The sequence below is a fragment of the Bombina bombina genome, chromosome 6, assembly GCF_027579735.1.
Source record: "Bombina bombina isolate aBomBom1 chromosome 6, aBomBom1.pri, whole genome shotgun sequence".
NCBI classification, from domain to species: domain Eukaryota; kingdom Metazoa; phylum Chordata; class Amphibia; order Anura; family Bombinatoridae; genus Bombina; species Bombina bombina.
In genome coordinates this window covers 284,790,018-284,862,106 of record NC_069504.1, presented here as the reverse complement: position 1 = coordinate 284,862,106, position 72,089 = coordinate 284,790,018, and positions in this window count along the sequence as shown.

Below are 72,089 nucleotides of genomic sequence, written 5' to 3'. Positions count from 1 at the left end.
AGAAAAATATTACAACAATTTTAAACTAATTACACCTACTCTAAGCCCACTAATAAAATAACAAAGACCCCCAAAATAAAAAAATGCCCTACCCTATTCTAAAATTAAAATAGAAAAGCTCTTTTACCTTACCAGCCCTGAAAAGGGCCCTTTGCGGGGCATGCCCCAAAGAATTCAGCTCTTTTGCCTGTAAAAAAAAATACAATACCCCCCAACATTACAACCCACCACCCACATACCCCTAATCTAACCCAAACCCCCCTTAAATAAACCTAAAACTTAGCCCCTGAAGATCTCCCTACCTTGTCTTGATCCAAGCCCAAGCGGGGGGCTGAAGATATCCATGATCCGGCTGAAGTCTTCATCCAAGCGGGAGCTGAAGAGGTCCATGATCCGACTGAAGTCTTCTATCAAGCGGCATCTTCAATCTTCTTTCTTCCGGATCCATGTAGTTCATCCCGCCGACGCGGAACATCCATCTTCACCGACGACTTCCCGACGAATGACGGTTCCTTCTTCGGGAAGTCGTCGGTGAAGATGGATGGATCCGCGCTGGAGGATTTGAAGATCAGCCGGTCGTCATTGGATGGAAGAACATAGAAGATGCGGCTTGGATGAAGATGTTTGCCGGTCCGGATGTCCTCTTCTGCCCACTTGGATCAAGACTTCAGCCGGAGGATGGATGTCTTCAGCCCCCCGCTTGGGCTTGGATCAAGACATCAAGCCTGGACAGATCGCTGATACCCGGTGTGGTGAAGATAAGGTAGGAAGATCTTCAGGGGCTTAGTGTTAGGTTTATTTAAGGGGGGTTTGGGTTAGATTAGGGGTATGTGGGTTGGGGGGGGGTATTGTATGTTTTTTTCCAGGCAAAAGAGCTGAATTCTTTGGGGCATGCCCCGCAAATGGCCCTTTTAAGGGCTGGTAAGGTAAAAGAGCTTTTCTATTTTAATTTTAGAATAGGGTAGGGCATTTTTTTTTATTTTGGGGGTCTTTGTTATTTTATTAGGGGGCTTAGAGTAGGTGTAATTAGTTTAAAATTGTTGTAATATTTTTCTAATGTTTGTAAATATTTTTTTATTTTTTGTAACTTAGTTCTTTTTTATTTTTTGTACTTTAGTTAGTTTATTTAATTGTATTTAATTGTAGGTATTTTATTTAATTAATTTATTGATAGTGTAGTGTTAGGTTTAATTGTAGATAATTGTAGGTATTTTATTTAATTAATTTATTGCTAGTGTAGTGTTAGGTTTAATTGTAACTTAGGTTAGGATTTATTTTACAGGTAATTTTGTAATTATTTTAACTAGGTAGCTATTAAATAGTTATTGACTATTTAATAGCTATTGTACCTGGTTTAAATAAATACAAAATTACCTGTAAAATAAATATTAATCCTAAAATAGCTACAATATAATTATAATTTATATTGTAGCTATATTAGGGTTTATTTTACAGGTAAGTATTTAGCTTTAAATAGGATTAATTTACTTAATAAGAGTTAATTTATTTTGTTAGATTTAAATTATATTTAACTTAGGGGGGTGTTAGTGTTAGGGTTAGACTTAGCTTTAGGGGTTAATACATTTATTAGAGTAGCGGTGATATCCGGTCGGCAGATTAGGGGTTAATTATTGTAGGTAGGTGGAGGCGACGTTGGGGGCGGCAGATTCGGGGTTAATAAATATAATATAGGGGTCGGCGGTGTTAGGGGCAGCAGATTAGGGGTACATAAGGATAACGTAGGTTGCGGCGGTGTGCGGTCGGCAGATTAGGGGTTAATAATTGTAGGTAGGTGGCGGCGACGTTGGGGGTGGCAGATTAGGGGTTAATAAATATTATGTAGGTGTCGGCGGTGTTAGGGGCAGCAGATTAGGGGTACATAGGGATAACGTAGGTGGCGGCGGTGTGCGGTCGGCAGATTAGGGGTTAAAAAATGTTAATAGAGTGGCGGCGATGTGGGGGGACCTCGGTTTAGGGGTACATAGGTAGTTTATGGGTGTTAGTGTACTTTAGAGCACAGTAGTTAAGATATTTATAAAGCGGCGTTAGCCCAGAAAGCTCTTAACTACTGACTTTTTTCTGCGGCTGGAGTTTTGTCGTTAGATTTCTAACGCTCACTTCAGCCAAGACTCTAAATACCAGCGTTAGAAAGATCCCATTGAAAAGATAGGATACGCAAATGGCGTAGGGGGATCTGCGATATGGAAAAGTTGCGGCTGCAAAGTGAGCGTTAGACCCTTTCCTGACTGACTCTAAATACCAGCAGTATCCCAAAACCAGCGTTAGGAGCCTGTAACGCTGGTTTTGATGGCTACCGCCAAACTCTAAATCTAGCTGTAAAGATGGTGAGTAGATTATCTTATTGTATAACATAAACATATAATTGAGAAAAAAGGTAGGCATATGTATTAGAAACATTTAAACCAACCAAAATAAATAGAGCCTTAAAGGGAAACTGAACCCAATTTTTTTCTTTCATGATTCAGATAGAGCATGCAATTTTAAGCAACTTTCTAATTCACTTTATCAATACTGATCAAGTAGGTTTTCTGGAAGCTACACAAGTTATTAATATACAGTATATCAAGCCTGAATATGTAATTTGTCACCTTATCAATACTGATCAAGTAGGTTTAATCAGGAAGGAACTGACCATGTCCTGAAAATTATTATTTTCTATACACAATAAAGATTCACATGTTGGCTGTGTTGTTTGGATGCGAGAGAGGATCAACTGAAAATGTATTTTGGTATGCTTTGGTCTTGATGGTTTCATGCAATATTTGCTCATTCAAGATAATTTGTTAGTGTTAAGTGGAAACATAAAATATTTCTTTCATGATTTAGATAGAGCATGGGATTTTAAAGAACTTTTCACTTTACATCTATCATTTAATTTGCTTCCTTCTCTTGGTATAATTTGTTGAAAGCAAACCTAGGAAGGCTCAGGAATAGCAATGCACTACTGGGAGCTAGCTGCTGATTTGTATATATGCCTCTTGTGGTTGGCTTACCCATTGTGTTCAGCTAGCATCCAGTAGTGCATTCCTGCTCCTTAATAAGGAATACCAAGAAAATTAAGCAAATTTGAATCATGAAAGAAAATGTTTGGATTTTGTGTCTCTTTAAAGGGGTTAGTTATATATTTTCATGGATGTGCCCTTTGTAGAGCAAGAAAGAGAGTCCTAGGTATAAAAGCAATTTAATTTATTAAAGAGAGACAATTTTGAACCAGATTACGAGTGGCGCGGTAATTGTTATGCATAAGTGAAAAGTGGTTTATCGCAGGTGTTTGCGCACATCAGATGTAGTGCTCGTATTACAAGTTGAAAATAAACACGATCATTTGAGCACAATTGAAGCTAACAAGCATGGGGATAGCGCATCTTCAGAGCTCTGGTAACTGTTTCGCTAACCAAAAAATTGTCACAAAACACATAAAAAATACATTGAAAAGTACAGTTACACTCATAATAACACTATCTAGTTACACTCCTAATAACACTATCTAGTTACACTCCTAATAACACTATCTAGTTACACTCCTAATAACACTATCTAGTTACACTCCTAATAACACTATCTAGTTACACTCCTAATAACACTATCTAGTTACACTCCTAATAACACTATCTAGTTACACTCCTAATAACACTATCTATTTACACTCCTAATAACACTATCTAATAAAAATTATTACAAAATATTGCACAAAAAAAGTTATAAAGGCTCAAAGATATGAGGTCACAGGTGCTGGAGTCCTTTGAAGTTATATTCTCCCATATCTTTAGTATAAATTATAACTATTAGTATTGTTAAAATGTAGAAAATGTATATATTATTTAACTTTAACTGATAATTATTCATAATGATGTTATAGTCAACTATAATTGTTCCACAAGTTCTTTCCTCCTGACTTCTAATTTTCTATTAATATTTTCTGACACAAAAAATGCTGAGAGGCAGACCATGCACTTGCTGGTATTATGGCCTGAGATGACCTTCCTAGGAGCAATAGCAAGTGTCTTTGGAAATCCCTTGCTGATATAACACAGCCTGCAGATAAGTCATGATGATACAATGTTAGCTGAGGCCACAAAACATCATGCACTTTCAGTTCTACATATCCTTTGCTCTTACACAGTGTGACTAAACAGACTTTTATCTCCTATAAGTCATAGTTCAACTACATGATCTTAGCCTGACTTATGTGTATAAATGCTGTAAATAAGCATTCCTGAAATAGAAAAGGTGACATAGTTTTACTGCAGTAATTTACATGCTATATATATTTTATTAGGCAGGCAGGTAGCCACTGAGCATTGCAGTTTATTTCCTGTCAGCTAGATTATGAGTTTTGCGTTATGAATCAAATAGCATCGTTATGGCCCATACCGCTGCTTTTTCCCTAATGCTGCTATTTCAAGTCTTGTAGGTATAGGTGTACCGCACACCTTTCAGCCAGTCACGCAACCCACCTCAGTACCGCACTTTAAAAAAGTCCTTTTTCAATGGGACTCCCATAGCGCCGGTATTACGAGTTTGCCTGGAAGGCCAAAAAGTGAGTGGTACACCCTATAGTGACAAGATCCGTACCGCCATCTGAAAGTCAGTAGTTCTGAGTTTTACGTTACAAAGCTGTAGCATAAAACTCATAACCGAAGTGCTAAAAAGTACACTAACACCCATAAACTACCTATTGACCCCTAAACCGAGGCCCTCCCGCATCGCAAACACTATAATAAAGTTATTAACCCCTTATCTGCCGCTCCACACATCGCCACCAATATTAATATGCATTAACCCCTATTCTGCAGCTCCCCGACATCCTCGCCCCTATAATAAACCTAATAACCCCTAAACCGCCTCCCTCCTGCATCACAAACACTATTTAAATATAATTAACACCTAATCTGCCATCCGCCCACACCGCTGCTATAATAAACCTATTAACCCCTAAACCGCAAGCCCCCCACAACGAAATATACTTAAATAATCTATTAACCCCTAAACCGAAAGCCCCCCACAATGAAATATACTAAAATAAACTATTAACCCCTAAACATAACGTCCCCCTAACTTTATATTAAAATTACAATTTCCCTATCTTCAATTAAATTAAAACTTACCAGTCAAATTAAATAAATAATTTTAAACTAACAATTAAACTAAGATAATTATTAAACTACAATTAAACTTACTACAAAATAAATTAAATAAAACTACACATTTAAAAAATTCTAACACTACTCTAAAAATTACAAAAAGTACCTAATTACAAAAAATAAAATAAATAAATTACAAAAACATACAAACACTAAATTACAAAAAATAAGAAACAAATTATCAAAAATAAAAAAGATTTACACTTACTTTAATAGCCCTAGCCTACAATAAACTACCAATGGCCCTTAAAAGGGCCTTTTGTGGGGCATTACCCCAAAGAAATCATCTCTTTTACCTGTAAAAAAAAAATACAGTAAAATGCACCACCCAACCGCACAACCCCTCCATATAAAATCTAAAATAACCTAAGCTCCCCATTGCCCTGAAAAGGACATTTGTATGGTCACTGCCCTTAAAGGGCATTTAGCTCTTTTACATGCCCAGACCCTAATCTAAAAATTAAACCCACCCAAAAAACCCTTAAATAAACCTAACACTAACCCCCAATAATCCACTTACAGTTCTTGAAGTTCCGCTTGAAGGATCCATCCAACCGGCGAAGTCCTCATCCATGCGGCAAGAAAAAAAAACAACAAAAAAGAAACCTTAAACAAATCTCAAGCTGAAGTACAGAATATAAAAATAGAATTAATTTAGAATAAAATATAATAAATATTCCCAACAACATACATAGCTGAAGAATAGTTTTAACACACTTTGAAACTTCTGTAAAAGGGATAGTACATTTAAATGTTCTAAAATGCACATTCTCCGGTGGTAAACTACAAGATTATAGTTTTTAGGGTCATTGGATGCATTTTAGTATTTAATAAGATTGATTTGTATTATGTATACATAGAAACCCATTGTGCTATGCTTCCTCATGCCTCATTGTTGAATACACAAGACCTTCATAACACAAGAGGTGACTCATCACAACTATTGAATTTTATGAAAACTGGGAATTTTTATTATATAATATTGTCATATATTACATTTGGTGTATGACTATTCTCCCATATCTTTAGTATAAATTATAACTATTAGTATTGTTAAAATGTAGAAAATGTATATATTATTTAACTTTAACTGATAATTATTCATAATGATGTTGTAGTCAACTATAATTGTTCCACAAGTTCTTTCTTCCTGACTTCTAATCTTCTATTAATATTTTCTGACACAAAAAATGCTGAGAGGCAGACCATGCACTTGCTGGTATTATGGCCTGAGATGACCGTCCTAGGAGCAATAGCAAGTGTCTTAAAATGCTGTAAATAAACATTCCTGAAATAGAAAAGGTGACATAGTTTTACTGTAGTAATTTACATGCTATATATATTTTATTAGGCAGGCAGGTAGCCACTGAGCATTGCAGTTTATTTCCTTTCAACTAGATTACGAGTTTTGCGTTATGAGTCAAATAGCATCGTTATGGCCCATAACGCTGCTTTTTCCCTAACGCTGCTATTACAAGTCTTGTAGGTATAGGTGTACCGCACACCTTTCAGCCAGTCACGTAACGTCAGTACCGCACTTTTGAAAAAGTCCTTTTTCAATGGGACTCCCATAGCGCCGGTATTATGAGTTTGCTTGGGAGGCCAAAAAGTGAGGGGTACACCCTATACTGACAAGATCCGTACCGCCATCTGAAAGTCAGTAGTTATGAGTTTTACGTTACAAAGCTGTAGCATAAAACTCATAACTAAAGTGCTAAAAAATTCACTAACACACATAAACTACTTATTAACCCCTAAACCGAGACCCTCCTGCATTGCAAACACTATAATAAAGTTATTAACCCCTAATCTGCTGCTCCACACATCGCCGTCAATATAAAAATGCATTAACCCCTATTCCGCAGCTCCTCAACATCCTCGCCACTATAAAAAACCTATTAACCCCTAAACCGCCTCCCTCCCACATCGCAAACACTACTTAAATATAATTAACCCCTGATCTGCCTTCCGCCCACACCGCTGCTATAATAAACCTATTAACCCCTAATCCGCAAGCCCCCCCCACAACGAAATATACTTAAATAATCTATTAACCCCTAAACCAAAAGCCCCCAGAATGAAATATACTAAAATAAACTATTAACCCCTAAACATAACGCCCCCCTAACTTTATATTAAAATTACAATTCCCCTATCTTCAATTAAATTAAAACCTACCTGTCAAATTAAATAAATAATTTTAAACTAACAATTAAACTAAGATAATTATTAAACTACAATTAAACTAACTACAAATTAAATTAAACTAAACATTAAAAAAATCCTAACACTACTCTAAAAATTACAAAAAGTATCTAATTACAAAAATATAAATAAATTACAAAAACAAACAATCACTAAATTACAAAAAATAAGAAACAAATTATCAAAAATAAAAAAGAATTACACTTAATCTAATAGTCCTATCAAAATAAAAAAGCCCCCTAAAATAAAATAAAAAACCTAGCCTACAATAAACTACCAATGGCCCTTAAAAGGGCCTTTTGAGGGGCATTGCCTCAAACAAATCAGATCTTTTACCTGTAAAAAAAATACAGTAAAATGCACCACCCAACCAAACAACCCCCCCAAATAAAATCTAAAATAACCTAAGCTCCCCATTGCCCTGAAAAGGGCATTTGTATGGACACTGCCTTAAAGGGCATTTAGCTCTTTTACATGCCCAGACCCTAATCTAAAAATAAGACCCACCCAAAAAAACCTTAAATAAACCTAACACTAACCCCCGACAATCCACTTACAGTTCTTGAAGTCCCGCTTGAAGGATCCATCCAGCTGGCGAAGTCCTCATCCATGCGTCAAGAAGTCTTCATCCAGACAGCATCTTCTATCTTCATCCATCCTGAACGCATCTGGCGCGGAGCATCATCTTCATGGTCGCCGCCGTAAACTGGAACTTCAATACAAGTGACGTCATCCAAGATGGTGTCCTTTTCATTCCTATTGGCTGAAAGATTTCAATCAGCCAATAGGATTAGAGCTGCTAAAATCCTATTGGCTGTTCCAATCAGCCAATAGGATTTGATCAGCTCTCATCCTATTGGCTGATTGGAACAGCCAATAGGATTGAGCTCTCATCCTATTGGCTGATTGGAACAGCCAATAGAATGAGAGCTCAATCCTACTGGCTGACTGGAACAGCCAATAGGATGAGAGCTCAATCCTATTGGCTGATTGGAACAGCCAATAGGATTTTAACAGCTCTAATCCTATTGGCTGATTGAAATCTTTCAACCAATAAGAATGCAAGGGACGCCATCTTGGATGGCGTCCCTTGCATTGAAGTTCCAGTTTACGGCGGCGACCGTATGAAGAGGATGGTCCACGCCGGATGTCTTCAGGATGGACCCGCTCCACGCCGGATGGATGAAGATAGAAGATGCCGTCTGGATGAAGACTTCTTGCTGCCTGGATGAGGACTTCACCGGATGGATGAAGATAGAAGAGGCCGCCTGGATGAAGACTTCTTGCCGCATGGATGAGGACTTTGCTGGCTGGACGGATCCTTCAAGCGGGACTTCAAGAACTGTAAGTGGATCGTCGGGCTTAGTGTTAGGTTTTTTAAGGGTTTTTTGGGTGGGTTTTATTTTTAGTTTAGGGTCTGGGCATGTAAAAGAGCTAAATGCCCTTTTATAGGCAATGCCCATACAAATGCCCTTTTCAGGGCAATGGGGAGCTTAGGTTTTTTTCAATAGTTATTTTATTTGGGGGAGTTGGTTGTGGGGGTGGTGGGTTTTACTGTTGGGGGGGGTGTTTGTATTTTCTTTTACAGGTAAAAGAGATTATATCTTTGGGGCAATGCCCCACAAAAGGCCCTTTTAAGGGCCATATGTAGTTTTTTGTGGACTAGGTTTTTTTTTATTTTGGGGGGCCTTTTTATTTTGATAGGGCTATTAGATTAGGTGCAATTATTTTTTATTTTTGATGATTTGTTTCTTATTTTTTGTAATTTAGTGTTTGTTTTTTATGTAATTTAGTTATTTTTAGTATTTTTTTGTAATGTTAGGTTTTAGTGTAAGGCAAGTTAGGTTTTATTTCACAGGTAAGTTTGTATTTATTTTAACTAAGTAGTTAGTAAATAGTTAATAACTATTTACTAACTAGTCTAACTAGTTCAAATAAATACAAACTTGCCTGTGAAATAAAAATAAAACCTAAGCTAGCTACAATATAACTATTAGTTATATTGTAGCTAGCTTAGGTTTTATTTCACAGGTAAGTATGTATTTAGTTTTAAATAGGTATTATTTAGTTAATAATTGTAACTTTAGTTTAGCTCTATTTTAGTTATGTTAAAGTTAGGGGGTGTTAGGCTTAGGGTTACATTAGGGTTAGGTTTAGTTTTTTTTTAAATTTATTTAGTGGTAGTGATGTGGGAGGCCAGAGGTTTAGGGGTTAATAACTTTAGTATAGTGGCGGCGACATTGAGAGTGGCAGATTAGGGGTTAATAGTTTTATGTAGGTGGCGGCGATGTTGGGGGCGGTAGATTAGGGGTTAATAACTGTATGTAGGTGGTGGCAATATCGGGGGCGGCAGTTCAGGGGTTAATAACTGTATGTAGGTGGCGGCGATATCGGGGGTGGTGGATTAGGGGTGTTTAGACTCTGGGTTTATGTTAGGGTGTTAGGTTTAAACGTAACTTTTTATTTCCCCATAGACATCAATGGGGCTGCGTTACGGAGCTTTTGTTTCTGCGATCGCAGGTGTTAGGCTTTTTTTTTTTGCCGGCTCTCCCAATTGATGTCTATGGGGAAATCGTGCACGAGTACGTCAAATCAGCGCTTGATTTCGGTGCGGTACGGAGCTCAACGCCATCATATCGCCCGCACAAGCCTGCTTTTTTTAAACTTCTAATAGCAGCGCTATAGGGAGGTGAAATAACGCCGCCTTTGTGGTGGTCATTAAAATCCCTATAGAGCTCAAAACTCGTAATCTAGCTGTTTGTTAGTTATAGGTTTAGGTTCATGTCCAAATTTACTATTGACTGGTTATATGGTAGGGCTGCTATACTTTAGTGAGACATAGCACTGATGTCCCTTTGAGCACACGTGGAATCTCATTTAAAGTAAGAGAACAGTGTAAATTGTTTTATTAATTAGCAAAGAGAGTTTGCTACAGTAAGAAAACCATAGAACATTTTACTAACATCTGAAAAGGGCCCTGATTTTATTGAATATGCTTCAAAAATAACATACAAATAAGATATATTGACAGGAATTTGCATTTCCTGTCAGTAAAAAAGGTGTCTAGAGACTAAGGAAACAAACTCCTAAAATCAACATTACCATTAGAAAATAACATTTGAGAGTGAATAAATAACGACTCAATTCAAGAATTGGTGAATCAAAGTAATATTGTGGGCCCTTCCCCTCTTCTAGTAGGGTCATAGAAGAGTGGGTGTTCTTTAGAGCTTGGGCAGTATAATGAGGTAAGTGTATCATCAACTAGAGGCAGCTTTTTCTTGGTTAAAAGTATCACACTATGTAGTGCTTTATTTTCTTATAAGTACCTTTATTTGGCACACAACAATAGCGTGTTTTTGTTACTGATGTGGCTGCTTTAACTGAAGGGAACTCAGGGAACTTACCACACCCAGATTCACATAAACTTTTTTTTAATGGGACCTGTTTTGTTATTTTCACTGGGACATATATAGGATATACTTGTGTTTTGTTATTGGGAAATATCTGTTCCAGAACTTATTTATCTTATTGATACTGTTTATTGCTTATAAACACTGTGATGATCACTGCTACTGTTGTTTTTAAGATTGTTGGGAAATGAAATTATGTGTGTATATATATATATATATATATATATATATATATATATATATATATATATATATAGTGCTCGTATACTTTATAGTTAATGTATTTTGATTTGGATCTTGAGTTAAAGGTCTCTATATAGTTATAGTTTGTGTTAATACAGTTGAGCGCTGTACCTGTACAATTTTTATGTACGACTTTGTTCCCAATCTAGGGCAGCCCACTGTATCTTGGGTTCTGGGAAAGAATGCATGTTGGTGTTTTTAAAACATAATGGGGTTGATCACAATCCAGGGTTTTTGGCATGTTTTCGACCACTGATAACCAATTTTTAAAATCATAATCCCTTATTTTCCTTTTTTTTTTTTTTCTTTATCACAAACTCATTTTTTGCTTTCTGACTTAATTCCATATATATAACATCGGACTGTCCTGTTCAAGCTGAGCACAATCTATTTTTTATTATTATTATCATCATCATCATGGGATATTTGTAGAGCACCAACCCAATACTTTTCAACAGATTTTGGGGCCATGTTTCATTTATCAAATTCATCAGCTAAAGGGAATTTATAAAATGCCAAACTGGCCTTTTCAGCTTATTACATAATATTCCAAGAAGTTTTAAAACAGTTGTTTTTGGCATGGGCAAAACACATAGCTGACAATGCCATTTTGTAGGAATTATGGTCTAGATTCACTAAGCCTCTCTTCATTTCTCTTGTATAGTACTTCGCAAGAGGTATTCCTAAAATTTACAAAAATAATTGTATTTATTGGTCAAATACATAAAATCTTGCACAGCAAACAAGATCTGTTGAAAACAAATAAAAAGTCAGGACCGCAACATCTAGAAAATGTACTTAATTTAATATAAACATTTTTGTAATGTTAATTTATAGTACTTTACATTTTGAAAACATTATTTGTCTTTGCAATCAAGACCTTGGGGTATATTTATTAAAGTGTTGACGGACATGATACAATGTAGCGTATCATGTCCGCCGCACATGCATACGCATACGCTGTTGGCATTTATTATTGCACCAGCAGTTCTTGTCTATTGTTGTGACTTAGATGATGATCAGATCATATTTTATGATCAATTTGTGCAGAAATCCATATCATTCCAAAGGGTTCACACACACACACACACACACACATATATATATATATATATATATATATATATATATATATATATATATATATATATATATATATATATATATATATAGTAAAGTAAAGTTCAAAGTTGCTGTCCATACATTCGTATATATTTTTAAATGACAAAAGATTGTCGTAACAAAGTTCAATTTCCAAAAGTAAAATGTTCCATAAACAGAAAACACTGATATAACGTTGAATCAATGTAACAAATACTGCTGTTAGAAAATCCCCTCTCCCCGCCTCACATGAGGATCCGATTTAGATGCAGCTTACTTCAGAGCTCCAGCCAAACTTTGTATCAAATACAATTGAGCACCAAACTTATTGAGAATGAGACACAACGGAAGCCATGCTCCCATAAGGCATTAACGCCTTAAACTCACCACCCGGGGTACATCGATCTTCATCTCCTCTTAGGGCTCAGTGTAAGATTCAAAAGCTGTATTGCGCTATGATTACGGCCTGAGGCCGAAACATGTTAGCGGATCCATTGCTGTGTTGTACCTGTGTAACCTCTGGAGTGTTTCTATTTTTAAACCATGTTTAAATAAAGACTGTTACTTTTAACTTATAACCGCTGTCTGCAATAACTTTGTTCTCTTTGCTATATATATATATATATATATATATATATATATATATATATATATATATATATATATATATATATATATATATATATATATATATATATATATATATATATATATATATATATATATAGTATATATATATATATATATATATATATATATATATATATATATATATATAAAATGTATTTGTTTTGTTGGTGCCATTATACTGCATTCTATATACTCAGAAAGTAAACTTTTGACAATATTGAAGCAGTAACAGTGTTTAAATGGACCAAATCCCATTATTGAAGATGTTGCAGCCACTTTATTCTACAAGATATTAATTTCCTTCTTGATTCTAAGCCAAAATTGTTAACCCAACATTCTTTCAACTAAGATTAAGCAATGTATAACAACCACTTTTATAATATTATCTATAGAAACAGTAACCCAATACTCATGCTCCCTATACCCATCAGGCCCCCTGTTCAGAGTCCTTTATCATTCATTAACACATTTTGCTGTTGGTTTGGAACACAAGAAGTTAATTTCACACGTCACTTATTATTTACCAATTGTACAAAGGGACAATCAAAAACACCTCTTCTATTATTCTATATTATCTATACATGGAAGATGACTATTGTAATTTACATTTTCCTTTATCATTCACAATAGTGGCATCAAAAATGAAAAATGTAAAGTGTGGTTATCTTAAGAAAATGCATTTGATGCTGGGGGGGGGGGGGGTTAGGAAGGGTATAAGCTGTAAGGGTTTGTGATCACTTAAAAACCACAGCTGAAAATATTTTTTATGATGCCCAGTGTTTGAAGATGTTCACTAGTCAGACATATTTAGAGAAGACAAAATGCAGGATAAGGGTGATGATGTTCCAAATCTGCATACACTGATCAGCCACAACATTGAAAACACCTGCCTTATATTGTGTAGGTCCACCTAGTGCTGCCAAAACAGCTCTGATGCGATGAGGCATGGACTCCAGAAGACCTGCCCTGTGGTATATGACACCAAGACATTAGCAGCAGATCCTTTAAGTCCTGCAATTTGCGAGGTGGGGCCTCCATGATTGGATTTGTTGTCCCAGCATGTCCAACAAATGCTCAATCAGATTGCAATCTTGGGAATTTGGAGGCCAAGGCACCACCTTGAACTCTTAGTGATGTTACTAAAACCATTCCTAAACATTTTTTGTAGTGTGACAGGGTGCATTATCATGCTGAAAGAGGCCACTACCATCAGGGAACACTATTGCCATGAAGGGGTGTACGTGGTCTGCAACAATCTCTAGGTAGGTGGTACATGTCAAAGCAACATACCACATAAATGCCAGGACCCACGTTTTCCCAGCCCAGCATTGCCCAGAGCCTAACACTACCTCTGCCGGCATGCCTTCTTCCCATAGTACATCCGGCTGCCATCTCTTCCCCAGGTAAACAACGCAGATGCACTCAGCCATCCACCTGAAGAAAATGTGATTCATCAGACCAGGCAGCCTTTTTCCATTGCTCCATGGTCCAGTTCCATTGCTCCTCATCCGCATTAAGGGCGCTTTCAGTGGCGTACAGGGTTCATCATGGGCACTCTGACCTGTCTGCGGATATGTAGCCCCGTACGCTGCAAACTGCAATGCACTGTGTGTTCTGACACTTTTCTATCATGGCCAGCATTCATTTTTTAAAGCAATATCAGTTAAAGTAGCTCTTCTGTGTGATCGGACCAGACGAGCTAGCCTTCGCTCCCCATGTGCATCAATAAGCCATTGGCGCCCATGACCCTGATGCTGATTCCCCGGTTGTCCTTTCTTGCACCATTTATGGTATGTACTAACCACTGCATACCGCGAACACCCCACAAGATTTGCCATTTTGGAGATGCTCTGACCCAGTCGTCTAGCCATCACTATTTGGCCCTTATGAAAGTCACTGAGATCTTTTCACTTGCCGTGTTTCCTGCTTCCAACACATGAAATTCAAAAACTGACTGTTCACTTGCTGCCTAATATAGCTCACCCCTTGACAGATGCCATTGTGACAATATAATCAATGTTATTCGCTGATCAATGTTGTGGCTGATCAGTGTAATATAGCAAGCTAGTTTGGAATCCCTGTGGTTATTCTGAGCCTCAAATACCGTGCCAATATAAAATACATGAACCAAGGGATCAAACAACTTCTTCCTAGACAAAAATATTGAAATAACCTCTTGCTAATATTTTATTTTAGTTTTAGTTTTGAACTACAGCATACTCTTTTGTTCATTTAAAGGGACCGTCAACACCAGACTTTTTGTTGTTTAAAAAGAAAGATAATCCCTTTATTTCCCATTCCCCAGTTTTGCATAACCAACACTGTTATAGAAATACATGTTTTACCTCTGTGATTACCTTGTATCTAAGCCTCTGCAAACTGCCCCCTTATTTTAGTTATTTTGAAAGACTTGCATTTTAGCCAATCAGTGCTCACTCTAGGGTAACGTCACGTGAATGAGCTCAATGTTATCTATATGAAACACATGAACTAATGCCCTCTAGTGGTTAAAATGCATTCAGATTAGAGGCAGTCTTCAAGATCTAAGACATTAGCATATAAACCTCCTAGGTTTAGCTTTCAACTAAGAATACCAAGAGAGCAAAGCTAAATTGGAGATAAAAAAAAAATTGGAAAGTTGTTTAAAATTACATTGTGAAAAGAAAACAAAGACAGGCGCAGCCCAATTCAAGTGTAGTATTCTTTAATTCAGTGTAAGTGCACACATACAAATGGCTACTTACAAGAGGCACAAATAAAATCTGCATATAAAGGTATCTTTACATCCAAACTGTGTTATAATATAACATACAGCTATGAAACAAACTCTACGCGTTTCGTCTGAGGACGCCCAGACTTTCTCAAGAGATGAAAAATTAGAAGTGTTGCAAGCATGGTGCCTACCGGCTTTAAAATTACATTCCCTATTTAAATCATGAATTTTTTTTTGGACTTGACTGTCCCTTTAATACTATATTCCATTTTGTAAATTATGTAATTCTATAAAGATTTTTTTTTAAACAAATGTATTAGCACAATTCAATAATTATTTAATACTGTGCATAAAAAAGTTCTATTTTATCAGTTATGCTAGAGGCATAATTATCTTGTCATCATTCGTTAGATGAACGAACAGATGTACTTTGACTTTTGTACCCGAGTCACATATTTTTAAGAAGAAGTTGTACCCTTTTTGTGTCATACAGCTATCTAGTCAAGACAAGAACACTTTTAAAGAAGTAGATTAGACCTGAACTGACAATTAAGAAAAGCAAATATTAATGTTATATACTTCATTAAACTCAAAAGATTTCACCAAAGTTATAGCAAATTACAGCATTGACATTTTTTCCTTGCTATATCTTATGTTGCTGATGTAATTACTATGCTTTGAAGAACTAACATTGTGTTAATTAGCGCATAAAAAGTCTAATAAAATTAGTGTTCTCCGAACAAATTATTTTTGTGTCTATAACTTCACATTTAGTAATATTTTTAAATGGGACTTTCAATATAGCGTTGACATAATGCTAACTAATGGGACATCATTGAATAATACATCTATTGCACAGTTGTCACAACACTTTTGAATCTTTGTGATTGATATACAACTCAGGGAGTCCTGTCAAAAGCCAATTGTCTAGAAAATGAAAAGACCGTGATTTTCTTTTAGCTAAGAACAATCATTTTGAGTTGTCATAAATAAATCAGCATTGCAGCATGTCGAGAATATGTAATGTCTATTTTTTAACACTAAGGGCCAGATTATAAGTAGCACACTAATAATAGCACAGGACGCAATAAGCAGTATTGCTGGATCACGCTAACATTAGCCCACAACTTGTTATTACAAGTCCATGGTAAATCCCATTTAACAGAGATGGGTTAGTGTGGCCGACATTGCACTAGCTCAACCTATACTTCCAAAGAATATTGACCAAGCTAAATAGAGCTGGTATGACAAGTTCAAAGTTATACGCCTAGATTTAGAGTTTGGCGTTAGCCGTCAAAAGCAGCATTAAGGGGTCCTAACGCTGCTTTTTACCGCCCGCTGGTATTTAGAGTCAGACAGGAAAGGGTCTACCGCTCACTTTCTTTCCGCGACTCGAGGCTACCGCAGATCCCCTTACGTCAATTGTGTATCCTATCTTTTCTATGGGATTTGCCTAGCGCTGGTATTTCGAGTCTTGGAAGAAGTGAGCGGTAGAGCCTCTACCGACAAGACTCCTACCGTCAAAAAAAGTCAGTAGTTAAGAGCTTTATGGGCTAACGCGGGAACATAAAGCTCTTAACTACTGTGCTATAAAGTACACTAACACCCATAAACTACCTATGAACCCCTAAACCGATGCCCCCCACATTGCCAACCCTATAATACATTTTTTTAACCCCTAATCTCCCGACCGGACATCGCCGCCACCTACATTATAGCTAGGAACCCCTAATCTGCTGCCCCTAACATCGCCGACACCTACATTATATTTATTAACCCCTAATCTGCCCCCCCACGTCGCCGCCACCTACCTACACTTATTAACCCCTAATCTGCCGGCCGGACCTTGCCGCCACTATAATAAATGTATTAACCCCTAAACCGCCGCACTCCCGCCTCACAAACACTATAATAAATAGTATTAACCCCTAATCTGCCCTCCATAACATCGCCGCAACCTACCTACAAATATTAACCCCTAATCTCCTGCCTGCAACGTCGCCGCTACAATAAATTTATTAACCCCTAAACCTAAGTCTAACCCTAACCCTAACACCCCCCTAACTTAAATATAAGTAATCTAAATAAATTTACTATCATTAAATACATTTTTCCTATTTAAAAATAAATACTTACCTATAAAATAAACCCTAATATAGCTACAATATAACTATTAGTTACATTGTAGCTATTTTAGGATTTATATTTATTTTACAGGCAACTTTGTATTTATTTTAACTAGGTACAATAGCTATTAAATAGTTAATAACTATTTAATAGCTACCTAGTTAAAATAATTACAAAATTACCTGTAAAATAAATCCTAACCTAAGTTACCAATACACCTAACACTACACTATCAATAAATTAATTAAATAAATTACCTACAATTAGCTAAACTAAAATACAATTAAATAAACTAATCTATAATACAAAAAAAGCAAACACTAAATTACAGAAAATAAAAAAAAATTAAAAGAAGTTTAAACTAATTACACCTAATCTAAGCCCCCTAATAAAATAAAAAAGCCCCCCAAAATAATAAAATGCCCTACCCTATTCTAAATTAAAAAGTAATCAGCTTTTTGTGGGGCATTGCCCCAAAGTAATCAGTTCTTTTACCTGTAAAAAAAATACAACTCCCCAACATTAAAACCCACCACCCACATACCCCTACTCTAACCCACCCAAACCCCCCTTAAATAAACCTAACACTAACCCCCTGAAGATATCCCTACCTTGAGTCGTCTTCACTCAGCCGAGCCGAATTCTTCATCCAAGCGGAGCAAGAAGATGTCCTCCATCCGGTAGAAGTCTTCATCCAAGTGGGGCAAGAAGAGGTCCTCCATCCGGTAGAAGTCTTCATCCAAGCGGGGTCTTCTATCTTCATCCATCTAGAGCAGAGCCATCTTCCAGCCAGCCGACGCAGAGCCATCCTCTTCAACCAACGGACTAACGATGAATGACGGTTCCTTTAAGGGACGTCATCCAAGATGGCATTCCTCGAATTCCGATTGGCTGAAAGGATTCTATCAGCCAATCGGAATTAAGGTAAGAAAAATCTGATTGGTTGATTCAATCAGCCAATCAGATTGAAGTTCAATCCAATTGGCTGATCCAATCAGCCAATCGGATTGACCTCACACTCTATTGGCTGTTCCGATCAGCCAATAGGATGAAAGCTCAATCCTATTGGCTGATTGCAACAGACAATACCTTAATTCCAATTGGCTGATAGAATTCTATCAGCCAATCGGAATCTAAGGGACGCCATCTTGGATTCTATCAGCCAATCGAAATTAAGGTAAGAAAAATCTGATTGGCTGATTCAATCAGCCAATCAGATTGAAGTTCAATCCGATTGGCTGATCCAATCAGCCAATCGGATTGAGCTCACATTCTATTAGCTGATTGGATCAGCCAATAGGATGAAAGCTCAATCCTATTGGCTGATTGCAACAGACAATAGGATTTTTTCAACCGTTAATTCCGATTGGCTGAATTCTTTCGTTGAGGACTTCTCCCGCCTTCTTGGAGGATGGATATCGGATCTTCAAAACTGTAAGTAAATCTTCTGGGGTTACTGTTAGGATTTTTTTAAGGTTTTTTTGGGTGGGTTTTAGTTTTAGATTAGGACTTGGGCCTGCAGTAGAGCTAAATGCCCTTTTAAGGGCAATGCCTATCCAAATGCCCTTTTCAGGACAATGAGGTTTTTTTAGTTAGATTTTTATTAGGGGGGTTGGTTGTGTGGGTGGTGGGTTTTACTGTTGGGGGGTATTTGTATTTTTTTTACAGGTAAAAGAGCTGATTACTTTGGGGCAATGCCCCGCAAAAGGCCCTTTTAAGGGCAATTGGTAGTTTATTGTAGGCTAGGGTTTTTTTTTATTTTGAGGGGGGGCATTTTTATTTTTATAGGGCCCTTAGATTAGGTGTAATTAGTTTAAAGCTTTGATAATTTCTTTTTTATTTTTTGTAATTTAGTGTTTATTTTTTTGTGTAACTTAGTGTTTGTTATTTTTTTTTATCTTAGTTTTTTGTAACTTTGTAATTTTTTAGTATAGATTTAAATTATTTGAGTAGGGTTAGGTGTTTATATATAAAATATAGTTAATTTAATTTGTAGTTTAATGTAATTTTAGTATAAAAGTTAGGTTAGATTAATTATTATTTTAATATAGTTTAATGTAATTTTAGTATAAAAGTTAGGGTAGATTAATTATTAATTTAATATAGTTTAATGTAATTGTAGTATAATAGTTAGAATAGGTTAATTAGTAGTTTAATATAGTTTAATTTAAATCTAAAGGTAAGTTTACATTTATTTTAAGATAGCAATGAGTTAATATTTAATATAAAGTTAGTGGGTTGTTAAGTTTAGGGGTTAATAGGTTAATTTAGTTTATGGCAATGTGGGGGGCTGGCGGTTTAGGGGTTAATATATTTACTTAGTTGCAGTGGGCTCTGGGAGCGGTGGGATAGGGGTTAATACTTTTATGTAGGTGGCTGCAGTGTATGGGGTGGCAGATTAGGGGTTAATTAGTATAATGTAGGTGGCGGCGGTGTAAGGGGCAGCAGATTAGGGGTGTTTAGACTCGGGGTACATGTTAGGGTGTTAGGTGTAAACATAACTTTTATTCTCCCATAGGAATCAATGGGATATCGGGCAGCAGCGAACATGAGCTTTCGCTGCTTTCAGACTCCCATTGATTCCTATGGCATCCGCCGCCTCCAGGGTGGCGGATTGAAAACCAGGTACGCTGGGCCGGAATAGTGGCGAGCGTACCTTGTAGAAATTTGTTAAGTAGCAAAAGTAGTCAGACAGTGGCGAATTTGCATTCGGAACATGTGTAGTGATGTAAGCATCGATCTGTGTCGGACTGAGACCGGCGGATCGTATGTTACGTCACAAAATTCTACTTTTGCCGGTCTGTAGTCTTTGATAAATAAGGCGAATCAAGCTCTCCACAATTACGCTGCGGAATTCCAGCGTATTTGAGGTTGACGGCTTGATAAATAGGCCCCAATATGCGCTCATATTAAAAGTTGAAAGAAAAAAGGTGCTCATGCGAACACAATCACATTTACTGATCAAACTTTTTAAGCAACCTTTCCTTGCTCCAGGTTTGTCAGCATTGCTGGAGCTTCATACAAGCCCTCTGTGGGTCTCATAGCCTGAGATCAAGGAGTTCACTGGGGGATCTTGGAAGTTTTATTTGTATCTCTGTTGCCCTCATCTGTGACCAAACTATAACACAGGCTGTGTTTACTTAGAGCTGGGTTCACAGCTCAGAAGAACGTGAGTAGGTTTCAATCAGTACTTTTAACTAAGACTGTGACAATATTGCACAATTGTTTTTGCTCCTTCTGTGTTGAGAGACCTAAAAGGAAATCCTTAACTTATATGAAGAAATCTTAGATTTAATATCCTTTTATTATTGTGCAGTGAATCTCTTTTTGAGCAATCGGTCCTGTTATAGAAGATGGTGTATGTTGTGGATGCATTCTTCTGTGAGATATTAATTTCCCAACTTGATCCACATAGTTGTAGACAAAAATCCTATAAATAACATAGCATGCTTGCAACTTAATAAATTATTATTAAAAAAAATGTGAAACCACACCTACAGGATTCTCAGTGCAAATTAACCATGTAATGCACTTGTTCAAGATACCTACAATGCCACAGTTGAAAGTTTTCTTTTAATAACCAAATATCACTATTATTTAGGAGCACAAAAGGTTAATCATGTACAGGTAGCCTTCAGTTTACACCGGGGTTAGGTTCCAGAAGAAATTGTTGTAAATAGAAACCATTGTAAATTGAAACCCAGTTTATAATGTAAGTCAATGGGAAGTGACGGAGTTAGGTTCCAGGCCCCTCTCCAAATTGTCATAACTAACACCTAATACATTATTTTTAAGCTTTGAAATGAAGACTGTAAATGCTAAACATCATTATAAACCTAATAAAATAATCACACAAGACAGAATGTATCATCAAACTAAGTTTAATGAACAAAAACATTTTTTTACTTGTATTTTTCTGCAAACAGTTCTCTGCATTGTTAGGATGTTAGATAATATCGGGTCTGCAGCTATTCTATGCTTTCCAGTCTGGACTGATTTATAGGAACCCTCAACTCAAGCAGCTGGGATAGAAGAAGAAAGGGAAGTTTCCCTCACGGCTGCTAAATCGTGTTCCTTTGAAAGCTGCTCAATAGTTTAGGTCTGGTTACACTTATTAATTTCAACTTGCTTGAGTTGCATATCTTTGCTGCAACATAAGCAAAAAGCTCCACCTACTGGCTATTTTAATCAATGCACTGCTCCTCAATGCTTTTAAATAGCAGTCACATGAAGGGTGTTATTCTGAAATGGCGCAAATTAAACCGTCGTAAACCGAGCGCCACCTGTACATTATTATTTTTCTTAAACACTGTGGAAAGGGATCCATCAAAACATCTGAAATGTAATCTTTAGAGGTTCAAATGGGCATTGTATTAGTCAGTTTAGTTTCAATCCTGATAACAAGAACTTAACAACACTTATTTACTGCTGGGCCTTTTTTTGGCCGAAAACTTTTGGGATTGTGATCACTCAGAAAACATTTTGACAATATCAACCAAAACAGAAACCTTGATATCGGAAACATTGTGATTGAGGTATATGTGTTTAACCCCTTAGTGGTATCAAATATTATACATGAGCCTGATATGTAAAAAGAAGGCACATATAGCCTTAAAATATATTATAATCTAATATATTCAAAATATAAAGATATTTATAGTATATCAAAGAGAAAATAAAAGTCACCTGTCACAAAAGAAAATATTTATATATCATAACAGATACTGAGCTAGGCAATTTATTTAAATGATGTTAACAAAATGTAATTTGTGATAGCTATATAGATGTAAAAAAAAATCAATATGTCAGACAAATGTGAAGCTACTGCAAGGATACAATACACAGTTCTAACATGACACATCTGAATGGTTTTCATTGCTTATTGAGTATCAGGAAAAGGCCAACAGGAATCTATTGCAGTAGGGCCAAATGGTATCCACTATTCAGAAAATACAGCATGAGTCACAGAATAAAATGCTGTGTGGTCAAGCAAGAAAAATGTAATGGTCCTGAGGTTTCTATCCCAGGCAATTTACCTACTACTGTGATGCACTGCCAAGACATTGCCTGCTTACAAATTGGAAAAATAATTAACACACAGGTAGCATGTCTTGCAGGACATAAGCACAAATCCCATCCGTCATCTTGACACACATGAAACTTTGATATTGTGTATAGCCTGACTCACAGTGTGGCTTTAATCTCTTACAACAAAAGAGAGATTCTATCTCTAGCACATGTTTTTTTGCAAAAATTACAGTAGACTTTAACAAAAATGTTGTTGAATAAAAAAGTGATAATATACCTTCAACTTGAACAGAATCTATCAAAATCTACAAAAACCTATTAACAAGAATTATTATATTTGCATTATCATTCCTGTGTTTTAACTTTTTATTCATGACACATACGCAATCATTCTACACATTCAAAATCTTTTACACCTTCGTTTTTTAGATTAGATGCCCATTGAAAATAGTCAGATACACTCCTATAAACATAAAAAGCGCTGGGCTACTGACGTAAAGATGAGTTCCTCTATTAACCATATTAGCTACAGAAGTAATGGCCAAGTGTGCCACTTGTTTGGGGGGATTCATTGCTTGTTAGGTTTAAAATGTAAGTTTGATTTGCCCTTACTTTTGTTATTAATTGCTTATAGGAATAAGGCAAATTAGGTAATCCATTAAAAGGTTTCCAAGACTTGTAAACCAACTCCACACCACATTAACAAAAGAGTAGATTTACAGTAGCAGGTGTGTCTGAAAGCACTCAGAAGGTTCACAGTTGTACGATTTATCCCTTTTCTGTTATATTTCTTATTAAACATTGTTTCCATATTAAATGTAAAATATTTGCAAACTGAGAAGATTCAAGCAGAAGACTGGGTGCTGGCGAGCAAGAATATTTAATTCTACTTTCTATTTATCTTTGTTATTTTTTTTGGGCTTTGTTTTTAAAATATTTTATTATTTTAAATTTAAATTTCATTTTATCTTGCATTTCTTCCCCCTTATTTTTTTTTTTAAAACGCTTTATTAAGTGAACATATAAAGTATTACAACCAAGCTAGTGTACATTTACAAGACCATTTCACACGGTGTAATGACAAGTCAAAGTTGTTACAACATAGTCCAGACAAACAGGTTATAAATTTAACAATTTGTTTGTTCACTGTTTTGATACATCCTACTTGCTTTGTACTTTATCCGTACATATTTTGGAATAGTTGAAGATTTTCAAAGTAGGAACACTTGCTTGTATATAAACCAACAGTGGAGCTAACGTATGGATATCTGTTCCACCGAAAACCGAACCGACATATGTCAAACATTCAGTGCTCTCTAGCCACTGTTTATCTCAGAGAGAACGGGAGAGAAGGGTGAAGAATGAAACCAAGAAGAAGAGAGAAAAAAAAAAAGGGGGGGTGGCGGTAGGAAAATCAATAACTCAGATATCTTTTGAAGAGGGTCCAGAGTCTACTAGCAAAAAATCGAACCATTTTTGCCTTCCCATATTAGCGTCATGTACTCATGGATCTCTATCTTCCCAAGTTTCCAACCTTCAAATAATGAAACATCTCCAATCCCAGTAGATCCCATACCCCGGCCCTCCACTCTCCCAAGTTTGACACATTTAGCGATTTCCAGTGTTTCGGGATGAGTCCTTTAGCACAATTCAACATCAGGAGGAATAGCTGGTGCTTTGCCTCCATAGCTATTTTAGGCATTTCATGATATATAAGATAGTTTGGATTAGGGGGCTTCCCAAAAGGGCTGTATTAAAGGGACAGTCTACACCAAAAATGTTCTTATTTAAAAAGATAGATGATCCCTTTATTACCCATTCCCTGTTTCTGCATAACCAACACAGTTATATTAATATACTTTTTACCTCTGTGATTACCTTGTATCTAAGCCTCAGCAGACAGCCTCCTTATCTAAGTGCTTTTTTTTTTTTTTTGAATAATATTTTTTTATTGAGGCATTGAATAATAACTGCAATACAGAAAATATGTCCAGATACATTTCAAATTTGAAAAGAACATCTTTACAATCTCTCTATAATAATAAAAACCAAGACAAGAAACAAATAAAAGATAAGTTTGGTCTAAGACATGAATATAGAAATGCTATAATTAAAGGTGTCATGTCTACGAGGTATAAATTAATGGGGGCTTTAACAACATAAACTCCCTCGTGCACTAATGTAAATATAGTTTCTGTCAAGGGTCATGAAAGGGTTTCTGAGATGTGGATGTTGAGATGCATGATATATGAGACTGGGAGTGAGTAAAAAAGACTTGTGGGCAAGAATAATGAGAAACTGGAACATATAGCAGTGTAACCTCTTTTTATAACCATTGGCTCAATGAAAATAAGAAAATAAGAATGGACCCCATATTACTATATAACCGTGAAGTGATTTATCCATTCTGAGTGAATTTAAGCAAAAAGGGGTTTAATATTATGGTTTTGCTTGGGGGAAGGGAAGTTCAGCGGGCCAGAGTCGCTCTAGTTGGGAGAGGGGGGGAGGGGAGGGGGCGGAGTCTATTATATTGGAAGTCTGGGAAGACTTTTTAGAGCTTTAGGAATATTAGGTACCAAAACGTATGTAGGGACTTCCTGAGGTGATTATGTATGGGGGGAGTGAGCCAGTATAATCTGTGTGTTGCATGATGTCCAATGCTCCATCAGGGATAGTTCAGATAGTGTTAATATTTTGATTTTTCCCTACCGTTCCGTTAAACTCCTCCTACGAGCCATTTCCTGATTTTTCATATTGTGACGTATAGAGCAGTCCCACCCGCTCTATACGTGTCTACAAGGCTCGTGCACGGCGAGTATACGATTTGCGCATGCGCATTAACTTGCGGTAATCCCGTCCTGTGTGTATTACAGCGCATGCGTCATTCATCTTTGCAACATAGTATTGAATGAATAGCAATATTCATTCATTACTATATTGTACGATAGAGATAGCAGCTGCTTTTCCTTCCTTTCGTTACGAGTTACAGAAAGTAATTGATAGTGTTCTATCAGTCTGTAATCTGTAGCATGTTGATTGCTAATATAGTGGAACAGATATTGGTGTCATAGGAGGTCAGGCTGACTACCGCTAAAAGAGGGGTTATGCACCGGGTCACTGGTTGTGCTCTATGTTCTTCATAACTACAGTAATAGGATTTGTTAATAAATAATATGATTGCACTGCTTCTCTAACAAATAGAAAACTATTTAATTGTTGGCCTTTATTGGCACCTCCTTTTTAGTGGTCAAAGCGGGTACTTTAAAAAATGTGGTGGTAATACGGTGGGAAACTTGTGTGCATAGTTGGTGTCGGCTTTGACTCTGACTGTTTAAAAACCAGATCGCCGCCATAAAGCTAATCTAACTCAGCACAATAGACTGTGAGTAACGGTGTATAGTGGCAGTGATGCGATCTTCTATACTACATATCTAGTAACCGCTAATGTGCATAGACTATTGCTTTGTTTTGGGTGTTATATTACGATCGTAAAGCCTGACCTCCTATGACACCAATATCTGTTCCACTATATTAGCAATCAACATGCTACAGATTACAGACTGATAGAACACTTGATAATAGCATGTGTGCTTAAAAACTGATTGTAACTAGTGACAGGTATCCCTGATTCATATAATCTAACTAGTTTATGTGTTTAATATATGCGCATGCGCGACTCAGGAACGCGCGTCCAACATAACGCTGGCTTAAAAATATTTGCCGCATGCGCAATCCCATACATTGTAGGATGATGTCACTTCACGGCCGCCGATCGGCCAGAAATTCAATTGGTAGATAGGACAATGTGATCAGGAAGTAAAAAGACATTGAAAAAACGGGTTGAATTGTAAGTATGAAAAAACATAGTTTAATTGCGGCGAAATATGCATTTACATATAACTCTTAAAAAAAAGATGAATGAAAGTCCTATTTAATTTAAATGAACTATGTAACTGAGGATAGCGGAGAGGGTAGCTTTACCTTCACTTTAAGTTAGTAACCTCAGCGCAGCAACCAGCTGGAAAAGTATATGTAACTATAAAGGCTGCAAACACTAAGTAAAATAGCCAGCTGTATATTAGAGGTACTAAATCATGTGTGATATGAAGTAGAGAGGAAGACAAGCCTGATTATCAAGAATCCCTAACCCCTCTTGCAGTAAGTGAGTTAAATATAGCAGTTCAGTGTTGTGTGAATTAAAATCAATTCATTTCTAATGACCATTCTTGAGAATGGTCTTCAGCACCCCCCTAGTACAAAGTTTTAAATTAAGGGTGAATAACAGAAATATGAACCCTTGTATGAGACAGGCATAATTAAGTTCAAACACCAACTATAAAAAGATTGTTTGGTATAATTTTCTGACAGGACCTCTATGTCCCCCAACATCACTCCAGTATGTGGCTACAGAACAGTATAAGGTTTTAGATTAAGAGTGAGTAACAGAAATATAAACCTTTGTATGAAGCAAACATAGTTAACTGCAACCATGAAAATATTACTTGGTATAGTTTTCTTATATAACCTCTGTACCGCACAACCCCTTACCAGTATAGAGTTTTAGAGCAAGAGTCAATAACAGAAATATTAACTTTTGTATGAAGCAAACATATTCAAATTTCTAACATCACCTATGGAGATAGAACTTTGTGTACTTTTCTTAAATGCCTCAGTACCCCTATTTCCAGTTACAGTCACGCTAGAATTGGGTAAAAGAGACTGTCAGACTGTTAATATATATTTATCCCACACCAGTTCTGAGTTTCAAGAGCGAAGGAGTCACAGATGGGCTTTTTCCAGAAGCTGTGTTGTTATACAGCGGGCGGGTATTCTGATGTCCTGAGGTGAGGTCAGACAGACGAACCGGACTGTGGTGTAAGTCATGGCACCCGGAATAGGAGGCCATAGCTGATAGCAGGTGGAGGGGTCTGGAGTTGAGCTTCGTAATAGAGAGAGCGGCAGTGAGTGCTTCAGTAAACATCAGGACAGTTCCGCATCTGTCCGAAGGCGGTAAGATGGCTTTTGTAGGCAGAGCTTTAGAGTTTTCTCTCAGCTTAAAGTGGTCGGTCTCCGCTGTGTCTAACAGAAGGAGTTGATCACAAAGTGTGTCGGGGCTAGTAGCATCTGAGTCATACCTGTTGCTCTCGGTTACGGAGTTAGCTGGATGAGGGGTGTCAATGGATCTCTGTGTGTAGATGAGATCAGTACTCTCTTGAGCTCCAGTCACTGGCCTCACGATGTTATGTCCCCGAGCTTGGTTGCATTCGGTGTTCAGCTCTGAAGTGGGTAGGCTCTATTGAAGATCTAGCAAGGCCATAGAGAAGCACTGTCTAAGCTCCTAAAAATGGCGGTGGAGCGACTCGAGGACAGATTCCTCCCATCTCTATATCATATCCATTCTTCAGTCGTATGTGGTGGAGGACAATAAAATGAGAAGAGGGATGTGGTATTTTTCAATGTAAATTGATAGCTTAACCCAGAATCTCCAGAGGATATTAAGCGGTAGTCCTGTAGCTATTAAATATTAGATAGTGGGAAGTCGCTAAGCAGTATAGTGATGGCTTTCATCGCGTGATAACATATAAGCTGTTCGTTTGTCACCGAGGTGAAAGCTCGATCCGTCCTGAGTATTATATGAGTGTAAAATGTCCTTTTAATCAGGTTCTTGGAAAAGGTACATATAGATTAATACCCAAAGGTTAAATCATGAGGTCAGGAGCTATGTAGAAACACGTCCGGCCATTTCGGTAGTTAGCTCCGCCCCCTATCTAAGTGCTTTTGACAGACATGCAATGTAGTCAATCAGTGAAGACTCCTAAATAACTTCACGGGAGTGAGCACAATGTTATCTATATGACACACATGAACTAACACTGTCTAACTGTGAAAAACTTTCAAAATGCTTTGAGCTAAGAGGCGGTTTTCAAAGGTTTAAAAATCAGTTTGAGCCTAGCTAGGTTTAGCTTTTCAAAAATACCACCAAGGGAACAAAGCAAATTTGATGATAAAAGTAAATTGGAAAGTTGTTTAAAATTGCATGCCCTATCTGAATCATGAAAGTTTAGTTTTGACTTTACTGTCCCTTTAATGGACAATGCCACCATATATGTAACAGTGAAGCCTCCATTCCACAACCCCTCCAGCACTCCCCGTTCACATGTGGGTATATATTTTTTAATCTCTGTGAGGTCAGATACCACCTGCTCAAGAATTTATAATGCATTTCCTGGAGTCTTGCCGAGACCGAAGCCTTTTTTGCTTTACCAAAGATTGTCAACCAAGACTTTACATCAATATCCGAGCCCAGCTCCTTCTGCCAAGCAACCACATAGGAAAGTACTACCGTCCCGCTCCCCTCCAATAAAATTCGACATAGGAGCGAAATTAGGTGTTGAGGAGTATTTGCGGCGGTGCATAGCATCTCAAAGGGTCGTTCTCTGTCTACTCAAGAAATCCTTATCTTGGAAACTGCTGAAATAATGAGTTAACTGCGCCACTCGAAACCAAGAGGAAAACAGATCCCGATTCTACTCCATCAAGCCTTATTGTGTTTTGAGCTTACCCTGACTAATGGCATTGGATATAGCTGCCTCAGCTAGTGAGTGAGATGAACCTGGGCTATGTCTCCTGTTTTCCAGACCATTTTCAGGATTTTCTCGCACTGGGGTAACGGCGAGGCAAAGGTAGAGAGATGGCTCTCCACCTTGATTAGCTTGTCCCAGCACAGGAAGACATCTTCTATCAAAGTATATAGTGAGATGCAGCTGGGGCAATGTTCAGCTTTTATCCATGCAAGTGACCCAACATTGCCCCTACAGAGTATCTCCCTATCAAGCCCTATCCAAGCCTTATTCACAGATACCTGACTCCACTCCACAATACGTTGAAGATTTATTGCTTTACAATATTCGCTCAGAAGAGGAACACCAGCCCCGTCTCTATTTCTGGGGAGGTACATTGTCTTTTTACTAATCCTAGGTTTCAGGCCATGCCAAATATATGACTCAATCTCAGATTGAATCTGTTGAATTATGTGCCCAGCTATTGATAAAGGAATGGTCTGTATGACATAAAGCACTCTAGGCAGAATATTAATTTATGCAACATGAATTCTTCCCATCCAGGAGATGGTTTTGTTTTTCCACGTTGCGAGATCTCTTGAGATTTCATCTCTAATGCGTTTATAATTCAGATCTGCAATTTCTTTCACCGAAGGGGCCAGTGTGATGCCCAAATATTTTAAGTGCTTCCGAGATATTTTGAGGGGACAATGATATTTCTGACTTTCAAATGTATCTGGAGGTATGGTGATATTTAAGATCTCAGATTTAGTAGGGTTAAGCAGAAAATCTGAGACTCGCTCAAAAGTTTCAAACTCCACTAATGAGGCCTGCAGAGAGGAGGTACTATCAGCGAAAGTCAGCAGAACGTCGTCAGCATACATTGCTAACTTATGTTCCATTCCCCCCACCACTATACCCCGAATGATGGGATTAGCTCGTATTTTGCTTAGCTAATACCTCCATGACTAGTGCGAAGAGCAGAGGTGAAAGGGGACACCCCTGCCTCGTTACATTGGAGATTAGGAAGGCCTTGGAAAACATGCCGTTTACCTGGACTTTGGCTTTGGGATTGGAATACAATGAAAATACATAACTAATAAAATGTGTCCCAAACCCCATTTTCATCAAGGTGTAGCGCATAAATGACCAATTAACCCGGTTGAATGCCTTCTCCGCGTCCGTCGATACAAGAATCAATGGAGCGAAGTTGGCATGAGCAAAATATATCAATTGAATAACCTTGAGAGTGTTGTCTCGTGCCTCTCTTGCTGGGACAAAACCTGCTTGGTCTGTGGAGACCAATTGGGGCAGGAATTTTATAAGTAGGTTAGCTATGATCTTTGCCAATATCTTAACATCAGAGTTAAGTAAAGAGATTGGCCTGTAGCTGCCTGGCTGATTCCCCGGCTTATCCGGTTTATGGATAACTAAGATGAAGGCCTCCAGCATCAAGCCCAGCAGAGTAGGCACCTCTGAAAGCTGATTAAACATGTGGCGCATGTGGGGCGTCAGAATGTCCGCAAATGATTTATAATAACGAGTGCCAATCCTATCGGGGCCTGGGCTTTTGCCAACCGTCAGATCTCTTATAGCCCTAAGAATCTCCTCGGCAGTAAAGGGAGCCTCTAAGTGATCTGCTTCTGTTTTAGACATCCTCTGCAATTCAACACTTGCAAAATAGTCCAAAATTTCTTGTTCAGAGATCTGCCCATTTTGACTCTCCCCCTGCTCCTCAGTTGTTGGATGTAAATTGTAGAGAGATTCATAAAATCTCCTGAATGTATTTGCAATAGATTGTCCATCTCTATGTAATTCCGCATCACCATCGGACATCTCATAAACATATGAGCTCAATCTCTTACGAGCCAAGGCTTGAGCTAGAAGCCTTCCCGCTTTATTACCGTGTTCAAAAAATTGCTGTTGTAACATCAGTGCCTTTTTATGTTGTTCCTCCTGGAGATGGCGCAACAAGGCAGATTCCTCCTGTAATGCCCTATCGGCTGGTAAGTCTTTGTGCGCTAACTCTTTTTGAGTCACTTGCGCCAAGAGTCTCCTATATATGTCTCTCCTATTTTTACGCAAAGTTGCGCTATGTCTAATCAGTATTCCTCTGAGCACACATTTGTGCGCCTCCCAGATAGTTGTACTACTCAAGGCTTCAACTGTGTTCAACCGAAAGTATTCTTCAAGGTTTTTGCGTATTTCTTGTTTTAAAGGTTGTTTTTCTAATAGAAATTCGTCCATCCTCCAAACATAAGGAGTCACCGGAGTATTTGGTCAATCAATAGTACATCTGACCAGAGCATGATCCGACCAAGTGATTGTGTTGATGCTACTACCCGTCGTGACGGCAAGACCCGCCGAGTCTATAAAGAGATAGTCAATACTTGTGTACTTCCTATGTGGGTACGAGTAAAAGTTGTAATTCTTGGTTGAAGGGTGAAAAGTACGCCAGATATCATGCAAAACATGATCTTTCAAGGATTTAATGAGGTGTTTGATCACTTTGTGGGGAGTGCTGGAGAGGCCGTCAGAAGTATCTAGGATGGGACTCAGTGACACATTAAAATCTCCACCCATATAGATAATTCCCCTCTGTACTTCTAGAATTTTGTGCATAGTCTTTTTGAGGAATAGGTCTTGTGCTCTATTCAGGAAGTAGAGGTTAGCCAGGGTCATGGGTCTACCAAATAACGTACCAATCAGTATCAGATATCTACCATTTGGGTCTCTAATTGCTTGTTCCAATTGAAAGGGTACTGTAGAATGAAACAAAATGCCCACCCCATTTTTCTTTGAGGGCCCTGTTGCAAAATAAGCCACTGGGAAATGTCGGTTAAACCATTTAGGTTCCCTAAGCCTGGAGAAGTGTGTCTCTTGAATTAGTATGATGTCTCCACCTATTCTGTCTAAATCCCTAGTGAGTAGTGAACGTTTCCCTGGGCTATTAAGGCCTTTGGTGTTAATGGTTAAAAATTCAATGTGGTGTCTCCTCGTCTGTGGATTCAAGCTTGCCATTTGTGCACTGGGAGGTATGCGTGAGAAAAAAAAAAAGGTGGGGGGAGGAGAGAGGGAAGAAGATGAAGAGGGTTAATAAAAGGGAGGAAAAGAGAAAGAACCCACTAGAGAAATAACAGGGTATAAGGAAATGAGGGAAGGAAGGATTATCTGGGTGGCAGGGGTTAAGTGAATAGGAAGAAAGGGGAAGGTAGGGTAGTGGTATTACGAAAGATCAAGGTAAGAGGTGTTATGTAACCCTCCAAATGTCACAGTCAACTCTGGGGGCAGGGATTTAACTAGGTAATCTGAAAAGTAAGATCAATAAAGTTATGCAACAGGGGGTAGTAACCCCAATACTCTCATACATTAATATATTAACATAAATATTTATCTTTGTGGGTGAGTGTAACCCAGTAACATTTTAAACCGAACTGTTGTTAGAACTTAAACATTAACAAGAATAGAACAATAGAACCAAACATTACTCTATAGTTTTCCCTAGATAAGGGGAAAAACAAATACCCCCTTGTCAAGATTTAAACACATGTACTGAGCTTATGTCCCTTTCCAATTTATATTAAAAGTTTACACAAATTTCTTCAATACAGAGGGACAGTCTGGAGTATCAAAGAGTAAGAAATATATGAATTCCATATGTAGCTATTTAAACAAGGCATTACTTTAAATTCTATGATAATCTTATATAAGGGACTAACCTACCCGAGTAAATAGTAACATTCCTGAATCTATAACAAATACATTAAAAATTATAATAGTTTATACAAGGCACTTCTTTCCCCTCCATATTGTCCCTAAGCAATAGTTCCCACACACTGTGCGGGTAGGGGGAGTCATCTATAATTAGCAGTTGACCCTCGAATGTGTCCAGCATATGTGCGTTTAAATTTTATCACAACCTTCTTGTTCACATTTGCTGTACAATGCCTTACTATGTTATTATTACTAGTCATTTGAACAAGGCACCTCTACAATCTCTATGATAATCTTAGGTAAGGGTCTAATCTGCCCGAGCATGTTGAAATATCCCTGAACCCATAACAGATGTACTTAAATATATAATACCTTATACAAGGCACTTCTGCTACTTCTAAAGTATCCCTGAGCAATAATGCCCACATTTTATTCGGATATGGGGAGCCACCTGCAGTCAACAGGCGACTCCCAAATGTACTCAGTATTTATGCATTTAAGTTTCATCACAGCCTTCTTGTTCATATTTGTTATACAACGCACTACTATGCCATAATTGCTATTCTCATAACACAGCAGTCCACATTGTACAAAACAGTCTCTCCTTTGTGATTACCAACTGTGCAGCGATCAAAGTCAAGAGTAGCCAAGCTGTTAGTTAAAGTTCCGACAGAAGAACTCTGCCATGAGGCGCAGGGACAGCCACTATAACAGTTTGTTAATTACATCTTATAAAGGGTGCTAACACTTTAGGCCTGTACAAACAAGAAAAAGACTAAACTATACTTATCTGTCCAGGGACATTGCTCAGGCAAGAAGTCTCAGGTAGGGGTCATCTCAATGAGCTAGTGTTCACCAAGCCATGCGGCATGCTCCTCTGGGCTTCCTGAAGAATTGATCTGCACACTAGTCGGTCTTGGCCTCTCTTCACCTCGGCATTCCCCAGGGCCAGGCTGTGCCGGGACTGCCGCTATGTTTAGTGGTCTGATCTGTAGTCCCAAGGCTTGGTTGAAGGTGGGGAGGTCCGCAGGTGTTTTAAAGACAGCTGTTGTTCCTATCTTTAGAAGTGATTTTACAAGTGAGAAACCACCACCTATATTGAATTTGCTGTTCCTTGAGCTTGGAGGTGATGTAGCGCAAGTAAGGCCATTTCTGGAGGGTTGCTGGACACAAATCTGTAAAGATCTGTATTTCGGTTCCCTCATATATCAATGGGTGCTTGTTCCTAGAATGTCGAAGAAGATCCTCCTTGTCTCTGTAAGATAAAACTTAATGATAATGTCCCTAGGCAGAGCTCTTGCTGGTGGTCTGGGCCGAAGTGCACGATGAGTTCATTCCACTTGAATCTCCGCTGCATTTGTGGCATTTTTAAGAAATTTAAAGAGCTCTTGGATATACTGGCCAATGTCAGGTAGGTTTACTGTTTCTGGCACTCCACGGAGCCGCAGATTGTTCCGCCTGCTCCTATTTTCCAAGTCCTCAATTCTATCTGTCAAGATTTGTACTAATGCCTCTTGTGATTGTATGCAACTTGTCTGATGTTGGAGATCTGAGCGTAATGTTTCTTGCACTTCCTCAACCTGAGAAACTCTGTGGTCCACAGCAACAATGTCTTTTTTTAATTCACGAACATGAGTTTAATGTCCATCATAGCCTCTTTTATGTCATTTTTAGATAACAAGTGCTTAATGTCATTCTTGGTGATATAGCCATAATGCGCGAGATCAGTGCCCTGTGATTGTGCGGCTATTGGTTGCCCGTTAGAATCAGATGTGTCTCTATTAGTGCATGGGTTCTGTTCAGATGGAATTAGGTAGTTCTCCATATTTGTGGATTGGGGGCCCTTTGCCGGTTTAGATATTCTTCTATTAGACATCTCCAGCCAAATATCTTTGCTAACAAGTAAATACTATATCTTTCATCTCTCCAAGATGCTAGCTATAACTTAATTAGCTATGAGGTGGTTTATGTCTGCTGTTTCAGGCTACCATACCTCTTGGCCACTTTTGACATTAATGTTATAAGATATAAAGTGAAGCCCCTTTGCTTTCAAATAATATAGGCCCAATTAGCTCTCTTTTATTAACAATATGTTTTTGTAATTGCTTCTCACAGAATCTTCCCTTTGTATCTTTTCACTGCCATAAGTTAAGAGCACTTTAACTTCACATATCGATCCCAACTGACAAGCTGCAAGATTGTGTGTGAGAGGCCAATAGAGGCCGTGACTTTTCTATGGGATCTGTGTTCCCCTAGCAGCTATCACTCACCCTATGCTCCAGAGATGTTGCGTCTCGCCTCTACCCCACAGCTGTCAGCCGTGCGGTTAATCAGAGAAGGCCCACGATTACAGGCTACGTCTGATGTTGACTGCCGTTCAGTACATCTGCCTGTCTGAGGGAGTGTAATCTGTTATCTCCTCTGCTTCTCTGTCGGAGCTATTATGTGTCAGCCAGCCGACTTTGTAGTGCAACAGCCTTACCTGATGTCCGTGGTCGGTAATAAGCAATATGTGCGTTGTTGATGTCCAGTTAGTGCATGACGTGCTATGCTCCGGAGTATGCCCAACTGCACAACAGCCCCACTGCTTCAGATTTGCCTTTAATGCTTGGTCTTTGGGGTCCAGCTAGCAAAATTAGATACCTCAATTGTTCAGTAGTGCTTTGATTAATATAATCTAGTTTCTAACACGCTATGGGTTACTTCATCCCTAATATGAGAGTATTGAGGCTTCAGAGCTCAATCAGTGTGCGGCCATCAGCTAGCGTGGCCAGGCTCCACCCCCCCTTATTTATTTTTTAAACTTTTGTGTGCTTGTATTTTCCATGTGGAAAACATAAAAAATTAATACTGCCTCGCACTATATCCCTAATATTGCTAGGACTCCCAAAAAACTTGATAAAGGTTCTTGCAGCTGAAACCGGTAGACTTACCCTGATTGGCTCACACTTTTTTGAATCTCCAACAGCTCACTGAGCTGACTTAACAGATGCCAGTAACGGCTACATCTCAAGGAACCAAGTAAAGAAGAAGAAATATTAAGCAATACTCTGGAAACAGGCTTCCAACAAAGCTATTGAGTGACTGCACTCTCTGAGACTCATCACAAGATACAGGAACGGATGTTTGTGTGATCACACAGCTATATTGGCTGACACACAGGCTACTTCAACACTATTCACCCAGTGGTGTTAAGGTACTTTATATCACCATTTGATCACATTTGAAATAACACTCCCATCACTTAAAGGACACCTTCCTATGTATGTGCACAACCATTGTAAAATCAATTTATTTTTATCACTGGTCCTGTTCCTTATAGTTTTGGAATGTAAAATGGACAAATAGCACTTGGACACTTTTTTCCCTATTTTTCTGGCTTACATTCCATCTCTCCGTATTGGTTTTATATATTTTTTTCCTAATTTTTTTAGATATCTTATATATGTTTTTTAGATATCTTATATATTTTATACCACTTGGTCCATCATAGACTATAGCAATAGTTTGATATATTATGTGTAGAGGATCTGGATCCTTATCATTGTTTTATTGTAATATTTTATTGTGAAAAAGTATTGTGAAGAATAAACTCATTCTCTTACCCATACTCAATTGTTTTATATATGATTTATATTTCTTTGCATACTATAATTGTTTTATTCATTCTACTCACTATTTGATATAACATATACCCACATTTGAAGTCCACACTCACTAGCTATTAGGTATCACCCATGTATTAATTTATATATCATAGTAGTTACCCTATTGTTTCTCTTAGCACTGCTCCCCTTCTTTGCTTTGTATTTTCCATCTCATTAACCTGATCTTCCTTTTACTTCCTTAGCTCTTTATTATGACATCACTTCAGGGTGGTTCTTCTGTTCTCAATCTTTTTCGCACTCTCTGTCTTTCATCTTGCCCTCCACCCCCAAATTTCTCTACTCCTGCCTCCTGAACCACTTCTAAAGCTTTCTTCTAACACCAAACTTAACCTAAATGGAAGTAATACAGTTGATTTTGTCTGTGCAATATTCTATGAGGTTTCTATGAAAGTTTTCACCTCAATACTGTTACATATTTTACCTAGTGTAACCTTCAGCTTCATAAAACTCAATTTATATACATTTTACTTTATAACAGGCCTACATTAACCCCTTTCTTACCTTCTTTTATTTTTACTGTTTTTCTTCCATCTATCTTAGTTTTAAGTATGTTTCAGTCTGAAGAGAATAATCTACCCCTCATAGAGAAGTATGAGCACAGTATGAATCAGACTTCATTACAAACATTTAGGATCTGAATACTATAATGATTCATTTTATTTGAGCCTTTTAACCTGGCCAACAAAATCTACCTGAAAAAAAGATCTTAAATGAAAATTCTCCTATCACTAACAAAGTAAGAGTAATTAGTCTGCATTCATCAAACAATTCTTCTGTGTCCAACAATATGAGCCAACAACTCTCAAGCCAAAAACTCTCCGTGCTTCTTAAGACCCACAAGTCAGGAGGCATTTCAAAAACAAGAAAATCATCTTTTTTGATAAAAAAAAAACACTCTTCTGAGGTTTTCTTTAACAATAATCCCCCAACATTTTAAGGGTTTTCATTTGAAGAGGATCTGTCAGATCAATTAAATTGTGTATCTGATGTCATTGAGAAGGATTGATTTGATATTATGACAAATTCTTGCAGTTTAAGAGATTTGCAAAACTATCTGCTTAGTTTCCTAATTAAAAACACAACTTTTTTAAGAATACCTTATGCAATCCCCACTTATTTAGATTATTACAACAAATCACCACTTCCCAAGGATGCTTGAAGACCACTTAAAAGCGGGTCCTTGCTTTTCCCTTCTAATTAATTCTACTGTTCCCTCTGAGATAGATCCAGACCTATTGAAATGTATTAGCTGCCCTGGAAACAGTGTTTAAAGAGGTTTAGACAGACATGATAAGGTATGTTAAAAATAAATATCTAGACAGAACTGGTCTTAGGGAAACATATTAAGGATGGCTAAAGAGTCTATAGTAAAATAAATCTTACATTTTGAGAGAATGGATACTGTTCTTTATTTGTCTGTTTGACAATTCAAACAGTGCTGTAGCATCAGAGAGAAGCAGGTTCATTCCGAGGTGCCCTGATCTACCAACACCAACAGTATATTATTTGATGAGGCTTACTTACAAAAGCTTTATAATTATGCAATACTTTTACCACACTTTTAAAAGCCAAGTCATCTGTGGAAAAAAAATAAGGGCATACATCTTTATCAATATTGTTTGCTGGACAAGGAATACTGTATATGGCGAGGCTAGACATAATAGCTGCTTATGTTACTGACTCATAAGGAACATAACATTTCTCCTTTATTTGGGGGTGGTTTACTTGTCTGCTCTTTGGTCTGTTTCCTACTCCTTGGATATATACAAAATTCTAAAACTATTTACTGCATAGTTATGACTTAAAGTAGTATGTCTCTTTATCTATCATAACAATATTCTTTTCATGACCTTTAAATGTATGACAACAAATGCAAGAAGAATGACAGGTAAAATGGGGGAGCTGGAGCTCTTAGTTGCAGAAGAGGACTATGGCATTATCAGTATAACTGAAACTGGTGGGATGATTCACATGACTGGGCAGTTAACTTAGAGGGGTATACTTTATTTAGGAGGGACAGGAATAATAAAAGGGGTGGAGGAATCTACATGTATATTAAACCTAACCTTAAACCTACAATATGGGAAGATATTGATGCTACAGGTGACAATGTAGAGACCCTGTGATTTGTGAATTAAAATAAAGAGTGGGGGGAAAATCCTAAAAAAATATTACTTGAAACATGCTACAAGCCCCCCAACAATTGGTGACCTGGAGGAAACTCAACACCTATGGAAATAGGTAAGGCTGCTAATAACAGTGCTGTAATTATGGGAGATTTTAACTACCCTGATATAAACTGGGCCAACAAAACTAGTAATTCAGCTAAGGGGGAAATATTTTTTAATGTTCTCAGGGATAACTTCTGTTTGCAATTAATAATGGAACCAACTAGGAGTAAAGCTATATTGGATTTAGTGCTATCAAACAATACAGATATAATATCAAACATAGAAGTCAAAGAAAATTTGAGAAACAGTGATCATAACATGGTCACATTTGAAATCTCTTTTCATAAGCAGTGTCTTAAAGGTTTAACTAAGACAGCAAAATTCAACGATTAAAGGAAATCATTAAATAACATAAATTGGGACAAAGTATTCTCTAATAAAAATACAAAGAATACATGGGTAACTTTTAAAACTTTGTTAAATAAATATACATTTCAACAAATACCATATGGTTATAAAAATAAAAATAAAAAAATCAAATCCAATGTGGCTAAATAAAAATGTGTTATGAGAAAATAGGAAAACACGTAGGGCATTTAAATTATTCAAAGAAAATAGTACAGACTCAACATACCAAATTTATAAGGAATGTAACAATGCATGCAAAAAAGCAATCAAATTAGCCAAAATTGAAAATGAAAAATTTATTGCAAAGGATTCTAAGTCTAACTCTAAAAGGTTCTTTAAGTACATAAATAGCAAAAAATCTAAGAAGGACAATATAGGTACATTAAAATGCGTGGAGGGTAGCATGATTAATAGTGACAGGGAGAAAGCTGAGGTACTAAACCAGTTCTTTCTTCAGTATACACAAGAGAGGAACCAATGGAGGATACTTTGGAACAAACTAGAACTTGCTAGCACATACCATTAACTGGGTTATGTATAGAGGACATCAGGAAAAAAATTGATAATATTAAGGTAAATTAAACTCCATGCCCAGATTGAATTCACCCAAGGGTGTTAAGGGAATTTAGCACTGTTATAGATAAACCTCTACTCTTAATTTTTCAAGACTCATTATCCTCAGACATGGTCCCCAAGAATTGGCATAAAGCTGATGTGGTGCCACTCTTCAAAAAGGGAAGCAGGGATGATCCAGGAAGCTATAGACCAGTTAGTCTGACTTCAATAGTGTTGAAGATATTTTAAGGGATTATAAGGGATTATATTAATGAGCATATTTGTGTAAACAAGATTATGAGTTTAAATCAGCACTGTTTTATGAGAAATAGATCATGTCAAACTAATCTAATTATATTATAGGAGGAAGTAAGTAAAAATATAGAAAATGTGGAATCAGTTGATGTTATATACTTAGATTTTGCAAAGGCGTTTGATACAGTGCAAAACGAAAAAGAAAAGTGTAGCGCTAAAAATAACACTTGCAGCCTATCCTAGGATACCCTTCCACAAGGACAACCAAAATGAATAATAAATAAAAAGAAAAAAAGGAAGGCGCTAAAAGCGGAGTGTAAAAAAAGAGAAATACGATGTGCCTTTCAAATGGTGCGTGTGTCTTTAAATACTATTATGTATCAAGATCATATATAGAAAGGGCTAAAAAATACCCAATAGATTCCTTATGTGTGCATTAGTGATTCCTTATGTGTGTATTAGTGAAAGAGTGCTCTAAATAAATCAATATAGCAATGTCAGTGTCAATGTTGAAACGATTGTTGAAATATAAAGAGTATCAGTACTTCACTTCTATAACATATAAGATTCACATGCAGAGTAGGCAATATAATCTTAAGCTAATATATACAGTGACAATACCATATAAACATGAAAAAAAGTAGTATGTTAAATCTAAGTAGAAAAGCTGTTGGTCAAACAAATCTCAATATGATAAGGGCTCGAGGTTAATATGTATAATAAAATGGGAATATAAGTGGAGAAATCTCGGATTAATAATACTAGGCCACTGCTTCAAAAAGCATATAGATTGGGAAAATTTAAGAATGGTGATATTCCCGATATTAAAAGTCCCATGTACCCTCTTACTATGCAAGACAGGGATTATTATAGCCTGGTGATTGCTTGAAAATTTCTTAGAGTCACAAAAATTTGTAAAAAAACGATACTCACGTTTATTTGATAAAAGAAATTCGACTCTGGTCCCTCATAAACACGCGCTGAGGGACCAGAGTCGAATTTCTTAAAAGTGAAGGTGATTACATACTAAGGAGTTCCCATATACATACAGTTTTACAAGTGAATGTGAACACTTTGACTATTGCATTTGGAATTGCTATAAGAATTCCCTGTTTTCCTCCCCTTTTTATAGTGTACTTGTTACACACTTTTCTAGGATATTTTTAAGGTGGCATTTATATATATTTATATTTTTCAGCCAATCAGATTCAAGTTCAATCCGATTGGCTGATCCGAACAGCCAATCAGATTGAGATCGCATTCTATTGGCTGTTCCGATCAGCCAATAGAATGCGAGCTCAATCTGATTGGCTGATCCAATCAGCCAATCGGATTGAACTTGAATCTGATTGGCTGATTCCATCAGCCAATCAGAATTTTCCTACCTTAATTCCGATTGGCTGATAGAATCCTATCAGCCAATCGGAATTTGAGGGGCGCCATCTTGGATGACGTCCCTTAAAGGAACCTTCATTCTTCAGTTGGACGTCGGAAGAAGAAGATGGATCCGCGCTGAAGGTCTTCAAGATGGAGCCGTTCGTCATCGGATGAAGATAGAAGATGCCGCTTGGATCAAGATGGTTGCCGGTCCGGATCTCCTCTTCTTCCCGGATAGGATGAAGACTTTGGAGCCTCTTCTGGACCTCTTCAGCCGCTTGATAGAAGACTTCAGCCGGATTATGGATCGCCAGCCCCCGCTTGGGCTTGGATGAAGATTTCGGAGGCTTGGATCAAGACTTCGGAGGATGGATCGGTGAACCTGGCATGGTGAAGATAAGGTAGGAAGATCTTAAGGGGCTTAGTGTTAGGTTTATTTAAGGGGGGTTTGGGTTAGATTAGGGGTATGTGGGGGGTGGGTTGTAATGTTGGGGGGCGGTATTGTATGTTTTTTTTTACAGGCAAAAGAGCTGAATTATTTGGGGCATGCTCCGCAAATGGCCCTTTTCAGGGCTGGTAAGGTAAAAGAGCTTTGAACTTTTTTAATTTAGAATAGGGTAGGGCATTTTTTTATTTTGGGGGTCTTTGTTATTTTATTAGGGGGCTTAGAGTAGGTGTAATTAGTTTAAAATTGTTGTAATATTTTTCTAATGTTTGTAAATATTTTTTTATTTTTTGTAACTTAGTTCTTTTTTATTTTTTTACTTTAATTAGTTTATTTAAATGTATTTATTTGTAGGTATTGTATTTAATTAATTTATTGATAGTGTAGTGTTAGGTTTAATTGTAATTTAGGTTAGGATTTATTTTACAGGTAATTTTGTAATTATTTTAACTATTTTAGCTATTAAATAGTTCTTAACTATTTAATAGCTATTGTACCTGGTTAAAATAAATACAAAGTTGCCTGTAAAATAAATATTAATCCTAAAATAGCTATAATATAATTATAATTTATATTGTAGCTATATTAGGGTTTATTTTACAGGTAAGTATTTAGCTTTAAATAGGAATAATTTATTTAATAAGAGTTAATTTATTTCGTTAGATTTAAATTATATTTAACTTAGGGGGGTGTTAGTGTTAGGGTTAGACTTAGCTTTAGGGGTTAATCCATTTATTAGAGTAGCGGCGAGATTCGGTCGGCAGATTAGGGGTAATAATTGAATTTAGGTGTCGGCGATGTTAGGGAGGGCAGATTAGGGGTTAATACTATTTATTATAGGGTTATTGAGGCGGGAGTGAGGCGGATTAGGGGTTAATAACTTTATTATAATAGCGGTGCGGTCCGGTCAGCAGATTAGGGGTTAATAAGTGTAGGCAGGTGGAGGCGACGTTGAGGGGGCAGATTAGGTGTTAATAAATATAATATAGGGGTCGGCAGTGTTAGGGGCAGCAGATTAGGGGTACATAAGTATAACGTAGCTTGCAGCGGCGTGCGGACGGCAGATTAGGGGTTAAAAAATTGAATTAGGGTGGCGGCGATGTGGGGGGGACCTCGGTTTAGGGGTACATAGGTAGTTTATGGGTGTTAGTGTACTTTAGAGCACAGTAGTTAAGAGCTTTATAAACCGGCGTTAGTCCAGAAAGCTCTTAACTACTGACTTTTTTCTGCGGCTGGAGTTTTGTTGTTAGATTTCTAACGCTCACTTCAGCCAAGACTCTAAATACCAGCGTTAGAAAGATCCCATTGAAAAGATAGGATACGCAAATGGCGTAGGGGGATCTGCGGTATGGAAAATTCTCGGCTGCAAAGTGAGCGTTAGACCCTTTCCTGACTGACTCCAAATACCAGAGGGCGGTAAAAACCAGCGTTAGGAGCCTCTAACGCTGGTTTTGACGGCTACCGCCCAACTCTAAATCTAGCCGTATATGCTTTTTGAAGCAGTGGCCTAATATTAATAATACGAGATTTCTCCACTTATATTCCCATTTTATTATACATATTATCCTCGAGCCCTTATCATATTGAGATTTGTGTGACCAACAGCTAATCTACTTAGATTTCACATACTACTTTTTTTGCATGTTTATATGGTATTGTTAATGTATATATTAGCTTATGATTTTATTGCCTACTCTGCATGTGAATCTTATATGTTATAGAAGTGAAGTACTGATACTCTTTATATTTCAACCATCTTTTCAACATTGACACTGACATTGCTATATTGATTTATTTAGAGCATTCTTTCACTAATACATACATAAGGAATCACTAATACACACATAAGGAATCTATTGGCTATTTTTTTAGCCCTTTCTATATATGATCTTGATACATAACAGTATTTAAAGACACACACAACATTTGAAAGGCACATCTTATTTCTCTTTTTTACACTCCGCTTTTAGCGCCTTCCTTTTTATTTATCGTTTGATACAGTGCCACATGAGAGATTAATGCACAAAATTAAGGGACTTGGAATAGCTGAAAATGTTAGCTCATGGATAAATAACTGGATAAAAGATAAGGAGCACGAGTAGTAGTGAATGGATCACACTCAGATTGGACAAAGGTAATAAGTGGAGTCCCCCAGGGATTAGTACTGGGCTGATAGACACCAATGATAGAGACAGTGGGTGAGCATGGAAGTGGAGCAAACCATGAGGCTTCTGGGACTTTTAAGGTAGTAACATTAGTATCAGCTTAATGGCTCATTAAAACATGCAAAAGTGGGTCTATAAAAAATGACTTGTACTAGATTAGGAGCACAAAGAAAAAAAAAACATTTGGAGTGGTCAATAAGGATTGTATAGAGACCTTGGTGCATGAAACATAACATTTATCTTCCCGCTATATCATCTGCGTATGTGTAGAAGCTCTCTTCATTGTTGCAAAGGGATACCCTATCAGTTTACTATTCCCTAATCTATTTTTATTTTATAATTCAGTCAACATAAACAAATGTCATACCAGCAACAATATTTCGAGACAAAATCTTAAACCCAAATCAATTTATTTATCTACCAAAACCAATGATTTTTTACCAACATATCTTGAACCAGTTTTGTGCTAGTGAAAATATCCAACAACAATCTTTCTGCTAGATTACGAGTCTTGCGTTAGCCTCAAAAAGCAGTGTTGAGAGGTCCCAACGCTGCTTTTTAATGCCCGCCAAGATGGCATCCCTTGAATTCCGATTGGCTGATAGAATCCTATCAGCCAATCGGAATTAAGGTAGGAAAAATCCTATTGGCTGATTCAATCAGCCAATAGGATTAACCTCTCATTCTATTGGCTGATTGGAACAGCCAATAGAATGCGAACTCAATCCTATTGGCTGATTGGATCAGCCAATCGGATTGAACTTCAATCCTATTGGCTGATTGCATCAGCCAATAGGATTTTTACTACCTTAATTCCGATTGGCTGATAGGATTGTATCAGGCAATCGGAATTCAAGGGACGCCATCTTGGATGACATCACTTAAAGGACCAGTCATTCAGTCATTGGCCGTCAGATGAAGAGGATGCTCCACGTCGGATGTCTTGAAGATGAACCCGCTCCGCTCTGCTCCGGAAGGATGAAGATAGAAGATGCCGTCTGGATGAAGGCTTCTGCCGGTCTGGATGTCCTCTTCTGGCCAGCTAGGATAAAGACTTCGGACCCTCTGGAGGACCACTTGTGCCCGGCTGGGTGAAGACGGCTCAAGGTAGGGTGATCTTCAAGGGGGTAGTGTTAGGTTATTTTAAGGGGGATTGGGTGGGTTTTAGAGTAGGGTTGGGTGTGTGGGTGGTGGGTTTTAATGTTGGGGGGGTATTGTACAGGTGTCAAGATACTATATCTCACAGCGCTTATAAGTGTTCCTACTGGCTCCTGGGTGCAAAAGGGTACCTAGCCAACCCTTAAAAGTGGATCTAAAATAAAGGAAAAGGACCTAGGAGCGCCAAATAAAGGCAGAGGAAATTAAATAAATTCTATAAATTATGCCACCGTCTGTTAGTATAGAGTTCTATGTATCATAAAGGATAACAAGTAAATGGGTGGATAAATAACGCTATTATATATACAAAAGGCTGACACCAATATCCCTATTGATATCTATACAAATATAAATTATGTATAAAAATACAAATGTGAAACTATTTGTATATAAATATAAATGTAAAACAATTTATTACAATAACAACTTAATAGTTAAAATCATGGATCCATGTTACAGTACATATAGATTATATAAAACACAATAATAAAAAGATATAAAACAGATATGTATAAAATGCAGATTGAAATAAATGTAGCTGGAATTGGGTACAATAATGTGCAAATTTGCATAAGAAATACTCCAAATATAAGGTGTCTAACTGTGATGTCAAAAAATGAAAAAGAAGGGGGGCCCCTCAAAAAACAAACGAGTGGAAGTGATCCAAAAAATGTGTAAAATTATCCATACAAAAGTGTGAGAAAAAAATGAAAAAATGAAAAAATGGAAAAAATGAATGTGAATACGTGTCCGTGAAAAAAAGGGTCAATATGAAACAAAGTCAGTGATATAAAGTTCCAAAATGAAAATGTGTGTGTGTGGATGAATCTTCCTTGAGTCTCCTCAGATGAAGGTTCCAAATAATATGGATATGGTGGGTAGAGGGATGTCCGGTAAAACCTGTAGTGTGATCCCTATATCCAACCTATAAAAGAAATACACAATAGTGCAATATTGCTGACAAATAACATATATTAAAGGATAAAAGCTCACCAATTCTGCCAACGCGTTTCGGCCCAAAACTGGGCCTTTTTCAAGACTATAGGTGGTGTGTGATGGTGGCTCTATTTAAGAATATTACTGACCAATCACTAATGTCAGTGTTTTGGCGCTTGTTTTTGGCGCCAAATATCAACCTTTTTTTCACGGACACGTATTCACATTAATTTTTTCCATTTTTTCATTTTCTCACACTTTTGTATGGATAATTTTACACATTTTTTGGATCACTTCCACTCGTTTGTTTTTTGAGGGGCCCCCCTTCTTTTTCATTTTTTGACATCACAGTTAGACACCTTATATTTGGAGTATTTCTTATGCAAATTTGCACATTATTGTACCCAATTCCAGCTACATTTATTTCAATCTGCATTTTATACATATCTGTTTTATATCTTTTTATTATTGTGTTTTATATAATCTATATGTACTGTAACATGGATCCATGATTTTAACTATTAAGTTGTTATTGTAATAAATTGTTTTACATTTATATTTATATACAAATAGTTTCACATTTGTATTTTTATACATAATTTATATTTGTATAGATATCAATAGGGATATTGGTGTCAGCCTTTTGTATATATAATAGCGTTATTTATCCACCCATTTACTTGTTATCCTTTATGATACATAGAACTCTATACTAACAGACGGTGGCATAATTTATAGAATTTATTTAATTTCCTCTGCCTTTATTTGGCGCTCCTAGGTCCTTTTCCGGTATTGTACAGGTGACAGAGCTGATTACTTTGGGGAAATGCCCCGCAAAAGGCCCTTTTAAGGGCTATTTGTAATTTAGTATAGGGTAGGGGATTTTATTATTTTGGGGGGCTTTTTATTTTATTAGGGGGATTAGATTAGGTGTAATTAGTTTAAAATTCTTGTAATTCTTTTTTTTTCCCTGTAAGTTAGTGTTTTTTTTTCATAATTTAGTTTATTTTATTTAATTGTAATTAATTGTAGGTAGTTTATGTAATTAGTTTAATGATAGTGTAGTGTTAGGTGTAATTGTAACTTAGGATAGGATTTATTTTACAGGTAAATTTGAACTTATTTTAGCTAAGTAGTTATTAAATAGTTAATAACTATTTAATAACTATTGTCTAGTTAAAATAAATACGAAGTTGCCTGTAAAATAAATATAAATCCTAAAATAGCTACAATGTAACTATTAGTTATATTGTAGCTAGCTTAGGGTTTATTTTATAGGTAAGTATTTAGTTTTAAATAGGATTAATTTATTTAATTGTAGTAAATTTATTTAGATGTATTTAAATTATATTTAAGTTAGGGGGGTGTTAGGGTTAGACTTAGGTTTAGGGGTTAATAAGTTTATAATAGTGGCGGCGACGTTGGCGGTGGCAGATGAAGGGTTAATAAAATTTAATATAGTTGCGGTGACATTGGGGGGGCAGATTAGGGGTTAATAACTATAATGTAGGTGTCAGCGATGTTGGGGGCAGTAGATTAGGGGTTCATAAGCATAATGTAGGTGGCGGAGGTGTCCGGACGGCAGATTAGGGGTTAATAATATAATGTAGGTGTCAGCGATAGCGGGGGCGGCAGATTAGGGGTTAATAAGTGTAATATTAGGGGTGTTTAGACTCAGGGTTAATGTTAGGGTGTTAGGTGCAGACATAAAATTAATTTCCCCATAGGAAACAATGGGGCTGCGTTAGGAGCTGAACGCTGCTTTTTTGCAGGTGTTAGGTTTTTGTTCAGCCAGCTCAGCCCCATTGTTTCCTATGGGGAAATCGTGCACAAGCACGTTCAGCCAGCTTACCGCTGACTTAAGCAACGGTGGTATTGAGGTGAGATGTGGAGCTAAATTTTGCTCAACGCTCACTTTTCTGAGGCTAACGCCGGCTTGCAGAAAACTCTTAATACCAGCGTTGTCTTAAGTGAGTGGTGAGAAAAAAGGCTCGTTAGCACCGCACTCCTGTTACCGCAAAACTCGTAATCTCGGTGTTTGTTTTTAATTTACCAAAGTTTTAATATATGGACTATGAACTTTTGTGTTCCAGTTCAATCGAAGAAAGATGATCTATACCTAGTGCCAACCTATCAATTAATGCCCAATTATGGGCTAGATTCCGGGTTGAGCACTATTTAGCGCTCCTGCTAGAGCGTAAACTTAGTTAGACGGAGGCTTTTTGCAGGCGCATCAGGTAGTGTCCATATTACAAGTTGAAAGCAAAAGGTTTGTGCATGAGGAAAATCCAACACACGCTAACCAAATATCATGACCGCATTAACTTCTTCTCCCCTATTTTCGCACGCTAATCTGACAGGAGTTCTTAATAGTTCACATAGGGCAAAATTACAAGCCACGCTGCAAATCAGTTGTGAAAACACCACGCATATTTTGGCTTTTTCACATTTGGGGTTGTGCAGCTATTACAAGTTGCAAAAACGTATTTATTTCCAATGGCATGGTGAGTCCACAAATCCATTCAATTACTAGTGGGAATTCAACTCCTGGCCACCAGGTGGAGGCAAAGAACACCCCAGCAAAGCTTCAAGTATCCTCCCATTACTCACAATCCCCAGTCATTTTTTGCCTATGTAACATTGTAGGTGATGTGCGAAGAAGGTGTCTGAAGAAATCAAGTTGTTAATCCTATAATGGGTACTTTTCCCTGCAAGCAAGGATTGGGGTTATGCTGTGTCCATATAATTCTCTTTAGTAAGCGTAATGGTGGCCTTTAGCAGTTGGAAGACGGCGTGGTGGTCTTTGCTTACCTTTCAACATTTTTGCTACCCCTATATAGAAAACCAGGATTGGTTACTCTGTTTTTCTTTATCTACAGGTCAATGTCAGTGAGAATTCTATCACACCTGTTTGCTGTACTTGCCCTACAGTGGATCCACAGGTAAGTGCTTTTACCTTCTAGGTGAGAAGGCTGCAGCACTTAGGAATTCCTTGTTTTGGGAAAAAAAAGGAAACATAGAACAAGGTAGATCCTTATGGGACTGAATATCCCTTTTAAAGGTTGGGGATTTATTGGGCAGCGGTCCAGGGCACTGTTCTGTCATGTGAAGACTTTTTTTTATTTTGGCTATGGGGATTTGTTTGCACAAGTTTACCTTTAGTTTGGGTAATATCTCTTTAAGAAAGTTGATGGACCACATCTTACTTTTGAATTTGCGATCATGTGACCGCTCAGTTACTTCCTGAGTGCCGAACAGTTTGTTTCTAGCCGGTCTAGGAGACAGACCTAATTTTCTGGCATTAGATCATTTTCTTGCCTGTTACTTCTTTCTGATGTTTGCAGTTTTCTAGGATCTGCAGTTTGAACAGGATTTATCTGCTGGTGTGGATTGGATTCCTGGTTACCGGTTGGGTGAGTCTCTCCAGCATGGCTGGGGTGTAGAGGTGTTAGTTTTAATAATCATTTATCTATGCTTAGAATTTTTTTTTAATGTTTTTTATTGAAACTAGAGTATAAGGGAAATAAGGGGCTATTTATTTACTATGGAAGCTGATCCTAAGCTTTCTCTGTCATTTGATAAATGTTTTTATTGTTCAGATGCCCAGGTTATACCTCCTGTGCAATTTTGTTCCCCTTGCCTTAATAAAGTTTTATTATCTAAGGATAAGGATTCCTTATCTGAACATTCTTTCTCTCTGGATAATGCTGTTCAGGGGTTGCCTCAGCCTTCTGCTAACATGTCCCAGTCTTTGACAATTTCACATGCAGTGCCCTGCAGTTCCTCTCAGTCAGTCTCTGGGAGTGTTTGTTTGCCTAAAGATTTCGATGCACAGTTGACTTCTGCAGCCCTAAGTGCTTTACCTAGTTCTGGTAAAAAGAAGAGGAACATTTCTTTGGGCTCTGATTCCGCCAAGACTGATTTGGTTAGTCTTTCTCAGTTATCTAGCAAGGATCATTCCTCTGAAGCTTCTGAGAGTGAGATCATTGATTCAGGATCTGCAGTTCCTAGTGCAATAGATTCTATAGAGGTTAATTTTAGATTCAAACTGGAGCATCTTTGTTTACTTTTGAAGGAGGTTTTAGCTACTTTGGATAACTCTGAAACTGTTGCAGAGGCTCCTAAAATGGCTAATAAACTGAATAGAGTTTTTGAAGTCAAACCTAAATCTGTAAATGTTTTTCCTGTTCCATATCGCATGTATGACATTATATCTCAGGAATGGGAAAAGCTGGGTGTTCCTTTTAACCCGTCTCCTGTGTTTAAAAAGATGTTTCCTGGGGCTGATTCAGTGCGAGATCTGTGGCGCACTGTTCCTAGATTAGAGGGCACTATATCTAACTTAGCCAAAGTAGAGACCCTATGGATAAGAAACTGGAGGGTTATTCAAGAAAGATGTTTCTTCATCAGTGCTTGCAGTGCTGGTGCAGCCTCTTATTGGTGTAACTCTTTGGGGCCTATCTATCAAGCTCCGAAAGACTCACCAGAAACAGCAGTTATGAAGCAGCGGTCACAAAGACCGCTGCTCCATAACCCTGTCCGCCTGCTCTGAGCAGGTGGACAGACATAGCTGGAAATCAACTCGATCGAATACGATCGGGTTGATTGACAACCCCCCTGCTGGCGGCCGATTGGCCGCGAGTCTGCAGGGGGCGGCGTAGCACCAGCAGCTCTTGTGAGCTGCTGGTGCAATGCTGAATACGGAGAGCATATTGCTCTCTGCATTCAGCAAGGTCTTGCGGACCTGATCCGCAGTGTCGGATCAGGTTCCCAAGACCTTTCTTAAATAGGGGCCTTTGTCTGATCTAATTTCAGAGGAGACTACTATAGAGAAGATCCAGGATAGGATCAAGGCTCTAAAGCTGGCTAATACATTTATCTGTGATGCCAGTATGCAAGTTGTTAGGCTGGGAGCCAAGATTTATAGTTTTGCGATACTAGCCCGCAGGTTAAAGTCTTGGTCTGCAGATGTGACTTCTAAATGCAAGCTTCTGTCTCTACCTTTTAAGGGTAAGATTTTATGTTGTTCTGGTCTGGCAGAGATCATTTCCATGGTTACTGGTGGAAAGGAAGTTTTTTTACCTCAGGATAAAAAGAATAGACCCAAGGGCCATCAAACTTCTAATTTTCATTCCTTTTGTAACTTCAAGGGACAGAAGTTTTCTAAATCTGAGCAAGCCAAGACTTCTTGGAGAGCTAGCCAGCCCTGGAACAAGGGTAAGCAATCCTGAAAGCCTTCCGCTGAGGCTAAGTCAGCATGAAGGGGCTGATCCTGTTCTGGATCAGGTAGGAGGCAGGCTTTTCTTTTTTTTCAGCAGGCTTGGATTCGCGATGTTCCAGATCCTTGGACAGTGGATATAGTCTCCCAGAGATTCAAGATAGGACCAAGTCTTGTCCCCCCAGGGACAGATTCCTGTTATCAAGATTATCTGTAAACCAGGTAAAGAGAGAAGCCTTCTTAAACTGAGTAAGGCATTTGTCCTCTCTGGCAGTGATTATCCCAGTTCCTCTAGCAGAACAGAGTCAGGGATTTTATTCAAATCTTTTTGTAGTTCCCAAACTGGAGGGAACTTTTCAACCCATTCTAGACTTAAAGTCTCTCATCAAGTTTCTCAAGGTCCCATCCTCCAAAATGGAGATTATTCATTCTAATCTCCCTCTAGGTCATGAGGGTCAGTTAAGGACCACTATAGACTTAAAGGATGCGTATATTCATCTGCCTATCTACAGGGAACATTTTAAGTTCCTGAGGTTCGCTATTTTGGATCATCATTTCCAATTTGTAGCCCTACCCTTTGTCCTCGCCACTGCTCCTGAAATCTTTACAAAGGTTCTAGGGGCTCTTTTAACTGTGGCCAGGTCTCTAGGGATTGTGGTGGCTCCTTACCTGGATGATATCTTGGTCCAGGTGCCATCTTTTCAGTTAGCAAGATCCCATACAGATTCTCTGTTAGCTATTCTCTGCTCTCACGGGTGGAAGGTGAATCTAGGGAAAAGTTCCTTGGTGCCAAGTACCAGGGTATGTTTTCTGGGAAAACATAGACTCAGTATCTATTAAGACTTTTTTGACAGAGGTCAGAAAATTCAAGCTTCTGGAGTCCTTTCGTTCTCTTCGGTCCTCTGTTCGTCCATCAGTGGCTGCATGCATGGAAGTAATTGGTATCATGGTGGCATCCCTTGACATTATTCTGTTTGCTTTCTTCTATCTGAGACCTCTACAGTTATGTATGCTCAATCTATGGAACAGAGATTACTCGGATCTCTCTCAGAGGATAGTTTTAGACTCTCAGACAAGGATGTCTCTGTCTTAGTGGATCTCCCAGGACTGTTTGTCTCAGGGCACTTGTTTCCTGAGACCTTCTTGGGAGATTGTGACCACGGATGCCAGCCTGTTAGGCTGGGAAGCAGTTTGGGGGTCCCTAGGAGCTCAAGAATTTAGACTCAGGAGGAGTCTGCCCTCCCAATAAATATCATATAATTGAGAGCAATTATCAATGCTCTATCAGCTTGGCCTCAACTGAGTTTACTCCGGTTTACCAGATTTCAATCGGACAGCATATATCAACCACCAAGGAGGAACTCAGAGCTTGTTAGCTATGAAGGAGGTGACTCACATTCTTCAGTGGGCATAGTCTCACAATTGTCATATCTCAGGGGTGCACAACTGGGAAGCGGATTATCTGAGCTGGCAGACATTTCATCCAGGGGAATGGGTTTTCCATCCTGAAGTTTTTTTATGTTGACCCTCAAATGGGGAGTTCATCTAAACGCCAAGCTTCCAAGAACCGGAGCAAGATCAAGAGATGCTCAAGCAGCTCTGGTAGATGCCCTGGCAGTGCCATGGGATTTCAGTCTAATTTATCTGTTTCCTCCAGTTGCCCTCCTTCCTCGGGTAATAGTCTGTATCAAACAGGAGCAGGCTTTGGTGATTCTAATAGCTCCAGTGTGGCCTCGCAGAACTTGGTTTGCGGACCTAGTGAAGATGTCATCATTTCCCCCCGTGGAAATTGCCTCTGAGGATGGATCTTCTACTTCAGGGTCCCTTCCTCTATCGAATTTACGGCGAGATTACGAGTTTTAAGGTAACAGGGGTACATTGCTAACGAGCCTTAATTTTTCACTGCTCCCTTAAGACAATGCTGGTATTACAGGTTTTTTTAAACCCGGCGTTAGCCACAAAAAGGTGAGCGTAGAGCAAAATTTTGCTCCACATCTCACCTCAATACCAGCGTTGCTTACGGTAGCGGTAAGCTGGCTAAACATGCTCGTGCACGATTTCCCCATAGGAAACAATGGGGCAGATTCAGCTGGAAAAAAACACCTGCAAAAAAGCAGCATTCAGCTTCTAACGCAGCCCCATTGATTCCTATGGGGAAATAAAATTGATGTCTACACCTAATACCTTAACATGAACCCGAGTCTAAACACCCCTATTCTTACACTTATTAACCCCTAATCTGCCATCCCCAACATCGCCGACACCAGCATTATATTATTAACCCCTAATCTGCCCCCCCCCAATGTCGCCGCAACCTAACTACACTTATTGACCCCTAATCTGCCACCCCCATCGTCGCCACTACTATATTAAATTTATTAACCCCTAAACCTAAGTTTAAACACCCCACCTAAGTCTAACACCCCACTAACTTAAATATCATTTAAATAAATCTAAATAAAATATCTACAATTAAATAAATTATTCCTATTTAAGACTAAATACTTACCTATAAAATAAACCATAAGATAGTTACATTGTATCTATCTTAGGGTTTATTTTTATTTTACAGGCAACTTTGTATTTATTTTAACTAGGTAATCAGCCAATAGAATTGAGATCGCATTCTATTGGCTGATTGGAACAGCCAATAGAATGTGAGCTCAATCCTATTGGCTGATTGGATCAGCCTATAGGATTGAAGTTCAATCCTATTGGCTGATTGCATAAGCCAATAGGATTTTTCCTACCTTAATTCCGATTGGCTGATAGAATCCTAACAGCCAATCGGAATTGAAGGGACGTCATATTGGATGACGTCATTTAAAGGAACATTCATTCAGTCTTAGCCGTTGGAAGAAGAGGATGCTCCGCTTCGGATTGCTTCAAGATGGACCCGCTCCGCTCCAGATGGATGAAGATAGAAGATGCCGCCTGGATGAAGCATTCTGCCCATCTGGAGGTCCTCTTCTGCCCGGATCGGATGAAGACTTTTGCCCCTCTGGAGGACCACTTGTGCCCGGCTGGGTGAAGATGGCTCAAGGTAGGGTGATCTTCAAGGGGGTAGTGTTAGGTTTTATTAAGGTGGGGTTGGGTGGGTTTTAGAGTAGGGTTGGGAGTGTGGGTGGTGGGTTTTAATGTTGGGGGGGTATTGTATTTTTTTTATACATGTAAAAGAGCTGATTACTTTGGGGCAATGCCCTGCAAAAAGCCCTTTTAAGGGCTATTTGTAATTTAGTATAGGGTAGGGAATTTTATTATTTTGGGGGGCTTTTTTTATTTTATTAGGGGGATTAGATTAGGTGTAATTAGTTTATTTAATTTAATTGTAGTTAATTGTAGTTAGTTTATGTAATTAATTTAATGATAGTGTAGTGTTAGGTGTAATTGTAATTTAGGTTAGGATTTATTTTACAGGTAAATTTGTAGTTATTTTAACTAGGTAGCTATTAAATAGTTAATAACTATTTAATACCTATTGTACCTAGTTAAAATAAATACAAAGTTGCCTGTAAAATAAAAATAAACCCTAAACTAGCTACAATGTAACTATTAGTTATATTGTAGCTAGCTTAGGGTTTATTTTATAGGTAAGTATTTAGTTTTAAATAGGAATAATTTATTTAATTGTAGTAATTTTATTTCGTTTTATTTAAATTATATTTAAGTTAGGGGGGTTAGACTTAGGTTTAGACTTAGGTTTAGGGGTTAATAAATTTAATATAGTAGCAGCGACGTTGGGGGCGGCAGATTAGGGGTTAATAAATGTAGATAGGTGTCGGTGATTTTAGGGACGGCAGATTAGGGGTTAATAAAATGTAACTAGTGTTTGCGAGGCGGGAGTCCGGCGGTTTAGGGGTTAATATATTTATTACAGTGGCGGCGATGTCCGGTCTTCAGATTAGGGGTTAAAAACTTTATTTAAGTGTTTCCGATGTGGGGATGTGGGGGGGGGGGGGGCCTCGGTAGTTTATGGGTGTTAGTGTACTTTGAAGAACTTTAGTTAAGAGTTTTATGTTACGGCGTTAGCCCATAAAACTCTTAACTACTGACTTTTAAATGCGGTAGGAGTCTTGACAGGAGAGGCTGTACCGCTCACTTCTTCCAAGACTCATAATACCGGCGTTAGGCAAGTCCCATTAAAAAGATAGGATACGCAATTGACGTAAGGGGATTTGCGGTAAGCTCGAGTCGCAGAAGAAAAGTGAGCGGTACACCTGTACCTGCCAGACTCGTAATACCAGCGGGCGTTAAAAAGCAGCATTGGGACCTCTCAACGCTGCTTTTTAAGGCTAACGCAAGACTCGTAATCTAGCCGATACAGTTTTGGCTGATTTTTAATATTTGTTTTTGTGATTGGAGATTTTAATGTAAAAACCATTTTTTAATTAAACAGAGTACTTCATTATATGAAGAAAACACCTTACAAAAAGAGGATTTACCAAGTGAATTAAAATAGTCATATACCAGTAGGATAATTAAAGGAACAGTATACATTAATTTTCATTTAACTGCATGTAATAGACACTATTATAAAGAAAAATCGGCTAGATTACTAGTTTTGCTGTACGGCTATACCACTGAAATATTGGCCATTGCGCGTGGAATGGCTGGGAACGCATATTACGAGCCCCGGGAGTATAGCTATCCCGTAAGCCTGTAACGCAATGTGACGTCTATCCCGCACTCAAAAAAATCACGTTTGAGTGCAGGATTTTCCATAGCGCCATATTACCATTTGTGCGATCCAGCTAAAATGCTTGCGTTACCGCCTATACCGACGCGATCCATACCGCCATCTGAGACCAGTAGTTTTGAATTATGCAAAACAAAAATGTTTCACAACTAAATTGTTACAAAGTACACTAACAGTAAACACAAGGGGGGGTTTGGTTAAGCACACCAAAAAAACAAAACATTTTTTATATACTAGCACACATATTGTGGGAGTGCTGCCAAAAAGACCAAAACAATTACAAAACAACAAAGAGGGTTGGCGCACATCCAAACACTTAAGTCCACATGTTTATATCATTTTATATACTGCAAAATCACTTATGCTAGCTAAATATTCTTAAATTGTTAAAATAAAATGGGATCATTGTCACGCAAAATTATTAACATATATTTATGCTGCAAGACTTTATGCCTATATACCTTTAAATAAAGTTGGGATCTTAGTCACACAATATGGCCATATTCTGCTAAGCCAGTCACCACTTATAAGGTGCCCCAAAATAGACTGGTCCTAACACTAATAAGTTTAGCTTTGCTGGGCTGAGTCATTCAATTCTAATATTAAATACAGAATTCCAACATTGCAGTGCTATGCCTCAAATCATGACTGCACAGAATGAAACTCCCTAGCTTTATATATATACCAGAATCACATTATCTGGAATACACCTGGGCTCCTGGGCTGGGTGGTGTGCATTAACCAAAGGGATTTGGTCAACTCCCTATTATAGAAGTAAACACAAGGGGGGTTTGGTTAAGCACACCAAAAAAACAAAACATTTTTTTATATACTAGCACACATATTGTGGGAGTGCTGCCAAAAAGACCAAAACAATTACAAAAAAACAAAGAGGGTTGGCGCACATCGAAACACTTAAGTCCACATGTTTATAACATTTTATATACTGCAAAATCACTTATGCTAGCTAAATATTCTTAAATTGTTAAAATAAAATGGGATCATTGTCACGCAAAATTATTAACATATATTTATGCTGCAAGACGTTATGCCTATATACCTTTAAATAAAGTTGGGATCTTAGTCACACAATATGGCCATATTCTGCTAAGCCAGTCACCACTTACAAGGTCAGCTTAAATGTACGATTAAATTGGCAGGTTGCAGGTCAAATTTACTGCTACTAATACATTTGCTTCATTCTCTTGGTATCCTTTGTTGAAGGATATGCAGCAATGCACTACTGGGTGCTAACTGAACATATTAAATGAGCCAATGACAAGAGGCATATATGTGCAGCCACCAATCAGCAGCTAGCTCCAAGCAGCTAGATCAAAGCATACCTACCTAGGTATGCTTTTCAAAGTATATGAAAAGAAAAAAGCATATTAGATAACATAAGTAAAATATAAAAGCCAATCTGGGCTTTGTTTCTCAGACAACAAGGCTAGCCACTATCATAAAGTTAGTATAAAGAGTTTTGCAGCTGCTATTTACTTAAAGGGACATGAAATCCACATTTTTTCTTTCATGATTTAGAAAAAGCATACAATTATAAACAACTTTCTAATTTACTTCTATTATCTAATTTGCTTCATTATCTTGATATTCTTTGCTGAAAAGCATATATAGATATGCTTAGTAGCTGCTGATTGGTAGCTGCACATAGATGCCTCCTGTGATTGGTTCACCGCGTGCATTGGTATTTCTTCATAAAAGTATATCTAAAGAATGAAGCAAATTAGGTAATAGAAGTAAATTGGAATGTTGTTTAAAATTGTATTCTCTACCTTAATCATGAAAGAAAATGTTTGGGTATAGTGTCCCTTTAAGCCAATTATGGACTGATATGTTGCAGGAATAGCCTTGAGAAGTAAGCAAGGTGCATTCCATGTTCTGATAATTAGAAATTGCGCAACTTTCAGTGCTAAATTACATGAGAAAGGGGGCAAAATAAATAATGAAAATATATTGCAAAGTTGTTTCATTATTCATAACTAGAAAGTAAAGCTTTTGTGCATCTCTGAAGAATGCTGGAAACAATGTTTATCAAAATAAGCATGTTAAAATGAGAAATGCTTTAGTTAGGTACTTATAGTAATAGATTCCACTTTGTGCATAGACTTTTCACATAACATTGAGAATAATAGTACAAGACTTCATTACTCACCCAGTTACTCAGCGGTATATGGTGCAGGTTTTCTGCACACTCAGGTTACATAAAACACATTCAAAACATATTAATCAAGGGATATAGACATAAATGTTTTAATCTAAAAATGATTGTGATAATGTCAGACATTTAACGTTGTACAACAGTCTCCTATATGCATCTGGTCCAGCTTACATGAGGTCAGATTATATCTACAGTTTCCTACTGTTCATCATCCAGTTTCTGGCACTAAATCCTATTCTGTGGGACAGATGTGAAAACAATGTTTACACCCTCTAAAATATTTTTTAGTATAATAACTTCAGCACTATATTAAAAATATCAATGTTCCTATAACACAGAACATTCAACAAAATAATAATCTTAACGTGCAATCATTTTGCTGTCCATTCCTCTCTGAAAATATTAATGCTGAGCATAGAGTTGCCAGGCAGTCCCACACAGCCAAGTGGCCAATATAGTAAAATGTATTGAAAAAGTGGACAATTAAGAAACCAGGTATTATTTGAAATGTGATGTCTAGCCTAAGGTTTGATCTGAGCATATGGCTGGAAGTAACTTCACAACACTGGCGTCTGATCTGAGAATTTATATGGACATTAAGTCTCATGTCAGCAACTGAGCATATTACTGTCAGGGGTTACTGGCAATGAGGTCTATTCTGAGGTTTGATCACAACTCACCTGCTTGTTATCTAGTATTTTTGTAAAGTACAGCTCACTGTCTAACTAACTTAACGGTCTTAACCGTCACGTTCACAATGTGGGTCACGGGACAGCACGGCAGCTGCAGCTCTCACTGACCTGTGAGCCTTCAAGTTGTCAGCCAAACTTCTCTCACCGACACCGTCCGTCCCGATCACTGAGACTCTGAGGGCGAGGACACTGAGTTCGTGGCTGGCTGCAGTCGAGACCTCTCACCTCTTCACTCACTCTCTGGGCACGTGACAGCGCGTCTCACTCTGCACCTGGGATGATCTCCCGCCTGCCGCACCAGTCCCACCCACTGACTGAAGTCACTCACTGTCAGAGACTGGGACCACTGATTGGCTGCGGGGCAGGCAGTGCTCCCGAGGCTGCTATAGACCAGCCTCTATTGGGAGCGGTATGGGCCGCAAAGAGGAGACATTAAAGCTTATTCGCCACTGGGTGGCAGTCTCTAGCGACCCATACAAACAAATACAATCATATTGTGCAACGGAAGGGCTCACAGCCTCTACCTACTTGCGCAATGTGTATGTATTTGAGAATAAATTTTTGGACATGCAAAATTAATCAAAATAGGATAGCTGAGTGGGTGGTGGGGGGTCACCAATAAATACAAAAACATTTTTTTATAAAAAATTAAGATGTATTTATTTTTATTATTAAAATGTATTAAATAGTGTGATTACACACATAGGACAGGTGAGGCACTGCCTCACCTGCTTCCTGTGACAGCACGTCACTGCACTAACACCCATAAACTACCTAATAACCCCTAAACCGCTGCCCTCCTGCATCACAAAAACTATATTAAACCTATTAACCCTTAATCTGCCACCCACCCACATTGCAACTATTAAATAGACCTATTAACCCCTAATCCGCCGCCCCCGACATCGTCAACACTAAATAAACATATTAACCCCTAAACCTCCAGTCCCCCACATCGTAACTAATAAACTAAACCTGTTAACACCTAAACTGAAAGCCCCCATAACATAACTAGTAAACTGAACCTATTAACCACTAAACCACCGGCCCCCCATATCGCAAACGACTAAATTAAACTATTAACCCCTAAACCTAACACCCCCCTAACTTTAAATTAAAATTACAATATAACTATCTTTAAATTAATAAAAACTTACCTGGGAAATAAAAAATAACTAACATTAAACTATAAATTAATCTAACATAACTATTCTGATAAAATAAAATAAACTACAAATTAAAAACCTAAATGAAAAATTTTAAAAAACCTAATACGAAAAAAATTAAAAAATCTAACATTACAAAAAAATAATAAACACTAAATTACGAAAACTATAAAACTCTAAGATTACAAAAAGTAATAAACAAAATTATCAAAAATAAAAACAATTACACCTAATCTAATAGCCCTATAAAATAAAAAAGCCCCCACAAAATAAAAACACCCCCTAACCTACAATTAACTACCAATACCCCTTAAAAGGGCCTTTTGTAGGGCATTGCCCTAAGTTAAACAGCACTTTTACTTAGAAAAAATACAAAGTCCCCCCAACAGTAAAACCCACCACCCAACCAACTCCCCAAAATTAAAAAGTCTAAAAAAAACATAACCTACCCATTGCCCCTAAAGGGGCATTTGCATGGGAATAGCCCTTAAAGGGGCATTCAGTTATTATACTGCCTTTGAAAGGGCATTCAGCTCTTTTACGGTGCCCATCCCTATTCTAAAAAAAAGTCAATCCAAACATAGCACTAACCCCATAAAATCTACTCACAGTTCCTGAAGTCCGGACATCCATCTCCATCCAGGTAGCGAGAAGTCTTCATCCAGGCGGCGACACCTTCCTCCATCTCGGGGACGTCTTCTATCTTCATCCCGGCAGTGCGTAGCTGATCTATCCTGGAAGACAATGACATCCTGCGCGGAGAGTCCTCTTCATACGATCAGCGCCGTACACTGAAGTTGAATGCAAGGTACCCATTTCAAAATGGCGTACCTTGCATTCCTATCATGCATTCCTATGCATTCTTCAAATTCAAATCAGTCAATAGGATGAGAGCTTCTGAAATCCTATTGGCTGTTCAAAACAACCAATAGGATGAAAGCTATAGAAATCCTATTGGCTGTTAATGCTTAATGCACCATAACACACAGCACAAGGTTTTTCAGTAGCTCGTAATGGCAACGCTATGGAGAGTGCATTAACGCAAATTATTTGGCGTTATTTTCGCACCCTGTTCAGCGCAAAACTCATAATCTCTGTGATAGTTATTAAAAATAGGGCTGTCACTCATCCACTTCCTCGTATCTGGAAAGATCGCAGGATGAAAACTCTTCAGTGTTTTTATTTATTAAATTAGGTGCTTAAAATTGTGAGTGACATCTTTCAAACAAAACAGAAAAGGAAAAGGGCAAAAAAGTATGTAGGACAACATTGGATCAATGATAAAATAGGGACATGAGGGTGTGACTGCCCTTCCCAGTTTTTATACATCTGTAGTCCGTTCCTGGTAATAGGTAGTTCAGCCTCCTTGCGAGGAGAAAAGCAAGAGACTTTCCAATGATAAGAGAACAATCTTCTCTTTTAATTGGGTGGGGGGTCACATGGCATACTGGTTCATGTGGGCAATTTGTTTTCTAACTAGCCAGGCTCTAAGTTTAAATTAATACATTTGGGAGGATATTGCATAGATGCTCCTCTCTAAGTCAAAAAAGAATTTGTAAAAACATAATTTATAAAACACCAGGAGTAGCATGATAAAACAATTAGGTCACTGAAATTATAGAAATACATACACACATTTAAGAGATCTCTTATATGAAAGAAGAGAGGCTCTTCTTTGAAATTATTTGGGTATTGCAATGCGCATATGAATGACATATGGTTAACAAAAACATGGATAATAGTTAATAAAGTGGACACCAAATAATAATAAAGTGTGGCCATCCTGTCTGCCAATAGTAGTCCTTTGCTGGTCCTGAGCCTACATTTTAAGGGCTCGATTTAACAAGCCCTTCACCTCCCTATGACTGCAGGTTCTCACAAGATAACCTGCAGTAAGGATTTATCATGCAGCGGTCATCAGACTGTGGCTTCCCTACCCTCTTCTCCACTTCGTAGGGGGAGAACTTCAATATCCCTGGTCTCATCTGACTGGGGAGATTGACAGCTCCTGCCTGTCCGTGATTGGCTGTGCAAAGAGAAGGGGCGGGATTGCACGCAAGTGCAAAATAGCGCTTGTATGCAATGTTAAATTCCGGTAGCTAATTGCTGCCCGCCAGAAGAGAACTGGGGCGGACAGAGGCGAATATGTTCGCCCCTGTCTGCCCTTGTTTGATACATCAAGCCCATAAAGACTACAAAGAGAACAAAGCAAATGATAATAGAAGTTGTATAAAATTGAATCATGAAAGTTTAACTTTGACTTTACTGTTCCTTTAACATGTGAAAATATATTTGATGTTTACTTTTTAATTTATTTTTATTTCTATTACATTTTAGGTGAAACAAATGCAGGAATTAACCACTATAAACTGTAGCTCTGCTTATTAGCTGGCAGCTACCAGCAATTTCTTTAAAAGGATGTTAAATAGTAAATACATGCTAGACATAATGACGTATTCAAAGCAAAGATGAGCCGTAATATATGTGGATGAATATTTACAGCTCTATTAATTGTTTAAATATTGAAAATATAAGTGCAAAGGTTTAGCTTCTATAAATAACTCTAGTTTCTATAAAGTAATGTACAGCGCCATGTTTGAACTAGTTTTCTATTTATCTCTGTGCAAACAAAGCTGTGTGGAATCCCTTTTTGGACAGTTTATTTTATTGCCTGTTTTATATCTGTTCCTAATTGTCTTCAGCAGGGGAAACAGATAAGGGGGCAACTTAAAGGGACAGTAAAGTCTTAATTATACATTTATGATTTAGAACAACTTTCCGATTTACTTCTATTATTTAATTTGCTTCCTTCTCTTGTTATCCTTTGCTGAAAGGTTTATCTAGTCAAGCTCAGGAGCAGCAAAGAACCTAGGTTCCAGCTGCTGATTGGTGGCTGCATATATATATATATATATATATATATATATATATTGATTGTCATTGGTTCAGTTAGAAACCAGTAGTGCATTGCTGCTCCTTCAACAAATGACACTAAGGGAATGAAACAAATTAGATAATAGAAGTAAATTAGAGAGTTGTTTAAAATTGTATTCTCTATCTGAATCATGAAAGAACATTTTGGGGTTTCATGACCCTTTTAAGTTCAAATATTATGGCGCCTGTTACTTTATAGAATCTCTATGGAATTTAGATAAACAACCTACTAACAAATTAAACATTTTATATTACAAACTTATAGGCCTAGATTGCAAGTGGTGCTAACTGTTGCGCATGAGCTAAATCGTCTTTTTTGCTTGAGCAAAAGTGCTAAATAGCGCACCACTTGTAATATTGCCCATACTGTTTAATATCCCTTTAAGCAAAATAATTGAAAAATTGGTATTGGTTACCAGAAAACATCTTTATAATAAAAATAATATTTGTTTTTCTGTTGTGATTATTTTTGTTAAATGTAAAAAAAAAAAAAGCTAGACCCACTTTTATAGCAATAATTTCCTGTAAATGGGTCAGGCACTCTGTCTAGACTGTAATATTGTTTGTCCACAGCCTACATCATATTTGTCATTTTGCTTTGACAGACATACCCAACTTTTTTTATACCAATTTCTTCATTGTGCAGCTTCACAGTATATACTGGTGCTATAAACATAAATCATAAAATACCATGACAATAATGTGTAATGCTACCTTGCTTTGTAGATAAGCACTAATACACATAGTCATGTGACCATGTCACTAGTTATAATGGCTGTGATAGTCATCAACATTTGAAGAAAAATTCCAGGGACACGTTGCTGCAGTGCAAACACGTGATGTGGTTATGTGAGTACTGACTAAAGCCACTGATGGTTTCCATAGCTTCCCTCTTGCTTCTCCATCCCATTGCACATACAAAATATTAAATCTAGTCTGTAAACTGCAGGAAATTCACAGATTCTGGTTCCCCATATTAGATACATTTTTTTATTATCCTACTGTTTTAATGTAAAGTACAAGACTCAGATACCACCATAAACAAACAAACCTACAGCTCATGATAGTTTATTAGAATACTAGACAGACTAATGGGATGATTATAATTTGGACAAGAGGCTAAACATCTGTGACTGCCCTAGAAATATTAGGAAAGTTAGCAAGTATGTATCTACAGTAGCTGACATTAACCCCTAAGCACTTTCCCACCTGGGTGCTAAGCTGTTGGACCAGTCAACACATTAGATTTGCATAATCAACAAATGCAAGATAACAAGACAATGCAATAGCACTTAGTCTGAACTTCAAATGAGTAGTAGATTTTTTTATAACAAATTTTAAAGTTATGTATATTTCCACTCCCCTCGTACCATGTGATAGCAATCAGCCAATCACAAATGCATATACGTATAGTCTGTGAATTCTTGCACATGCTCAGTAGGATCTGGTGACTCAAAAATTGTAAATATAAAAGACTGTGCACATTTTTTTTAATGGAATTAAATTTTAAAGTTGTTTAAAATTACATGCTGTATCTGAATCATGAAAATGTAATTTAACCTGAGTGTCCCATTAAGGACCACAGCACTTTTCCATTTTCTGTCCGTTTGGGACCAAGGCTATTTTTACATTTCTGCTGTGTTTGTGTTTAGCTATAATTTTCCTCTTACTCATTTACTGTACCCACACATATCATATAGAGTTTTTCTCGCCATTAAATGGACTTTCTAAAGATTCCATTATTTTAATCATATAATTTACTATAAAAAATTATAAAATATGAGGAAAATAAATAATGCTTATTTCCAAACACGCCCACACATGCGGGGATGACGTCCGCTAACGGACTACTTGGAACCACCGGAAGGTCGGACATCATCCCCGCATGTGTGGGCATGTTTGGAAATAAGCACGGATTAGTTTGGTGCCTTGGCAGCACACAGGAACGCTGCATAAGAAAAACCACCTTCTTATAGCTTTAAACTAAAGCTACACAGAATTCGGATTAAACAATACCGGAAATGAATAAGGTACCTCAACGGAAATTTACAAAAACTCCAGGCTGAGACATAGGTATATTATGAATATTTGAACGTATTCTGCCAAACACTGTGGCTAATTACAGAGCAAATTTGTTTTAAAACACCAACCTTGAATATTTGCAAAGACACCAACAGGGTCCCTGTAAAGGGTGATTGCTTACACTTTTATTATATTATTTATGGAAAAACCCGGTATGAATACATAATATATTCATCTGATTTTAAACATTGTTTAGAAACATTGTTTAATAATGATGTCCATCTGAAGTATATCTGCTTTTTAACACTGTTGCTTTGGATCGTAGAGCTATTAAAGTGAAGGTCAATTTTTGGGATTCAAAATACATCATGTTGAAGATTATCTTAAAAACATTAAATTCGCTTACTTTATATGTATAAATAACTAACCCTTTGCCCAAAAAATGTATTTATAATGTTGCTCCGTTATTGCGTTTATCTCCGCCCATACAGGACTTCCTTATTCTGACTTGATGACGTCGCTTTGTTTCTTACAACGAGACTACGCTCGTGCACCCTTGTTCTGTTTGAAATGCGCATGCGTACGGTCAGCTCAATAGCGCATGCGCGTAATTAACGGCCGTAACTTTGTATGCAGTAATTTTGCGAGCAAACAACGAATGCGCGTTACGGGGACGAGCATGATGATGATGACGCGATGTTTACTTACACGCATGCGCATAAGCTGACAATGACGAAAACGAAAAGGGGCTGGACGCCACGGGGTAAAACAATAGATTGGAGCCAAAAGATGTCAATCAATAAAGGCACTATGACGGGCGGATTTTACAGCTGAAACGGAGCGGTTTCAAAACGTAAAATATAAATCTTTTGCTTGTATCTATCTATACTTTGATGAATGAACATCATACTCATTTTAGCTAAAATATTGAAAACTGCTAAGCACAACCCCAGACTTGACCTTCACTTTAAACACTCTTCAGAATTATCAGACAATTGGATTTTTTAAAAAAACCTTTTAGAATGTATATGTGTGTTTAGGACCAATAAGGTCAGATTAATTTGCAAGTTACTTGGTAATAGCAATTTCAAATATTGTGATAGAAGCTTATCTCAGTAGTATTTTATGAAGTAAATATTTTATTGATACTATTAATTCTCATTTTATATGTAAATAAAATAATTGTTTGTTTGGAGCAGTTGCATTGGTGAGTCATTAATCATTATTTATATGGAACAGGTTAACTTGGTTTTTTTTTTAAATAATCATTTAAAAAAGTTTTAATTAAGAGTACTGCCATACAATAAGATCTTAAGCTAGTGTTTTATACACAGGCGCTCACATATATAAATTTTTTCCTTTTGTATCTTTAACTTCTCAGGCTTTGGGATTGCCTGTTTTTTTTATGTGAAGCTTGATCTAGATTCAGCGCATAGTTTTTTCTTCAATAGTGTAGTAGACAACCCCAAGTATTGATCTAGGCCCATTTTGGTATATTTTATGCCACCATTTCACCGCCAAATGCGATCAAATTAAATAAAACTTTACATTTTTCACAATTTTAAGTTTCTCACTAAAATTATTTACAGCTTGTGCAATTATGGCACAAATGATTGAAAATGCTTCTATGGGATCCCCTTTGTTCAGAAATAGCAGACATATATGGCTTTGGCGTTGCTTTTTGGTAATTAGAAGGCCGATAAATGCCACTGCGCATCACACGTGTTATATGTCTATCAGTGAAGGGGTTAATTAGGGAGCTTGTAGGGAGCTTGCAGGGTTAATTTTAGATTTAGTGGAGAGATCAGCCTCCCACCTGACACATCACACCCCCTGATCCCTCCCAAACAGCTCTCTTCCCTCCCCCACTCCACAATTGTCCCCACCATCTTAAGTACAGGCAGAAAGTTTGCCAGTACTAAAATAAAGGGTTTTTTTTAATTATTATTCTGCTCTGTAGGATACCCCCTTAGCCCCCAACCTCCCTGATCCCCCAAACAGCTCTCTACCCCCCCCCCCTCTACCTTATTAGGAGCCAGTTTACAATAAAAAATTATTTTATTTTTTTCGATTTGTCAACAATTTCCAACGTAAGATCTAAGTAATTGACACTGCTAGTACTAAACATTCCTGTAAATTTTAGATAAAATGGGTTGACATTGATATATTCCATAAAATTGTCAAATTCTACTGCATCCAAAGGTTTTTTTTACAATAACCAGCAAATTGTCAATATAACGAATATGTAATAGAATGTCTTGAAGCCAAGGGTTTTGTATGCTGTAGATGTGTGACAACTCCCACCAGGAGATATATAGGTTTGCAAATGCGGGGGCAAATTTTGCCCCCATGGCTGTGCCACATATTTGGTTATAAAAACATCCATCAAACCAGAAATAGTTATGTGAAAGTAAGAATTGTAACACATCTACTACATACTGTTTAGTGTAACTGTTTAAATCCATCTCTCTCTGTAGAAAGAGTTCTACTGCTTGTACCCCCAAATCTTGGGGGATACAAGTGTAAAGTGAACACACGTCTATTACTGCCCATGAATAACTCTCCTTCCAATTAACAGTGTCCATAATTTTAACCAATTGTTTCTTTTTTAAATTTGTTCAATAAAAAATTCAAGTTTTAAGGATACCTGAAGAAGTGCCTGCTTTCCTTTTGTTCCTAACCCTAACACCCCCTAACTTAAATATAATTTAAATAAATCTAAAGAAAATTACTATAATTAACTAAATTATTCCTATTTAAAACTAAATACTTACCTATAAAATAAACCCTAAGATAGCTACAATATAACTAATAGTTACATTGTAGCTAGCTTAGGGTTTATATTTATTATACAGGCAAGTTTGTATTTATTTTAACTAGGTAGAATAGTTACTAAATAGTTATTAACTATTTAATAACTACCTAGATAAAATAAATACAAATTTACCTGTAAAATAAAACCTAACCTAAGTTACAATAACACCTAACACTACACTACAATTAAATAAATTACCTAAATTAAATACAATTAAATAAATTAAATTAAATTAGCTAAATCACAAAAAAACACTAAATTACAGAAAATAAAAAACAAATTACAGATTTTTAAACTAATTACACCTAATCTAAGAGCCCTATCAAAATAAAAAAAGCCCCCCTAAAATAAAAAAAAAACCCTAGCATAAACTAAACTATCAATAGCCCTTAAAAGGGCCTTTTGCAGGGCATTGCCACAAAGTAATCAGCTCTTTTACCTGAAAAAAAATACAAACAACCCCCCCAACAGTAAAACCCACCACCCACACAACCAACCCCCTAAATAAAAATCTAACTAAAAAAACCTGAGCTCCCCATTGCCCTGAAAAGGGCATGTGGATGGGCATTGCCCTTAAAAGGGCATTTAGCTCTATTGATGCCCAAACCCTAACCTAAAAAATAAACCCAACCAATACACTCTTAAAAAAACCTAAAACTAACCCCCTGAAGAGACTTACTGTTCTGAAGACCGGACATCCATCCTCAAGGAAGCGGCAGAAGTCTTCATCTAACTGGGCCGAAGTCCTCAACGAAGCTTGGAGAAGTCTTCATCCAAGATGGGCGAAGTGATCCTCCAGACGGACAGAAGTCTTCATCCAGATGGCATCTTCTATCTTCATCCATCCGACGCGGAGCGATTCCATCTTCAAGACATCCGACGCAGAGCATCCTCTTCATTCAGAGTCTTCTTACTGAATGAATGTTCCTTTAAATGACGTCATCCAAGATGGTGTCCCTTAGATTTCGATTGGCTGATAGAATTCTATCAGCCGATCGGAATTAAGGTGGAAAAAAATCCTATTAGCTGATCCAATCAGCCAATTAGGTGTAATTAGTTTAAAGATCTGTAATTTAGTGGGGGGTTTTTTGTAATTTAGGTTAGGTTTTAATTTACAGCTAAATTTGTATTTCTTTTAGCTAGGTAGTTATTAAATAGTTAATAACTATTTAGTAACTATTCTACCTAGTTAAAATAATTACAAACTTGCCTGTAAAATAAAAATAAACCCTAAGCTAGAAACAATGTAACTATTAGTTATATTGTAGCTAGCTTAGGGTTTATTTTATAGGTAAGTATTTAGTTTTAAATAGGAATTATTTAGTTAATTATAATAATTTTATTTAGATTTATTTAATTTATATTTAACTTAGGGGGTGTTAGGGTTAGGGTTAGACAGGCTTAGGGGTTAATAAATTTAATATAGTGGCGACAACTAGTGATGTTGCGAAACCTAAAACGTGAACTTCCGCAAAAGTTTGCGAACCGGCGAACCGGGCGAACCGCCATAGACTTCAATAGGCAGGCGAATTTTAAAACCCACAGGGACTCTTTCTGGCCACAAAAGTGATGGAAAAGTTGTTTCAAGGGGACTAACACCTGGACTGTGGCATGCCGGAGGGGGATCCATGGCAAACTCCCATGGAAAATTACATAGTTGATGCAGAGTCTGGTTTTAATCCATAAAGGGCATAAATCACCTAACATTCCTAAATTGTTAAGGAATAACGTGCTTTAAAACATCAGGTATGATGTTGTATCGTTCAGGTAGTGTAAGGGTTTTTTTTTTTAAATGTACACTACTGTTTTAGCAGATATGACTTGCACTGGTGTGACACTGTGCCCTGGCAGGACCTGGAGCGCACACGTGTGAGGGAAACTGAGTGCTATTATTTCACAATAAAAAAGGTTGTTTGTTTTTTTTAAATGTATGTACACTACTGTTTTAGTAGATATGACTTGCACTGGTGTGACACTGTGCCCTGGCAGGACCTCTAACGCACACGTGTGAGGGAAACTGACTGCTATTATTTCACAGTAAAAAAAGTTTTTTTTTTTTTTTTAAATGTATGTACACTACTGTTTTAGTAGATATGACTTGCACTGGTGTGACACTGTGCCCTGGCAGGACCTGAAGCGCACACGTGTGAGGGAAACTGACTGCTATTATTTCACAATAAAAAAGGTTTGTTTGTTTTTAAATGTATGTACACTACTGTTTTAGCAGAAATGACTTGCACTGGTGTGACACTGTGCCCTGGCAGGACCTGGAATGCACATGTGTGAAGGAAACTGACTGCTATTATTTCACAGTAAAAAAAGTGTTGTTTTTTTTTTTTAAATGTACACTACTGTTTTAGCAGATATGACTTGCACTGGTGTCACACTGTGCCTTTACAGGACCTCAAACGCACACGTGTGAAGGAAAATGACTGCTATTATTTCAAATTAAAAAAAGTTTTTTTTTTATTTTAAATGTACATTACTTTTTTTAGCAGATATGACTTGCACTGGTGTCACACTGTGCCCTGGCAGGACCTCAAACGCACACGTGTGAAGGAAAATGACTGCTATTATTTCAAATTAAAAAAAGTTTTTTTGTTTTTTTAAATGTACACTACTGTTACACCAGATATGAGTGGTGGCACTGGGCAAGTGGGCACAGTATACGCTGTGAGCCTGAGCTGGCAGGCAGGCTGCAATTAGATTACACAGGGGAAAAAAAAAAAAAGCAGACATGTTCTAGCCCTAAAAAGGGCTTTTTGGGGTGCTGTCCTTACAGCAGAGATCAGATGAGTCCTTCAGGACTGTAGTGGACACTGAATACACTAGCCTAGCTATCGATTTCCCTATTAAATCAGTAGCAGCTACACTGTCCCTCCTCTCACTAAGAATGCAAGCTCTGAATGAATCTAAAATGGATGCTGTCCAGGAGGTGGGAGGGTCTGGGAGGGAGTGTCTGCTGCTGATTGGCTGGAATGTGTCTTGTGACTGTGAGCTACAGGGTCAAAGTTTACTCAATGATGATGAATAGGGGGCGGATCGAACATTGCATATGTTCGCCGTCCGCTGCAAATGCGAACATGCTATGTTCGCTGCAAACTATTTGCGGCAGAACTGTTTGCGACACCCATAATACCAGCGCTGCAGGTAAGTGATCGGTGAGAAAAAAACTGCTTGTTAGCACCGCACAGCTCCTAACGCAAAACTCATAATCTCGCCGTCTGTTTCTTAACTTTCAGTCTCACATGAAATTGCCCAAAGCTTACACAGCTTTATAAATGGGGTCCATAGAGTTGCAGGGTTGGTAGTGCAAAATTACATGCTCTAATTAATTAGTGTATGTAATTTTGGATGCTATATTTAAAGTGGGACAAATAGCTGTTCAGTCATGTTTATCTCTGGTCTATTGGAAAGGAATACATTTGTAAAGGTTATTATATGTAACATATACTACTGTAATAAAACAACCCAAGCTGTGAGAGACGCAGGATAATATGTGTTTGCCAGACAACTAGATTGACTTAAAGAGACTCTAAAGTCAAAATTAAATCATGATTTAGAGCATGCAATTTTAAGAAACTTTCCAATTTACTTCCATTAACAAATTATGCAGTCTTTTTATATACACACTTTCTGAGAAACCAGCTCCTACTGTAAATGTGCAAGAGTTCACAGTATATATGTATATGTATTTGTGAATCTGTGATTGGCTTAAAACATTCACATGATATAGGGGGCTGGGAAATTAAAGGAAGTTTGTTAGAAAAAATCTATTGCTCATTTCATATTCAGACAAAGAGCTATGATGATTATTCATTTTTACTGTATTTAATAATTATCTATTTAATTTGTGATCATCGTACTGAGTTAATTTGTCATATTAATCATTAGTGATAGTATACATGGGCTCACATGGACCCAGAGGAAATGTAAAAGGCTGTAACCTATAAAGGGAAATTACTTGGAGCACACACAGCCCACCTTCAAAGTTTGGACATTAAATTTGATCAAGTCATTGAAATGCTCAGAATGTTCTGACAGGCATCACAAACTCCTCAAGTGCATGCACCTACAGTTTCTTGTCCACCTGCACCTAATCTGATGGCTGCAGACCCTAAACTTGTCAGGGTGCCAGGAATCAGACTGAGACGAGAAATGCAAAAAATAATTACACCTTTATTCATAGCAAAAAATAATAAAAAGTCCACAAGTCAAATAACAAGCCAGGAGTCAAAACCAGAGCTGGTAGTCAGAAGAGCTGAGTCAGGAGCCAAAGCTAATAGTCAGACGAGCCGGAATCAGGAACAAGGAAAACAGCAGAGACAGGAACAAG